Source organism: Rhipicephalus microplus, chromosome 1, assembly GCF_043290135.1.
Source record: "Rhipicephalus microplus isolate Deutch F79 chromosome 1, USDA_Rmic, whole genome shotgun sequence".
Lineage (NCBI taxonomy): Eukaryota > Metazoa > Arthropoda > Arachnida > Ixodida > Ixodidae > Rhipicephalus > Rhipicephalus microplus.
The window spans coordinates 115,779,460-115,847,483 of record NC_134700.1 but is presented as its reverse complement, the minus strand read 5'-3'; the positions used below and the strand labels follow the sequence as shown (position 1 = coordinate 115,847,483).

General features: G+C 45.1%; 1 protein-coding gene across 1 annotated transcript; it reads left to right on the top strand.

Annotated features, from left to right (window-relative positions):
• The first annotated feature begins 8,501 nt into the window (after nucleotides 1-8,501).
• Nucleotides 8,502-43,458, top strand: LOC119177895 (motile sperm domain-containing protein 1-like). Its single transcript, XM_037429080.2, has 7 exons — nucleotides 8,502-8,631; nucleotides 8,686-8,775; nucleotides 11,509-11,690; nucleotides 17,731-17,806; nucleotides 24,668-24,852; nucleotides 37,402-37,578; nucleotides 43,289-43,458. The coding sequence occupies exons 2-7, from the start codon at nucleotides 8,699-8,701 to the stop codon at nucleotides 43,348-43,350; spliced, it is 759 nt and encodes a 252-aa protein (XP_037284977.2). The 5' UTR covers nucleotides 8,502-8,631; nucleotides 8,686-8,698; the 3' UTR covers nucleotides 43,351-43,458.
• The last annotated feature ends 24,566 nt before the right edge of the window (nucleotides 43,459-68,024 follow it).

Sequence of the window (68,024 nt, the reverse complement as noted above, 5' to 3'; positions counted from 1 at the left end):
CCAGGAGCCAGGGAGTGCTGCCACACTCACAAACTATACTACGTTTCAGCAGGACCCTTTATCTTGCATCTGCGTGCACAAAAATTATACGGCCAACCTAGTTGATCTCGACCTTAAGCCAGCTTTCTCGTACGTGATGGTGACACTCCTTCCGCTGCGTAAACAGGACCCGCCACTGCACGTGCTAAACATTTATTGCTCACCGAAACTAAGCAACATTACATTCGCAGACCTTTTTAGCCGCCTTTAAAGGCTGCGGGCAGGGACCCTCTGGTGATTGTGGGTGATTTTAATGCCCCCAGCACACTCTGGGGGTATGCACGTGAAGAGAAACGTGGACGTAAATTGGCGGAACTTATGTCCACGCTGGGCCTAACTCTTCACACCGACCCTGCATATCCAACTCGCGTGGGTAACTCCGTGACCCGGGACACATGTCCGGACCTTACCCTCACAAAAAACATTCAGTATGCGGATTGGGTCAACACTGAAGAGACCCTCGGCAGCGACCACTGCATACTCAACACCACCATTCGCACATACCCTTTGGCAAGACCCTACGGAGAGGCAAAATTACCCGATTACACGAAGTTTCGGCAAATATACGCCAATTCGACACCCATTGAGAAGCAAGGATACCATGCTTGGTCCCAGAAACTGGTTTCCTCATTACGCTCCACAGAAACGCAAATTAAACTCTCTGAGGCGACTCCGGCGGTGGATAACCATCTCCTTCACCTCTGGGAGGCCCGGCGCAGCCTCGTCCGCCGATGGCGCTGGCAAAAACACAACCGAAAGCTCAAAATTCGCATCTCTGAGCTCACCAAGCGAGCAGCAGAGTACGCGGCCCAGCTCGCTGACTCTAACTGGGTGGACCGTTGCAACACAGCCGCTCGACAAATGTCCAGCCGGAGTACCTGGCGCCTCTTCCGCGCCTTGATTGATCCGACCCAAACTCGAACAGAGACACAAAAGCATCTGCAACGAGCATTTCACAGCTTCGACGGAGACACAGCCAAATTGGCATGTAAACTCCGAGACCAATATCTATGCACTCAGCAGGACTCCCAAGGGCCCGCGTACTCGTATGCAGGTACCGAGAACGCGGAGCTGGATCAACTGTTCCAGTTACACGACCTGAAGGCAGCCCTAGCAAAAATGAGGCGAGGAACGGCGCCGGGAAGGGATAAAATTACCGTGAAATTACTTGCCAATCTTCCTGACTCGGCCTACACCATGCTCCTTGCCTACATCAATTCCATTTGGATCGGGAAAACAAGCCTACCAATTGAGTGGAAGACCGCCCTGGTCACCTTCATACCCAAAGCGGGCAAAGCCATTAACACGGACAACCTCCGCCCCATCTCCCTTACTTCTTGTGTGGGAAAATTAATGGAGACGATGGTGCGCGACAGGTTGTCCGCGTTCCTGGAGAGCAAAAATGCATTTGCAGACACCATGTTCGGGTTCCGCCCACACCGGTCCGCGCAAGATGTCTTGCTTCAGCTCGACCATGAGATCCTCGATCCAGTCGAGTATCCCCTGAATGACAAAGTTGTGCTCGTTTTGGATCTGAAGGGGGCCTTTGATAACGTGACCCACGAAATTATTCTAACACATCTCTCACAGGTGGATTGCGGCCAAAACACTTTCAACTATATTAAACAATTCCTCACTGACCGACAATCATACATTCGGATTCAGGACATTCAACACGGCCCTTACCGATTAGGCACGAGAGGGACTCCGCAGGGAGCGGTCCTCTCGCCCCTCCTATTCAATGTGGCAATGATGAGACTCCCCGCTCAGCTGGCGAAAGTCGAAGGCATACAGCATGCGCTGTACGCCGACGACATCACCATATGGGCGTCACACGGCTCGGCAGGAGACATGGAGGCAAGCCTGCAGCAAGCGGCGGACATCGTGGATGACTATGCCCGTCGCTGCGGCCTTCAGTGCTCCCCGTCCAAATCGGAATTCGTGCACATACGCCCCTCACCAAAGTGCACCGCAAAGATCGACATCTCCCTTCACAGTGGACCAATACCCGAACGCGATGAGATTAGAGTACTGGGGCTTTTTATACACAAAAATCGCAGAGCAGACACAACATTGGCCAAATTGCGTAAGGTGGGGGACCAGGTGGGCCGGATGGTCCGCCGGGTTTCCAACAAGCGCGGGGGGTTACGATGCAAAGATGCCTTGCGGCTGGCGCATGCATTCGTAACCAGCCGAGTCCTGTACTCGGCTCCATACCTCCACCTACGCAAATCCGACGAGAATGCAGTCGAAGTCATTCTCCGCAAAATCTACAAGCGCGCCCTCGACCTTCCTGTCAGCACCTCTAACCAGCGCCTTTTGGGCTTGGGAATGGTGAACACCTTCAAGGAGCTGAGAGAGGCGCACTTGACAAACTAATATACTAGACTCTCTAAAACACCATCGGGTCGGCGCCTCCTTGCCCGGCTACACATCAATCACTCAATACACACGGAAGAGCGCGTACGGATTCCAGAAGTTTGGCGATACTCCTTGCACGTGCGCCCTCTTCCGGCTAACATGACCCGAGACGACTACACTGGCCGACGCCTCGCGCGGGCGGAAGCCTTGGCTCGACACTACGGCCACAAATTCGGGGTATTCTACGTGGACGCCTTCGGCCCGCACCACGGTGGTTGGTATACGGCTGCGGTCGTCCACCAAAACACCGTTGTAAACGGACTCACATTCCGTGCACATAACATTACGCACGCGGAGGAGATCGCCATCGCACTAGCCGCCGCAGATCAGGACTCGAGGGTCATCATCACCGACTCAAGGGGTGCCTGTCGCAATATTGAAAAGGGATACATTCCGTACCGTGCTTATAAAATATTGCAGAACAGCAGCTACCTAGGTGCCCCCGCGCACCGAACGATCATATGGGCTCCGGCTCACACGGGCCTCGATGGTAATGAGACGGCCGATGCCGCTGCCCGCGCGCTCACTCTCCGGGCACCATCCTCGTCCCCTACCGATCCGGAACTCGAACCCAATCCTGCCTACACCTTTAAGGAGATCACACAATTTTATCAATCCGGCCATAACGTCTATCCGAAACCCTGTAAGGGCCTCACGAAGGCGGAGGAGCGAATCCTCCTTCGCCTTTACACTAAAACTCTATTGTGCCCGGCAATCATAAAACACTTTGACCCCGCATGCACGGGGAAGTGCCCGCATTGTGAGGAAAATTCCTCTGACATTTTCCACATGGTGTGGGCATGCCAAAAAACCCCAAACGTTACCCCACTACCCAACCCTTCGCGGGAGGACTGGGAGGCAGCCCTGCTCGGCTGCTCTGACCTGACGGCCCAACGGGCCCTGGTCGAGCGTGCCCGGGCCGCGGCCAACGCCAATGGGCTCCCGTAAGAGGGACCCCACCTAGTGTTTGTACGGGGCGGCCCCTTAAGGAACGTTCCCACCCTCCCTGTAAATAACATCTGTAAATAAATGTTTTTCAGCAGCAGCAGCCCCTATCTCGTGGTGGCGAGAAGGGGAAGGCCATACGCCTTGGCTGGCCTCGGGCATAAGCTGGAATGATTCTGCTGTAGTTACCGGGTGCACAAAGGTTACTGCCATCACTGCTGTCTCCGTTCGAGAAAAGTGCGCGCTTTTCAGACACAGCAAAGTAACAAATAAGACGCTTATTCGCATGAATCCGTACCTGTGAGTACGTTTTGTGCGTCATTTGTGCGTGAGAAACGCGGGGCATGTTTCGATCTGCTTTCCATTCTATGCGTGAGCTTTCAATTTGTTGCTATCGCGTTCATTGCTTCGCGTTTCCGGCAAAGCTGTGGCTTTTTTTCAGGGGCGAAGCTCTTTATAGCGGCACCCGTTCGTCCCTCGTAGCCATTGTAGTAGTGTGTAACAAGTATAACGTTTTGACCTACAAGGTGGTGCCGGCGAGAGATTTCTTCTGTGCGTTGTTGAACAATAAAAGATAGTGCTCAATGTACATGCCTATGGCTGCTAAGGGGGAATGAAAGACAGGGTAATTCGTCTTTCGGTTACTGCGGACGCTGCGAATTTTGTATTTTTCAACAACGCACAGAAGACAAGAAAGGATTGCTACGTTATACTCGCTGGGCGTAACCTCCTAGGTTTTAGAAAGGTTTAGTGAGCGTCGGGCCGCAGTGTCATGAATACAGCGAACTAGTATATACCATGAACTCGAGCTGGTTAAAGGTGAGAAGTAGACCAACGCCGACTAAATTTCAAGGCCGAAAAGCTGCTGCAGTGACGTCAGAGGTTGGGGGCCCAGTTGGCCAACTGAGCACGCTCAGTAAGACTTTTTTTTTTCCACATCTTTTATTCGGCCCAATCTAGCCGCAGCAGCTGCAACAGCAGGAGCGTTGGTTCTCCTAAAACGTGAACGAAACACATGCTTTCCGCCGCGTTCGCGGCGTAACTGCCCTCCAACCTCTGACGTCACTGCGGCAGCCTTTCGGCCTTGAAATTTAGTCGGCGTTTAGTAGACACGAAGCACGAGCCGTAAGAAAGTGTGCGTGTGCCTCCTCTCGTTCACTACTTGGAATGTCCGCTGGATGGCGGTGCTTCTATATGAGGAATACATGATGAAAAGATGCGAGATGCTGGTACTTGCAGTGTTGAATAGGTAGGCGAACGGACACACAGACAGATGCATGGGCGGACGCACGGATGGCTGCACGGACGGATGGACGCACGGACGGACGCAGGATTGGATGCATGGGCGAAAGCAGAGACGGATGCACAGATGAACGTGCGGACGCACGAACAGACGCACTCACGGACGGGCGGATGGACGCACGGGCGGCCACACAGATGCATGCATCAATGGACGGAAGCAAGAACAAATGGACGGACGGATTCTTTTGCCCCACTGTCCATGATTCACTCCTTGGATATGGTGTCTTTTTTTTTTCAGAAAAAAAAAAGGCGCCGCCGAGCAGAAGCTGGGCGATTCGAAAAACAACGCAAAGCAAAGAAACCATTTCCTGAATTTCGGTGCATGCTTGGTCAGTATCGTTTCTTTTTCCTTATTTTAGAGACGTGAGTACTTTGAGAAGGCGCTCACGTTAATTTTCTAGGGGACGTGAAGGCAACGACGGGAAACAGAAATCTTGGCCACAACTGGTCATGAGTGGGCGTCTGCCGATTCTAAATCCAACTGGGTGAAACACAACCTTTACTCGGCCAAGAACGTCGTTTTTGCGCACGGTAAAAGCTGTTTCCCTTGCCTCGATTGCGGCGCAAAAAAAAAAAAAAAACTCGTTCCGTTCGCTCCATTCGCTCGGTTCGCAACCACCGCTAATGGCAGTTTCGTTTCACATGAACTGCAAACGTTCCGAGATCTTCGCTCTGCGACAGGAGCGGCGAGTTTCTGCAACCGCTATTTGTGGCAGACACGAAGTTAATGTAATAATCTTTGCATTATGATGTCATTAGGTTTTTATGAACGGTAACGAAGGGCCCGGTTGTTTCGCATTTAAGGTCACTTTCCAATATTTTTTTTTTTAGAATGAACAGCATCAGTCACTGCAAAAACAAACACGTTAACCCCATTTTGACGGCTTGGCAGGTCCTGCCCTATTTCGACGGGTCACAAACAAAAATCGACCTCCCCCCCCCCCCCCCCCCGCTGCAATCAGACCAAAACTTTTCCACGTACGTGTTGGTAGCTCGCCGCAGGCCACTGCGGCGGGAGCGAACTGCCTTTTTTTTTTTTTTTGTGGCGAGCCAACTCACAGCCGGAAAATCGCTACTTTTTGTGTTATGTGAAACGGCCGTTAACAGCACAACATACACAAACGTGTCTGTTGCTCAGGCGCAGCTTTCCACTGGTAATTTTATCCTCATAAATTGCTGTCATCGCAAAAAGAAAAGAAGCACTACCTCTGTAGATTCCGACGAGACTAGTACGCGGTTTTCAGCGTGATCGTATCGACAATATTACGCAGCCCAAATACCGAGCTGGTATGAAAAGCAATTCAGGAGAAGGGGCATTGCTTTTACGCACAGTTTCCAATAGCACTTTTCCTACCAAACAGCTGGTGTTGCTGAAGAGTGGAAGGTCGCCGGTGTCACTTCCGAGGCGGCTATATCGAATAGACTTTCACTATCACTGATGGTATCACTCGCACACAACTTCTCGGTAATCGCATGTTCGGGAAACAAGATATTTCACGACACACCACTGTCCTTGTTCTCCCCTGCGCGGTAAATACAGATCCCCTAATGAACACGCACTCATGCTCGCTCACAAGCTTTGATGTGGACTTGCTGCAACTGAGCGACTCCATCGTTGCTTACCGGGGCAGGAAAAAAAGATCACACATAACCACAAGCTGAATGATGACGAGTGGGGCGAAGCACGGACGGACGGGTGGATGCACGGACAGAAAGACAGAAGGATGGAAGGACGGATGACCGCACGTAAGGACGGATGGATGCATAGACGGACAGACGCATGGACGGAGGGATGGACAGACAGGTGGACAGACGCACGGTTGGATGAATGGACGCACAGGGGGACGAACAGACAGACAGACGCATGGATGGACGAATGGATGAATGGACGGACGCAAAGATGGACACATGGACGGACGGAAGGATGGACGCGTCTAGTTAACACTCCAAGTATCATCATCTCGCATCTTTTTATCAAATATTCATCATTACAAGCACCACCATCCAGCGGACATCCTAAGAACTAAACAATAGGTGGCTCCTACAATGACGACGACGACGCGGGACATACCATACCATTTCCTAAATATACACTAGAAAGAACTCTGGCGCTTATGTCAATAGAAGCTACAACGCACGGCGCTTCAGTGAGCATGGGAATAATGGGTAGTACATGAATTTGTCTAATCTTCGTACTTCTAGCTCCGTGTGTGTTCCTGTGGCTTGAAGCTGTTTTCTCATGAAACAAAAATCTGTGAATGTCTAGTAATTGCGCTTCACTACCTTATTCATTTAGGCTTACCATTTCCGTTCGGGCGACGAAGTTCAAAAGCGTTCGTTCTTTCCTTTGAAACAAAGCCGAAACACATCAATAAACTCGTCCACTAGTGTGATTTGCCGCCCGCAAATAGGAATCCTTACCAAATCTATGTACTACCCATCACTGCAGTGTACCATTACTCCCATGGTCGCTGAACGATTGCAGCGCCAGAGTCTCCTCTAGGTATTTCTAGCAAACTCTGTGGGACATAACGACCTATCGCGTAAGGAGCTTCGCCCCTAAAAGGTGAAATGACACCAGAAAACCAGAAAGCTTGAAACAGCAAAGAACAAAAAAAACATGGGTGGAGCCTCCTCATAATAATCCGAATAATATTGAACATATTATTTAGATCTTTTCTTTTCATATTTTTCACTATGCTACACAGTACACAAAAGTTAGCGTTCATGAACTACAAGAAGAAGCGTAGTAAAATAGGGCGTGCTTGGGCTTCGTGGCCTTGGCTGTGCTGCCTTAGAAGGTTAAGAAGAACAAAAACACTGCTTCCAGGCGTAGTTTCTTACAATAATACCTAGAGAGGAATCTGGCGCTGCGATCGTGTACCCTCATGGGAAATATGGGAAGGACAGGCTTCGGATTGGATCGCGTAAGCCAATAAACTGTCTACGGATCTGTTTCTGCAGTTTCAGTTTCGTTCTACGCGTAGAGTGGGTAGGGGAATGGGTGCAAAGGACTTAAACTGCGCCTTTGTTGTTCAAAAAAAGCTAAACACTGTTAAGCCTCTCAATTTACTGCAACGCTGGAGCTGTATATGTTGTGTTTGATAGCTTAGGCGAAGCGTCGTCGACTCACCGCTGCGCATAGATGTAGCGTTTCATGCCAGTGCAGGATATTACACTGAGATCACGTTTGTTGTTAGAGCATCTTGACAAAACTTGTTGCAATAAACTGCAAAACGACGGCGACGCGAAGTAGACGCACCGCCACGATCTTCTGATTCGACTTCACAACAAAAGAAGAGCTTCATTGGGGGCAGACCACTTGAACAGACGCACCTGGCATCGCAGCAGGCAAAACGTCAAGTGTTTCTCACCGAATACTGTGCTGTTATTTTCCTGAATAGATATTCCATACTTTCAAGGACAAAGCAAAAATGTTCATTGTCAAATGTTGTAAGGAATAATTCATTACAACTTGATGCCAAATCTGGAACGCAATAGCAGACCAATGCATACCCTGGTGGTTGAATTTGTCGAGGTTTCACTTTTACCGCCTAGTCACAAGAGCCGTTCGAAATAAAGTTTGCGTACAAAAAAGCAAAGTAAGCTTCAAATTGATATAACGTCATATTACTTTGTTTCACACTCAGAAAAGAAGCGTCGCGAATCTCAAGAACGTGATCTATCCGAAGCAGATCCGAAGCCTGTACTTACCATCATTCCCATGCGGGTGCAAGCACCGCTGAAGAAGCCCGCGTAGACACTAGCGCCATATTTCACTCTAGCTCTATGATTCGAGGCTGTCGTTTCCAGAGCTCCTACCATTGGCTACGCCAGCGTCGGTGGTGAGAGAACCCACTTAGGCTTTGAAGTGCGTCGAACGCGGCGACAGCAATCTGTGCCCAACGCAGGCTTTGACAGCAGGTGAGACGCGTATGCAGAGATTTGTGCATAAACTTGACTTACGATAAATTCTAGCGTTCCAGTGACAATGTCGCGAGATCCTTGCGGATCCAGCAGGCGCAGCGTGTCGGCCACCGATCTGCGTTACGACGGCGAGGCTGGACGGTAAGTGTTTTTTTTTTTTGATGACGTCGATCAATTGTTCACACCCCAATCAATTACTGATAAAGATGTCTGAGCCGGTCATTTTTGCAGTTATTTATTAGATATTTCTGGCCGGCACCAATGTTAGAGCTTGGTTGGGATTGTGCGATGTAGACCAAAAAGGGGATCACGAGCGTTCCAGTGCCTTTTCTATCAGTGTCTTGCTTTCATGAACGGTTCTCTTTACTGCCCCCGTTATCGATTGCACTTTTTTGATGTTTTTTTCTTGTTTTTGACATGTGATATCGAGCGCGCGTTTGGTGCCGTCTGAAATTTACTCAACGTTTGCGTGGTAATTTGCGTGTCCTCGACGCTTTGTGTGGTGTGGTGGACCTCGAGCTCCGCCGGCTACCTGGCTTTCGGGCAGGAACGAGAGACGGCGCGTCCGAAAAGAACGCTCTTTGATAGAAGAATGAATAAAAAAATGAATTGTCGGCTTCGTGCCCTCCAGCGAGTGGCAGCTCGTGAGGAGCACTCGAGATGATTAAGAAGGCCGTCTGCTCCGTTGGTGAAAACAAAGTTATAACATGTGGAATTAATGGAACCTTCTCTCTACTTGTGTGCGTACATGTAAGCGTAGCCGTAGTCAGATAAAAACGAGGCTCATGTAGTTCTCTATGCTTGTATCCCGCCCACTTTCGCTCGTCAATTTCAGACGTGCTTTTAATAACATTGCTTATTAACATAAAAGGATTTTATGCTAGGGTACAAACAAGACTTTCAAAACTACCCCAGCACTAGAGGCCACGCGTGCTCTCCACAGCTCCATGATTACATAATTTTGATGTCCTACAAATGCACACTTTAGAACGGATTGTGTAACATCCACCCTTGGCAAACTGAAGTAGTGCATTATGACTGTGGCATCCACCATAAACCCTTCGTTTCTACACATGCTTTCCATTCCGCGCGTTTACAATAGGAGATGACCGATTTTCTGTTCATTAGACAGTTTTAGAATACCGTTAGCAGGCGCTGCAGGCGTAGCGTTTACGTATGGTTGCCCTATGAAATATAGAATAGCATTTGTCTCCTCAAACGCTGCCACTCACTCGCTCGCCGTTTTGCTGGCTTTGGCGGCCACACGCTATTTTGGATTTTCTGTGGGTGCACTACAAGCGTGAACAGGGGCTCCTGTTACGACGCATGCGCAGTGGCAGCGACCCGCAAAGGCTTGTGGTGCGCTTTTCGAGAACTCCCCACTAATGACGTCAGACGGCTACATTACCCGTAGCGTCGGCCTCGCTCATAGTATCCATCTATACACAAATAAAACAAAATAAAACAAAAGCTCGGCGTTGGTGCTCTGTAGATCCGCGTTCTTCATGTACTGTCGTGCCGTAAAATATAACGGCCAGCCAATAGACCAGACGCGACGCGCGTTGCGTTGCTCTGTAGTCGCGCAGTAGCGTAGTAACATATCGCGAGTAGGCGACCTTAGCACAAGCTCCGCGTTCGTTTATTGACGGCTCTCCTGGTGGTCAAGCCGCTTTCTTTGATTCCGCTTTCACTACAGCAGCTACTACAAGCATTTATAATCCCCACATGGGTTTGTTTCTGAATTGATTTTGAACGTAAGATGTGAGAGTGAACAGAAAAAAGAATCTTTATTGAAAGGCCCCATTATGCAGGGTCGAAGGTGGCGGGGGGGGGGGGGGGGCGGGAGACGGGCACCTCCGTAAACCCCTTTTTCAGGCGGTCAGAGTGAAGATGTGTCACTAAGGGCCGACGAGTACGCGTTAACGTTAAACGGTGTCACATAGCTATCAAAACATCGAGTCACATTGTGAAAGTTTTCTAAAATTAATGTAGAGTAAACTTCCAACTATTTTGAAACGGACGAGTTGAGACAATTTTGAGAAAAATAGGATTTGTCGAAAATTTGGATAAGCGTACCATGCTCCAATATTTGAAAAAATAGAAATTTCAGGCAAATCAGAAGAATGTGTTTGTACTGGAGCAGCAAGATTTGGCGCACTTTGATATGTCCTTGCTCACGGCTAACCAAATTAAAAACAAAATAAAACTTTCTTAATATAAAGAAGAAATGGAAAGCGGGCAGTTTTTGCACATTTCGTGTATATAAAATGAAAACTCACTTTTATGACAGAGAAAAAAAAAGAAATCTCCTTTGTACTACAGCAACCGACAAAAAATCTGGCAGTGTTTCGTTTTAATGCCGTATCTAAAAAAAAATACTTTGTTCTGTACTAAAGCTTGCAACAGTGCTAGCTCACGTTTTATGCATACGTTTCACGTGCAAGAAAAATGTTTTTGCAGTCCTAAAACTTTGTACAAAGTTGTAAAATCACAGGCGCACCAGCTGTATTAAAACGGCATGTTCACACTAATGACTGCAATGTTCTTCTTCTCAGTTAGCTTAACGACTTGTTACAATAACAGGCTCAGTTCCAAGAAAACAAATCTAGGCACAGGTAGCCTCAAAAATACGAATGCACACCATACAGCACTTTCGTTGAGACAAAGCTTTGTATCCTGTTTTTTTTTTGTAAGGTGCAAGTCAATGCTAATGCAAGAAATCCCCACAGGTGCTGTATTCGTTACTTTTGCCAACCAAAAAACATTGCTTTTTTTAGGAATTTAGGCGGCATACGAGGGATAAGTGCAGATAAGATTTGAATACGGAGTTGAAGAACATCACGTTGGTTAGAAGTACATGGTTTTTTTGTGTAGGTTTTATGATGAGGCTAGCGGTGAAGATATTCCCGAGTACAAGGATGCCGAACGGGACTTCGATCCATACATGTCAGTGTCTGCGTCTCCATCTCAGCCGAACGTCCACATAGACGTGCAGGGTGGCGATACTCAAGTACTCACATTGTTCAACGTCAGTGAACACTCGGTGTACTTTGAGCGTAAGTATTGTTGCCTCACTTTTTTGCCCTTTTTATTTCAATAATTACTGTTTGTCTTTGAATTTTGTTTGGGATCAGTGCTTCCCGAGTATAAGCAGATAATTATGCATGTTCATTTCATGACTCATTGCAAGAGCAGCGTAGTCATCATATGCAAGTAAGAAACACCACAGGACAGTTCCTGTTTTGTTTTCGTCTCTTATCTCCATGCGTTTTTTGTGCCATTCTTGCGAAGATCCTTCCTTGACTGACAGTTTCAAGTTGTATAATTAAAGTTTCATTTAAAACACTTGATATGTCCCCTTTCTCTAAAAAAATGATGAATAAGCTGCGTTTCCCTGCGTGACCATTTGGATTTGGGAAAACTTATGTGAGATGGATCTACCGTCACTATACTTCTGTCAAGAGTGCAAATGTAAACTTGGTGTTTGACGTTTAGTCAAATACATTTATGCACAGAAATGCAGCATGCTCTGACTGTTACTTTTTTTTAACAGCCACATTTAGAAAATTTTCACTGGGTAGGAGATAGGGCATATGATCAATTTATTGACGTTCCACGTTGGCACGAACCTGCTGTAAGGTCGAGATACCGCACCCTCGAGAAACATTAGAGGCACCAAGATTTCAGAGATTTTGTACTGAAGCATGAGGCCTAAGTTTATAATAAAGTTTGTATTTTTCAAGGAAATAAAATGCAGAACATTTGCTACTTGTGCTAAAGTCTTCTTTGTGGTGCATACAATCCCCCAATATGTAAAGAATATCTACGGAGGCCTCTCCGCTCTCAATTTCGGTCAATTGCTTAGCTTGCTAGCCAGTGCAACGAGAAGAGTATCAAAATACTCATTGAACTCGGGTAATCCTGTACATATTTGGAAGATCTCTTCTTTGGCACGAGATATCCAAGTCTGCCCGAGTACTCCCTGCGAAGGCGGTGTGTCAGTGAACGTGTGCACTGTTTCTTTCTCAAAATGTGACAATGTCGCGTTATTGCTGGTCCAACATCTTTGTTCAATTTCTGCTTTTACTCACGTTTACACTTCAGTCATTGCTAACAACCACGTGAAGCTAATGTGTTGTGAAGTCACGCAAAAAAATTGTAGTAGCAAATGAGGCATGGTACTTCTATGTCTGATGAATTTTTTAATGAATTAAAACTAAAAAACTAATTGTGTGATCCCACATTATTTTGGAGGAAATGATGACACGGTGAAGTGGCAAACTATTCGAAATGCACAAAAATTTCAAAATATGTAGAGAACCCCCTTACTCCCCCCCTTACCCAATGCCCTGTTCTGGGGCCTGTAAGGTTTTTTTTTAATAAAGAATATAGAATAAAGAACTCTCCTAAATGCCCTCGAATGCAAAAATGTTGATGCCGTCACCAGCACCCGCAAGAAAAAAATGCTGATTTAGTAAGATGATTTTCCATGTAGCACCAGCACTATCGAGAAAATCAGACTTTCACAGCAGATGTATCCCAATCGCGTGTCTTTTACACACCTTTTATTGAAAGCTTCCATTGTGCCACCATAATCTTCGTTGGCGTGAATAAACATGAGCTCCAGAAAACCTACTCAAGTTTGCGTGCTTCATGGTAGAGGTTGCGTTCAAGCCCTACTGTCATGTGCCAAAAGCTATCAAGCTGGATGCATCGTGGCTTGACTAGTTGTTTTTTGTTCGCAGCATGTTTATCTGGTAGTTGTTATTTTAGGGGCTAAGCTTTTTATAGCGGCTCCTGTTCATCCCTAGTAGCCGTTGTAGTGTGTAATACGTATAACATTTTGACCTCCAAGGTAATGCCGGTGAGAGATTTCTTCTGTGCGTTGTTGAACAATAAAAAATAGTGCTCAATGTACATGCCAATGACTGCAAATGGGAATTGAGAGACACGAGCATTCGGCTTTTAGTTAACGCGTACGCTGTGATCCCCATTAGCAGCCATTGGCATGTACATTGAGCACTATCTGACAAGAAAGAGTTGCTACGTTATACTCACTGGGTGTAACATCCTTAGTCATAAAGGTTTAGCGAGCGTTGAGCCGCAGTGCCATGAATACAATGAACTAGTATATACCATGAACTCGAGGTGGTTAAAGGTGGGAAGTAGATATGAAGCGCAAGCCGTAAGAAAGTAAAAGCCGAATTCTCCTGTCTCTCATTTCCCATTAGCAGCCATTGGCATGTGCATTGAGCACTATCTGACAGGAAAAGGTTGCTACCTTATACTCGCTTGGCGTAACTTCCTCGGTTTTAGAAAGGTTTAGCGATCGTTGGGCCACAGTGCCATGAATACAGCATATACCATGAACTCGAGGTGGTTAAAGGTGGGAAGTAGTACCGAAGCGCAAGCCGTAAGAAAGTGTGCATGTGCCACCTCTCGTTTAGTCCTTGGAATGTCCGTTGGATTGCGGTGCTTCTGTATGGGGAATATATGACGAAAAAATGCGACATGGTGGTACTTGGAGTGTTGAATAGATTGACGAACGGACACACAGACAGATGCATGGATGGACTAATGAACGGATGCAGGGGCGGATGCATGGACGAGCGCAGGGACGTACGCACAAACAGGCGCACGCGCGGATGGGCGGATGGACTCATGAACGGTCACACAGACGGACGGAAGCAAGAACGAATGGACGGACGAATGCTTCTCCCCCCTCTCCATCATTCACTCCGTGGATATGTTGCTATTTTTTTTGTTTCAACGCTACGCTGCGAGGTCAGCCACGTGCACATTTGCGTTGGGAGTGTTCGCACCGCATCGCACCTCTCACTGTGCGTGGGTGAGGTGAGTGTCGATGACTAGCCTTCTGCATGCGGTGTGTCTTCGCAATGCTGTTGAAACCTGGCATGACAAGCCAGCCGCAGACTGTTGGGAATGGTGTTTTAGAGACGAAGCTCCTTAGGGCGTGGGTCTGCTCATCCCTTGTATGTATGTATGTATGTATGTATGTATGTATGTATGTATGTATGTATGTATGTATGTATGTATGTATGTATGTATGTATGTATGTATGTATGTATGTATGTATGTATGTATGTATGTATGTATGTATGTATGTATGTATGTATGTATGTATGTATGTATGTATGTATGTATGTATGTATGTATGTATGTATGTATGTATGTATGTATGTATGTATGTATGTATGTATGTATGTATGTATGTAGCCAACGGTTGCACATACTCGCTCTAGAGCGGGTATGTGCCACAGGGGATGCAAGATGGGAGATGGCGGTGCTTGGGACACTAGAAGAACGCGCGCACGGATGGACAGACAGACAGACTAGCAGACGGACGGATGGATGGGTGGACGTACGGACGGATGGAAGCACGAACAGATGGACAGACGGATGGACGGACTCACGGACGGATGCATGGAGAGACGGACGGACAAACTGCCCACTACTTCGTCCTTGCAAACATAACACTATGCCTCATCATCGATCCACCACTTCACTGACCATAACGACCTTATAATGAAGGGGAGACGGAGGCGACGTATAGCTACACCTAGCGAATAATAAAATTTCTTGTAGAAATATGTACAGTGTTTGTCACGTTTTTGAATGTAGTTGGCGATATTCCTGGATGGTTCACGGTTTTGCAATGAAGCACTCCAGCACTTCACCCCAGTCATCATCATTCAGTTCGTGCATATGCTGTCATTGTTTTTGTTTCTACGAGTATATGTCATCGTGGTGCGATTTTTGAGAGTTTAAGGCAGTCTCGCCTGAAGTGGCGCTGCGCTTACGTTTTCCCTGTTAAAAGCGTGCAACACATTCGAGGCCAAGCGGTCCGCTTGGCTGAGTAGACGACAGGTTGAGGCACTTCTTGTGATGTTTTACTGAAAAAACGGAACACTGAGTAAAATTATGCAATATTCCTACGGAAGCTTTGAAGCCTTTATGAAGAGGCATTCGAAAAGTGATCTGTTGAATATCACTGATCTTATGGAAGTGTCTAATGCTACGTAAAACTACAATTATTGTGCACTCACCCAATTTTTTACGATTTGCTGGGGATTCCCTTACGGAAGTTTACAAGATGAACCTTGGTTGCAGAAACCTTTTGAAGTATTTCACATTATGTTGATCGGTGTAGACAGGTCATGAGGTTTTCAAATGGTAGCGTGGTTTATACTTGGGGTTAATTTAATAAAAACTTTCTCTAAGTATGTTTCAATGTTATGTGTATGCTAAGATCATTAGCTCAGCCTTTAAGTTACCACGAACTTGTTGCCGCAAAGCTTTTGGGATTGCATATTTATTTATTTAATGCCGCTTGTTGCTGCAAATGAACGTTCTGCTCGAAAACAAACAAAAATTACTTCAGCAAAAACTGCCCATGAAAATTTCAGCCACCTTTTTCCTGTAATTTGGAAGGGTGAGCGAACTTTGACAGCCTCTTGGAATAAGGTACATACTTGTAGAAAGAGTTCATGAAATGAAAGGTGACATACCACCTACACTCGCTAAAAAGCAAAGCGGTCTCATTCGTGTGCTTCATTGGCTCTAATTTATAGCTGGATTCAAAACCACATAAAACAAGAGTTTTTTTTTATCAACGCCGGTGCTTATATTACACTGGTTTGATTACACACCTAGCTGATCTAGGAGTAAAAGCTCAGAAAAGTGAAAACATTGACTATTATTCGGCAGAAATAGACAATCTCAGAGCATATTATTGTGTGTGGCATACAACATGAAATACCAATGAAGTTATCATACTGAATTTTTTTGCATCTGGTGCATTCTGCATGATTCTAGCTAGGCCGTACTTGCTAAATATAAATTCTATTCTCTTTCAACGGATCAACGAAGCTTCAAAACTGAAATGTCATTTCATGTTGCATGACAGCCATGCCAGTTTGAGCTGCAATATTCGGGATTTTTTACCCCACGCAAGGTCTCAGGATGTAAGCCTTACCTCTACGCAACAACGTTTTATGCTAAGTTTTATAAAGTTTCAAATAAATAGACAACATTGTTTCCAAGGCACAGCTAAGTCATTCTGAGATGTCATCTTGTTTGTCTAGGGAGACCAATGCATGAACAGAGTGTTTCGTTCGTGCTCATGACATGATAATTTGTTGTCTGAATCAGCTGCTGCTTTCAATGTAGAACCCAAATATCAGTTTGAGCATGAAAACCTAAGTACAGGTCAGTCTGACAATTTGAGGCCTATCTGTGTCACTTCTAAGCATATCTTTCTATTTCTATATCTCTACATGCTACTCATGAGCCATGTTCATCTTGATGTCTTTGCATAAACGACTTGATTATTTGTTGAGTTCTCCCATCAGTATTTTTTTTTTCATGCTGCTATTATAACTTGTTCTAGTTAATGTTAGTCAAGCGAACGAACCCAAGAAAGCAAAACTGTTTCTTTTTTTGCTTCGAGATAGACGTTGAGGAGTCGCAGTGCAACAATAAAGGGTGCCGTTCCCGCAATTTTTTATTCTGTCTCGTTCTTTTCAATACCTCTGTTGAGGTATGGCGGGCTCTAATTACTCATTCTAAGTTACATTCATTTGCACCGTGTCATTCTTGGTGCTTCCACGAGCATATTCATCGAAATAGTGCACCCACGGCTGCGTTTTTTTTTCCAGCCATTAACATGCTACGCTAGCCTCGAAAAAAGCGCCTTTGCAGATTTGTTTACTGAGTGCGCCTTTGTGGCAAGACTCTAATCACACACGTTTTCTAATGTCGAATTTCCCACCAGCCGCTCGAGTGTTTGAGAAGCAAAGCTTAGGAATGCTTACACGATACAGCAGAGGCTGATTGTTTTCTAAAAAAAAAAGCAAGCGTGTGGCAAATTAAGAAGTAATTCTTAAATGAATCTTTCGGGGGGGGGGGCAATTTTATTCAACTTCTGGGTTTAGCTTTCACATGGGTACGTACGGTATGTTCAACGCACTGTGGCATAGCCTGGGATACCGCAGCAAGTGCTATGTACTGGAGGCTTCTCTTGGTTTTGGTGCTTTTCTTCATCGGGATGAGTTGAGGCCTTACATTTGCTTGCAGTGATTTCAAGTGCAGCGAACCGTTGCAGTGTCACATGGCGATCAGAGGTCATCACACCACACTGCTACACCGAGATGTGAGTGTGAACATGCATTTCATACAATGCTTTCTGCATGCATGTATGGTTTTACAATAGAGCCCAGCAGCATGCTTTGTTCATTGACTGAAGGAAAATAAAGGAATGCAGTATTTTGTTGCTTATAAGCGTATAAGACCAATTGAATGCAATCTGTCACAGTCACTTTGAAACATGACTGTGATAGATTGAGGATATATGTAGCTAACAAGAAAAAGAGATGAGAGCTGAAGAACAAGCTACATTCTGCACACCATAGTCATATTCAAGTCTTCTACAGTATGGGTGCCTGAGCTAGATCAAACTCTGGAGTGTTAGTCAGCACTGCAGATGGCTGGGCCACTTGCTTTGCTAAAACACTTGACGAAGGTGTTAACGACCGCACAGCCATCAATCAGAGTTACAGCCTCCGAAGATACATTCAGCGTCAAGCGTCAGTCAAGGCTTTCGTGCTTGTGGCCAATACAACCAAAACTATCACACATTTGCTATAAAAAGCTTTATGCGCGCTAGAAGAATACCGGACATTTTGTCCGTGAAAAGATGTTATCGAGAGTCGAGTAAAAACTAACAAAAATGACGACGAAAGTCACTGCTTGATGGAATGTGTTGCCCATCATGTCGAAGAAAAAGTGCCGTGTATTAGCTTTCCTAGTTCTTCGAAGAAGCTTTAAAGGTTTCAAGACATAAAATGAAGTGATTATCTAGTTTTGACATGTATTGTGTGAAGTATTGTTGCTTTTAGTTCGCATAACCATTTTCCAGCATGATTTGTATGCTGCAATCGCAAGATATTCAAATAAATTTTGAGCTCTCTACACTGCCATCTTTGTCCCACCTAACAGAAATTTGCATAGAAGATTCGTACAACAGATTTGTTTCGAGCTTCAGAGCACCAACAATGCGAGTGCAAGCGCTATTGGAAAAGTGGGTACGCTGGATCAGTCGCCGCGGCGAGCACGTGGGCTCCACACGTTAAGGTTGTTTCACATGCTGCGATTGCAGCGAACAGAAAAAGTGTTCTATTCGCTCCATTTGTTCTGATCGCAACCGCTGCTAGTGGCGGTCTCGTTCACATAGACGGAAAATGCTGCGAAATTTCCGGTCTGCGACTGAAGCGGCGAGCACCGTTTCTTGCCAACATTATTTGTGGCAGACACTGCAGATAGTTTCAAACTCGATGAAAAGATTTTTGCGTCGTATTATTAAGATTTGATGAACAATAGTGAAGAGTACGCATGTTTCTGTGTTAAAGAACACTTTCCATGCTAAGTTCACTTTAAAATGCGCAACAGCGGCCATTACCAAAACAAAAACCTCGACGCGACTTCGATGGCTTCGCCCGCTTGGCTCTATTTCGACGGGTCCCGACCGAAAAGATTGCTCAGCCGCTGCGCTAAGAGCGAACGATTTTCATGATGTTTATAGCTCACCGCAGACCCCTACGGTAGGAGTGAACTGCTTTTTTTTCACTCTAAGCAAATTCGCAGCCTGAAAATTGCTGATTTTTGTTTTGTAAAACCGCCTTTAGCATTGCACCTGTGCTGTGCGAGTCCTTCTCAAGTCAAGTGCAGTCAAGTAGACGAGTGTTGACATGTTGCTGCGTAATTCAGTCAGAACTTCTGTGTCACGTCAAGAAGGAATTTCTACGTTTCCATTTGCCTACTATAGTGATGCTGCGTGTACTTTTGGGCCGTCTGAGTGCTTCGAGAGCGTAATTTTTTTTCCTTAGGTAAGAGAATGATGCCTTTATTCTCCCTGGCATAAATTAATTAAACCCACCACCCTCAGAGTATCTCCCACTGCTATTTCTCTCACCAGAAGCCTGGGGGACGTCGTTAATTGAGCAGTGACACTGAATTTCAAATTAGAGATGTGGCTTTCATTCGACTGCTTTGTGTCTACAATTTTTCAGTGAAGAATGAGTAACTTATGTTACGTAGGAGTTATTCTCATTAAAGCGCAAAGAGCATTCAAGGCTCAAGGGGGCATACCCAGCCATAAGACATCGACATTATTTTCACGTGTTCAGTGAGCTCCCAGACCACGCCTCAAACACTTGAGTGACGATGAGCGAGCACCGATGACGTCGACCATTTCAGTGTTGTCATCGCGGTGTACATGTGGTAACGTCTGTGAGTGACTCTTGGCTTCCTAGCAACGGCTTCAGTTTTTTAGTTTTGCACGGTCCGTGCAGTGCGTTCGTGTGCATCCAGCGTTTTCATTGTGCCGCTGCGGGGGTTGGTCATGAAACCGTGAGCACGAGCGTGGTTCGGTGAAGCTATACGGTCATCGGGAACAAGTAACACGCACGCAGCGTTTATATGTGTTACCTGCCAGTGCAGCCCCCGCGTGCGTCTCTATCCTCATTGCTGCTCAGTCCAACGTCGATTTCAGTATCACTGCTCATAAGAGGATCGATCCGAAAATGATTCACCAGGCCGTGAAAGCCGCGATTCCATATTCCTCAGTGTATTCATTTTCGCTTGTGGACGCTGATGATGGCGGTGACGGCTATGCGGTGGCGTAGGCATGCCTATACACGTGCGCGCCAAGTAGATGAAATGTCAACTAAATCTTGCGTCACAATTTTGTGTGGCCACGTATTCAGGGGGGGAGGGGGGAGGGGGGACGCGGGAGGTGACCGCTTGGCAGCGTTAATAGCGCTGAAAATTGGCGGGCTTTGCACCTGTTTTGAAACGGGTTCAGTACGGATCACAGTTATCAATATTACATATATCAATTCGACCCTCTGCTGCATATTTGTACCGAATCATTACTAGGGGATCCATATATACGCGTTGATGTCAAATACGCGACATTTGTCAAGTTCATGTCACTGCTCTTTTAACCCTTTCAGCCCTGGATTTTTTGTTTTGGTCAGATACACTTTTTGTGCGCGTTTTTCTAGTAGTTAGGACCTCAGAAGACCACAAACAAAAAATTGAGCCACTGGTACAAGTATTTTCGGATTAATTAACATGGCATCAAATTAGGTAATTAGGGCTTTGTGATTGGAAATTGTAAAAAGTGACTTATTTTTTTCTGCCAATCAATGGTGCACACAAAATGGAAACCAACGTCTTACTTTTCAGCCTAATGCTCACTGAAACAGCTTCGGTACGTCGTCCCGAAAATGGCGCTTACCCGCCTCAACTTACGCGCCTCAGCTTCACGGAAGACCTCGGTCACGCTTCTTCTTCTTTGTGGCTGCTACCTCCACAACCCTGCCGCAATATTGGTGTCAATTGTAGTGGGGATCATTGAAGAACTATGCCCCCAAGAATGAGCAGTATTGGTTACGTTTCCGAGATACTAGGGGAAAATTTGTGTGGTGTTGTCAATTGACACCGCCAGGGCCGAAAGGGTTAAGGAGCATAACCTTGAGTATGTAGACCAGACTGGCAGAATAGTGTGCCAGGGTGGCAGCCCTCTGGGTTGAGTCCCCCCCTCCCCCCCCCCTCCGTCCAGCTTGGTTTTTCCATTCGCCTTCACGTTTCTAATAAGATTTGTTTCTCCCCCAAACAAAAAATATACAATTTGGTTTACTAGAGAAATTCCATGAGTGGTCACTGCGATTCGCAGTTACATATAGAGCCAACGTCCGCCGACTGTGTTGCCCCGCCGCGGTGGTCTAGTGGCTAAGGTACTCGGCTGCTGACCCACAGGTCGCGGGATCCAATCCCGGCTGCAGCGGCTGCATTTCTGATGAAGGCGGAAATGTTGTAGGCCCATGTGCTCAGATTTGGGTGCACGTTATAGAACCCCAGGTGGTCGACATTTCCGGAGCCCTCCTCTACGGCGTCTCTCATAATCATATGGTGGTTTTGGGATATTAAACTTCAAAAATCAATCAATCAATCACCGAAGGTGTTGATGAGCGCGCACAAGGTGAGGCTTACAGATTTAAAAATTACGCGACCGAGTAAAGTCAGAATTTATAAAATAAGACGTACCGATTCGACAACGCAAAAGTTACTCACTTTGCAGGTGACAAAAGATTTGCTTATATCGCCATACGGTAACACAAACAACACTTGTTGCATTTTACACACGCTGGTTGGCATTGTCACGTGTTGGCTTATATGTGACAATGCTGTAGACGTCAACTGTCGTACCGTGACCAATACGAGGTGACGTTGCGTAATAGTAAAAGATGATGATAATTAACTCCACAAAACCATAGTTTGAATATTAAAGAGGTCGCAGAAGAGGGCTCCAGAAATTTGGACCACCTAGTTTCCGTTAACGTGCACCTGAATCTTGTGCACATGGTCCTCGAGTCTTTTAGCTTGCGCAGGAAATGTGGTCTTCCTCGGCGGGATTCGATCCCTGGACCTACAGGCTGAGAGTTGAGCACCACTGTGCCAGGTCGTATCAAGGGCCATGGTAGCTAAACACGGATGGCAAGTGCAGAGTTATGAGACGAAATGCTGAAGCGAAACGATGTATCGAGTAATTTGATGCATTACATTTGTAATATTGTGTACATTACAAATGATCACCGGATAAACACGAGTCGATCATGCCAGCTCATATCTTTCATTATGTGTTGACGTTATCGGCACGCAATAATGTGCATGAAACGGTCACCTACAGTGCAGTGTGTTATTCCTTTCACACTGCACGTGCAGAGGTGCAAGCAGATTGGTTCAGATTATGCAGTATTTGCGAAGTAAGAATAGCCAAGAAGCACCATTTTGTTTCGTGCTGCCACCTCCCACATGGTGCCAACGAGCAGGACAGCCGGCTCGCCGGCCGGACGCTCTTTTCTCGTGATGCTTCGCACACCCGCTATAGTTGCTTTGGAATTGCTGTGAAATGGTCTATTTGTCTAGTTTTTGTTATTACCTTTTGATTATTCCTTAATTTTAACCTTTTCGTCACTTTTTAATGGACTCGGAAATTTGTTTTGGTAAAAAAAATACTCCAGCACACATTGCAGCACACCAAATTATTCATAATCTAGTGCTCTTAACGAAAAAAATATAAGCTGTAGAACAAGATAAACTTTATGGAATATATAAATTTAAAAGTGTGTCAATTTTGTGGCCCCCGGACAAAAACAGCAACAGAAACACAATATATAAAAACAAAAAAAATATATAAAAACAATATTTAAACAATATAAAAACACAAAATATATATAAACAAAGAATACTCAGAATGTACATATTGGACGTAAATTACCCAGCAATAGCGCAAAAATAGTAAATTCTCTGCACAACGCTGCCATTAACATACGCACACACGCAAATCTCAAACAAAGGGCTACTTAACTGCTTGTGCGACGCGAAAAAGCATTTCCTGGTTTGTTTTAATAGGACACAGGTGCATTACTATACTTAAAACCCGTCCTTTCCCGTTATACCAGAGAAGCGTGCTGGTATTCCAGTATAGATAAGCTCCGAATCTGTGAATAATGTTAATATATACCAGACGTCGAGTGAATGAACTTGACCAGACTTTCTAGCGTCACCGCTTTCTATGAGGTGCCTCTATCCGCATAAGCTTCCTTTCCAACATAATACAAGCACATCAATTAGAATTATTAAAATAGGTATTTATCACCGCCACCAGGGTAGAAAAGAACAAATTTGCGCGTGGTCGTAAAACGGCTCGCTCTACTATATTATAGCGCAGGCTGCTATGTGCTCCGGGCGGCCATCTTGGCGCGAATAGAAGTGTTGCAGTCACGTGGAACTCGCATGCAACCGAGCAGGTCTAAGACTGCGCACAAGTGTCAGCGGCTACGTATTTACGTGAAGATGAACACGTCTCTTAAGGCCGTAAACAGAACCACTTTTCGAACAGCCGAGGATGTGCCAGGCTGGCTCAAAACATTGTCGTCAACAGATATTGAAGCTGACGTGCCGTCAACGGCGGACTCAAGGCACGTTTCCTCGTCACTTTAGTCTGGAGTTGTCGGCAGGCAGCTTCGAGCTGTAGTCGTTTCTCGCATCGCAGGTGGGCACCCATGAACTAGCGATTCCGGATGCAGCCCTATGTCAGATTTAACAAGAGAATCGAAAGTGAAGGTGCTGGAAACAGGCTGGAAAACCACTTCTACACTTTATACATGCGGTTGACCTTCGGAAATTGCATTTGGTGCAATAAATCTTCTCTGGTTCCAAATAACAGTGCTCTAGTGAATAACCGACATAGGTTTGAGGCAGTTATTAGGCTTGAACAATGTCAGATTGTGAAGCTGGCGCTATCAGCTTATATTTGATTATCCAGGATTGCCTTTATTAGAACGCTTTTATGTTATTGAAGCATAGCCGCGAGTGCACACGTATCTCTGTGGTGCATCAGCCAAGAGCACACCCCCAGCAAAACATCCTACATTGTTTCACAGAAACTTCCGTGAAAAATCATTACTTTTTTGAACGGTAAAATTTCCCTGGTTACGACAATTCAGTTGCTAGACCAATCACTTGGGAGTACGAGGTGCGTGAGAAAAAAAGTCCAGCATGCCTAAATGAATGATTCACTTCAGTGATTACTGCTGAGCGATTTCAGTAGGCATAGTAATGAAAGAGTCAAGAACATTGAAGGTGTCAGGGCCACAATTCTGTTAGTGAAACTGTTTCTTTCATTGAGGTATAATGGACTTTACACTCTGGCAGAGTTATTGTATTGTATTTCAGAACGTTATCGAAAGCTTTTCAAGAAAGAAAACTTGCTTTTTGCTGTGTACTATTTCAAAACATGTCTCGCTCGTCAATCAGGTCACGTTAAATTTGGGCATTATTCAAGATATTGCAGTGTAATTTTTCAGCAGATTTTAAACCTGCAGCCTCACACATATCTGGCCATTGCTTGTAAAACCACACCGTTCAAAAATTTGTCTCTTAACAGAGTGTTGCAGTACTTTTATTGGTCTGAAGAAAATGTGGGCACCAGAGACAAGCTGCGCATTGTCATGCGTGAGCAAGGCGGCCACATCCTTGGCTTCAGAGACGTGGCTGTGAACCTGTGGCCTAACGGCAGCCGCTCTGATGACCAGAGTGAAGTGGAGTATGAAGAATACGTCTTGCAGATAGGTGAGTGCTGTTTCGCTGCTCCGTGTGGTTAGAGCTCTTGTGTGGCGCTGCGATGTCTCAGCTTCAGTTGATTTTTGACGTATTGAGATACATAAAGTTATCTCTTTTGTGGTCCATAGGAGCTAGTACGCAATAGGTACTCACGGCGGGCACCGTGAAATAGTACAAGTAGCTGGGTGAAAGGTTGGGAGATTCGAAGCTATATACACTGCCTAAAGGCTGGTGCACCAGCGAGCCCCCGCAGTGTATCGTTGTACGCTATGGAAAATAGACTGGACGTATCGACTGGCCAGCTCGAGCTAGGTTGTATGTTCAAGGTACGTGCCACAAAGCCCGTGATTAGTTGGGAAGCAACAGTACCATAGCCAATATTACCTTTAGAAGGAGACTTGACTCAAATTTTTAGTCGGCGTGAATTTTGAAACGCAGCCTTTCCAGAACCCTTGTAGTTATTGTTTTGTGCCAGGGAAATGCTTAGCTTGAGAGAAAAATGTGTTTTTGCGCGGCGCATACTAATAATGCAGTTCAAGCCGCCCACTTCGGAAGAATTTCGAAGAACCCAAAGCAGCCTTTATTGGGCGCTGCGCAAGCGCTTCATACTGAGGCAACATTGCGCTTTCACTAAAATCACAAGTGAGAAGGCTTCCTGTTTTGCTTGTAGTCATATACTTTTCTCGGTGCTGTTGCTTGTAATATATTGCAATATTTTCTACGGATGAAATAATTCAACAGTGGTTGATACTTCAGCATTGTTGTGTAATGTTGGAAAGCCGCCTGCAATTTTGACGCCAGTGCTGGAGTAAGGGTGCCTACCAGTGAGTTTGTGTATGCACGCGCGTGAATTTGTGCTGTCACCCTATGGGAAGCCCTTGTTTGTCCTGCTGGTAAGCCGCACTGCCGAAATAAGGCACATTCCATTCATCTAAACCGAAGCCATCGCTTGTGTTATCTACATCGAATCAACGGTTATCCGCTATAACGTACGAGGTGGCTCGGTTGGTTTTGAGGAATGTAGAAGGAGGAATTGTTCACGAACATAGACGTGAGGATGATATGCAGCCCCCGTTGTGTAAACAAACTTAGAACCTTTGAAGCATTTCTATATTCTTCCGTTTCGGTTATACAAGGATACAGAAGGCTGACAAGATTGAAGGAGTAGCATTGCGCGGAAGCAGTACTTTGATGGGTGCGTTGTTTGACTTGCCTATATGTGGATGTTTTTGTATTCCTCCGCACGAAGTGTGACGATCACACGAGTTGAAAATTCTGTGTTTGCACCACCTTTCTTCATCTGGCGAGGCCGGAGCACACGACTGAATAGACCTGTCTGATAGCAATATTTTCAAAAGCGGTTGAAGATCGGTATACAGCGAGAACTTTAATCCGTGGAACCTCTTTAGGCCAAACATTATCGCTAGGGCTTCCTTCTCGCCTCGTGCGTAGTTGCGCTTCGCCGCATTCGGTATTCTGGAGGCAAGGACAGTAGGTCCTTTTGAACCATCGGGCATAATTTGCAAAAAGAAAAAAAAAAACGGGCGTCCGCACCATAGGACGGCAACTTACAACTAAACCCGTTTGGCATCTTCAAGGAAACGGTCGGAACTTCACTACTGATTAAGCTCTGTTTACATTCGAGGAACGATCTTCCGCATGCGTGCGTCCGCACACAACACTTGTTCTTTTTGAGCAAACCGTACAATGGCGCAGCAACGGTATAGTGAAGTCTTCAATGAATTTAGCGTAGAAGTTCTAGAGACCCAAGAAGGCTCACAGTTGAGTCATGTTGCTTGCCATAGGTGCTTCTATGATGACTTTTACCTTTTCCATGGTTGGGAAAATGCCATATGCTGTCAAATTGGGCCCAAGATAAAAACAATGAATTGCTTGAAAAACGCACATGCCTGTTATAATACAGTGATGTCTTAGTGTGGTAATCACTGCAGCGCCTTTTGTAAGGTTTCCCAATAGTCGTCTATTTTGTCCCCCGCAATGATGATGTCATCATAATAGCAATGCCCTTTTGGGGTATCTTTTACAGCGTGGCCCACTAATGACTGGAAAATGGCGGGAACCCTTGTGATTTCGTATGGTAGCCGCTGAAAGTTGAATGAACTAAGAGGCGTGTTCTCCGTCAACAGCGACTTATTTATTCAGTGAGTGGCTGCGGCACATGTTGATAGGCTTGCGCGACATTCCAAAACACAGAAATTCTCTCAAGCACGCAAGGATTACCAATCTTCCATCAGTGGACACCGGTAGTTCTCTGTCTGCAGAACCTAATGAACCGTGACTGCATTGTCGCTGCATAATCTTGACCGAGCCCCACCTTTTTTTATATTTAGGTATCTCTCTATTTAGGTATCTCTCTATTTTCAAAGGACCATAACGAATAAACGTAAGAGCTGGGAAATGCAAGGGCTAAAAAGGAAGAAAAATGAAAAAGAAGTAAAGTGATGAAACACACAGAATTTTATTTCATGCCTATGTGGGAAGAAAAATCGCGCAGCATAGTTGCTTGGGGGTTTAGCCGTTTACTAATGCCGGAGCATCAGGAAAAAGTTTTCGAGCACCTGCAGGGTCATAACTGTTTAATAAATTAGGTCCTCCATAGCTGAAACTTGGAAAGCATTTAAAGTGGGCATCCAATTTCCCGGACTCTCAAGGGACCACGAAAATGTCTGAAAAATTGGGCAGTCTGTAAAAACAAATCCACGCAAAGGGGCACCTTTTTTTTATAGGTTTCGTGGATGGGGAAAGTCACGGTAAGAATACAGATTTTCGTTGCAATCCAGAGAATGCATCATTTTGGTGGCTCGTAATGAGGCCTTTATTGAAAGAAAAGAAAGAAAATCTAACGAGGCTGTCGTCATCTCAAAGGTCAGCACCTTGGCCCAAATTGTTTTTTTTTGGCAGAGCATTCCACTTGCCCGCGAATATGTCTGCCTCAATTTTAGCTAAGGTAATGGTGTCGGAGACCACGGGAGCGGCCCCGTCAGCAGCACGTGTAAGTGAGCTCGGCACATATCTGCCTATAACTTTAGCAATTTTGGTTCTAGGAGAGTCAGAGTGGTGTCTATTTGTTCGTGAAAAAACAAGAAGTTCAACCGCTACAAATACTGCAATTACAAACGAAAGTTTTGAATTTTAGAAGCGGAAAACAGTGTGAATCTGTGAAAACAACAACAGTCAGACCACGTGTTTTTACGTTCGCTTGTAGCTTTGTTAATATTCTACCGGAAAACTTCTTACTTATACAGTTGAAAGTCCTTAGGGCAGGCCTGACGCTACTGAAGTTTGATCATGCTAGCTTTAATAGTTCCAGAGTTATTCCGCAATCAAATTTAAGCCTAATCACTAAAAAAATTAAATTGGTAGTATCACCTTGCAAACGCATTTAAATTTTGTCCGCTAACTATAATAATACACCGCACTCCATAGGCTACCAGGAGGCCTAATTCCGTACACTCTAGGCCCTTAACTAAGGTGGTAATCAGCAAAAAGCTCATTTCATTAGAACAAATTTTCAAAAGAAGCTACAAACGCCACCGAAAAATAGCTAATATCTTCTTTTAGAACACAACAGTCTGGTTTTTTTCGTGTAAAAATAATTTTGATAGCTTAAGATAACCGGAAGATACAGAGTTAGAAAGAATATAACGAAAACCGCTAATAAACGTGTGGCGCCCGCGTCTTCCCTCGCTCAGAGGAGGAGGGTGGCTCACTGCTTGGGAAAAAGGTACGCCCGTCAGATCAGTCTTGAACCACGTGTTTTTTTTTCCCCTTACGATCGCTTTTAACTTTGCTAATAACCTACCGGGAAACTTCTAACTCATACAGTGCAAAGCCCTAATTGTAGACCTGTCGCCGCTCAGGTTTCATCAGGACAGGAGTAATAGCACCGGAACTATTTCGTGACCAAAATTAAGCCTATTCACTAAAAAGAATAATTCGGTAACATCACCTCACAAACGAATTTTGTCTGCTTATTATATTAATAAACAGCACCCCATAGGCTAATCGGAGGCCCAACTCCGTACTCTCTAGACCCTTAATTAAGGGAGTAATCAGCAGAAATCTCATTTCACTAAAACATATTTATAAAAATAACCACAAACTTGACTGATACACCGCTGAAACCTACACTTAGAACATAACAATTCGGGTGCGGCGATGGCGTAGTGGTTAGAGCATCCGCCTCGCATGCAAGAGGTCCGTGGTTCAAATCCCGGGCTGCGCAGCTCCCAACCAGAAAAAAAAAATCCGCGTGTTGATGGAACTGCATTAAGAGGCCTGGGGTGCGGCCTCACCGGCAACCACCGCCGGGAACGCACTGCCTCACAAGAGAAGGATTGGCCACCCTGGTGCAGTATCTGGCCACTACCTCCCGCATGCATACGTCAAATAACTCACGGCCCTCAGTTCCCAGCAGCTGCGAAGCAACTGACCATGGCGGCGGTCAGATCTGCAACGCAGCAGAGGGTGCTAAGAATCTCTGGACTACAGGCCGCCTTTGGAACCTGAACCTGGCAACGTTTAACGCTAGAACCTTATGTAGTGGGGGAAGTCTAGCTGTAACATTCGAGGAGCTAGAGGGTGTTAAATGGGATATAATAGGGCTCAGTGAGGTTAGGAGGACAGATGAGGCCTATACTGTGCTATAGAATGGGCACGTCCTTTGCTATCGGGGCCTGGCAGACAGAAGAGAACTGGGAGTGGGGCTCCTAATTCACAGAAACATAGCTGGCAACATAGAGGAATACTATAGCTATAATGAAAGGGTGGTAGGTATTGTAATTAAACTTAATAAAAGATACAAGATGAAGGTAGTACAGGCTTACGCGCCTACATCCAGCCATGATGACGCTTCAGTTGAAAGCTTCTATGAAGACGTGGAATCGGCAATGAGTAAGGTAAAAACACAGTATACTATAGTGATGGGCGCCTTTATTGCAAAGGTAGGGAAGAAGCAGGCTGGAGACCAGGCAGCAGGAGATTATGGCATCGGCACTAGAAACGCCAGAGGAGAGCTACTAGTAGAATTCGCAGAACGCAATAATTTGCGGAATTTGAATACTTTCTACCGAAAACGAGAAAACCGCAAGTGGACATGGAAGAGCCCTAATGGCGAAAATAAGAACGAAATAGACTTTATAATGACTGCACACCCAGGAATCGTGCAGGATGTGGAAGTGGTGTCCAAGGTACGATGCAGTGACCATAGAATGGTACGGTCTCGAATTCGCCTAGACTTGAAGAAGGAACGACAGAAACTGATACGCAAGAAGCCAATCAATGAGCTATCACTGAGAGGGAAAGTACAGGAATTCAGAGTGTCGCTGCAGAACAGGTACTCGGCTCTTAGTGAGGAAACCAACCTTAGCGTAGAGACAATGAATGATAATCTGACGAGTATAATTACGGAGTGTGCAGTGGAAGTTGGAGGCAGGGTAGTTAGACAGGACACTGGCAAGCTTTCCCAGGAAACGAAGAATCTAATTAAGAAGCGTCAAAACATGCAAGTGTCAAGTACAACAGACAAAATAGAACTGGTAGAGCTTTCGAAGTTGATTAATAGGCGTAAAGTATGCGATGTAAGAAGGTATAACATGGAGAGAATTGAACACGCTCTGAAAAACGGAGGAAGCGTCAAAGCAGTGAAGAGGAAACTTGGGATAGGCAAAATTCGGATGTATGCACTAAGGGACAAAGAAGGCAAAATAACTACCAATATGAATAGGATAGTTAAAATAGCGAAGGAGTTTTACAGAGATCTGTACAGTAGCCGAGACAACCACGACCTTAATACTATAAGAACTAGCAGTAACCCAGATGACACCCCACCAGTAATGATAGAAGAAGTCAGAAAAGCTTTGGAGAGCATGCAAAGAGGCAAAGCTGCTGGTGAGGATCAGGTAACATCAGATCTGCTGAAAGATGGAGAACAGGTTGTGTTAGAAAAACTAGCCACCCTGTTTACGAGGTGTCTCCTGACGGGAAGGGTACCAGAGTCTTGGAAGAACGCTAACATCATCTTAATACATAAGAAAGGAGATGATAAGGACTTGAAGAATTACAGGCCGATCAACTTGCTCTCTGTAGTATACAAGCTATTTTAAAAGGTAATTGCTAACAGAGTAAAGAAAACATTAAAATTCAATCAACCAAAGAAACAAGCAGGATTTCGAACAGGCTACTCAACAATTGACCACATTCATACTATCAATCAGGTAATAGAAAAATGCTCAGAGTATAACCAACCACTATACATAGCCTTCATAGATTACGAAAAGGCGTTCAATTCAGTAGAAATATCAGCCGTCATGCAGACACTGCGGAATCAGGGCGTAGATGAAGTATATATAAACATTCTGGAAGAAATCTACAGGGGATCAACTGCTACCATAGTGCTTCATGAAGAAAGCAACAGAATACCAACCAAGAAGGGTGTAAGGCAGGGGGACACAATCTCCCCAATGCTATTTACCGCGTGCTTACAGGAGGTTTTCAGAAGCCTAGAATGGGAACAGTTAGGGCTAAGAGTTAATGGAGAATACCTTAGTAACCTGCGCTTCGCCGATGAAATTGCATTGCTGAGTAACTCAGGGGACGAATTGCAACTCATGATTACGGAGTTAGACAAGGAGAGCAGAAAGGTAGGTCTTTAAATTAATCTGCAGAAACGAAAGTAATGTACAACAACCTCGGAAAGGAGCAGCGCTTCGAGATAGGTAATAGTGCACTTGAAGTTGTAAAAGACTATGTGTACTTAGGGCAGGTAATAACCGCAGAGCCTAACCACGAGATTGAAGTAACTAGAAGAATAAGAACGGGGTGGAGTACATTCGGCAAGCACTCTCAAATTATGACAGGTAGATTGCCACTATCCCTCAAGAGGAAGGTATACAACAGCTGTATCTTGGCGGTACTTAGCTACGGAGCAGAAACCTGGAGACTTACAAAGAGGGTTCAGCTTAAATTGAGGACGACGCAGCGAGCAATGGAAAGAAAAATGGTAGGTGTAACCTTAAGAGACAAGCCCCGCCGCGGTGGTCTAGTGGCTATGGTACTCGGCTGCTAACCCGCAGGGCGTGGGTTCGTATCCCGGCTGCGGCGGCTGCATTTCCGATGGAGGCGGAATTGTTGTAGGCCCGTGTACTCAGATTTGGGTGCACGTTAAAGAACCCCAGGTGATCTAAATTTCCGGAGCCCTCTACTACGGCGTCTCTCATAATCATATAGTGGTTTTGGGACGTTAAACACCACATATCAATCAATCAACCTTAAGAGACAAGAAGAGAGCAGAGTGGATTAGGGGACAAACGGGGGTTAAGGATATCATAGTTGAAATAAAGAAGAGGAAATGGACATTGGCCGGGCATGTAGCGCGTAGACAGGATAACCGCTGGTCATTAAGGGCAACTAACTGGATTCCCAGAAAAGGGAAGCGGGTTAGGGGGAGACAAAAGGTTAGGTGGGCAGACGAGATTAAGAAGTTTGCGGGTATAAATTGGCAGCAGCAAGCACAGGACCGGGTTAACTGGCGGAACATGAGAGAGGCCTTTGTCCTGCAGTGGACGTAGTCAGGCTGATGATGATGATGATGAGGTATCTCTCCTATCATATGGTAATGGCCGTGCTTTTGAGAACACTGGTTGGGCTCCTTCCTTCAAAAGATTGCGAACTTCCAGGTTTTTCAAAATTGCCGGGGCGCTGTTGAAGACATCGCTGTACTTTTTTCTTAGAGCTGTCGTCCTTCACTCTTCCGGGTAGACTGTATATTGATTTTCAATTTACCTGCAGTGTTTCCTACCAGTCTTTTCCCGTGAGCGCGGGCATCAGCATCCCGTTCTTTTGAACTACCACGACGGGCAAGGAAACCATTTTGGTCCATCAAAATGTTTGCTTTTTCCAGTACATTCAGCTTTTCCTCTGGTGTACCTATGCCTCGACTCATAAGCTTACACGTACTGGACATGTGGAAAATGTTGCTTGTGCCATAATTCTGGTACCGTTGTGACCGCTGCACCCTTATCAATTAACATAAAAACAGTCTTCCCTTCAATGTCTGGATCTGTGCCTTTAACCATTGCAAATTTTGTTCAAAGAAAACACCATGTGACAAAACAAGTCTTCAGATTCGTCATGCGTAGCGGTGAGGTGACATATTTGACATACATTGTTTTAGGACCTTCCTCGCAGGCAGATTTCACATAATCCTTTTTTTTACTGTTTCGGCAAGGATGGTTTCAATACCGACACCTTGAAAGCAGTCTTTTAGACCATTAGACTTTCTGGCTGACCGCTTTGACAGCAAAGCTAATTATGAAATCTCAACTCGCGTTTCGCGCAGCACCGTAGTTGTCCGCCGCCGCCGCCACCGCCTGTGCCCGTAAACACATCGCGCAAAATTAGAAAGAAAAAAACCTAGCACCAATGAAACTGTGGGGCTCGAAGTCGAGTACGCTGGGTGCCAGCCCAGTATTCAACCACTAAGCCACGCCGATGCTTGGGACTTGTTGGCGAACTTGCCTTAGGCAGGCTCGATGCCGGGAAAGCAATCACGTTATTACGACTAATAAAGTGTATTAAAACAGTGAAAGAACAACCAGTCGTCGCGCAATGAGAATAGCGTAACAAGTTGGTCGTGCCACAGTAGAACCCCTTAACAAAAGCTTGTTATTGTTCAGCTATTAACTGTGGTGAATACCCACTTCAGCCATGATTCCTCATCGTCTTCAGTCACTGCATGAACAATGGACACAAAATTTCTCGCAATACTTTTGAGGACCGTGCTCCTCAGAAGGATGGCGAAAAATAGCATACCAAATGTCGGCCTCCTACCCTAAAATCTTTATTGTATAATGCCGTAGTGGGCGTCAAGCAAGTGTGCTTGCAGCAGTTACCCAGTGAGTGTTTAGAAACATTTCTGAAAGGTTGCTCTTCTAGCTTTCACTGTGACTATGCTGCACCTTCCTCGCAGGCCTGACGTTTTTTCTTTTTTTCCGCAATGCTGACAGGTAATTTGCAACTTTTTTTCTTGACCATCTTTCGATCTCGCAACTGGGCTTCATTTATTTTCCCTATCATTACACCGCCTACTGGTATAGATGTTCACGCCTAATGGCTTTCCGTCATTCGTGCATTTGCTTCACGTGTTACGCTGCTAGCTCTTTGTCTAGTAACATTCGTCATACCAGTTCGAACGAATGTGTAAACTATTGATAAGTATTTTCCTTAGGACATGATTTTGAAATATTTCGAAATTAGTCTCTTGCTAGGTGCATCAGTGTGGTAATAAAGTCTGACACTTTCATTTTCTTGTGGCATTCGACGGCTAGATTTACAACATTCAGCGACATTTGAAAGAGCTTAGCCTAATTGAGTTGTTAGAAGCTGGTTAATGTTTTCATAGGTTTTCTGAGTACACATATCAAGAAGTCAGATATGTCGGCAAAACTTGTGGAGCTCACGTGGACTTACTCATGAAATACATTTTGAGTTTTGAACTCACCCGGACTCACACTCACGAAAATTTTCCTGAGCCGGACTCTGTCGCACTGACACTCACGAAAATTCTGTTCAGCTGGACTCACCCAGACACAAACCTACCAAAATATTACTTACCCTGACGTACTCAGACCTGGATTCACAGTTTGATCTCAGTCTGAGTGAATCCGAGTGAGTTGACTCATGGACTCATGAGTTCGGTAGCCTGGAGTGAGCATCTTCAATGGTGGTGTGAATGCTCTTTAACACCAATATTTGTAGTAACTGGTGCTCTTGTTGGTGTCTTTTGATATTGTATCCCTGAAAACAAATTCTGAGTGCCTGAAAGCCAGAAAGGTCATTTTTCTTAAAAGGGATCACAGCTAATAAGCTATAATCATCAAGAAGCTTCCTGAAAAGGTTGGTGGGGGCAGTCAACGTAATTCACGCCGATAATTAATCAATATCGAAAGGGTGTTTTTTTTCCGAAACGTGATTCGGAATACCGAAACGTTATTTTGGAATAAGTGTGAGTATAAACGTGAATCAAGGTAAGGCTGATAGTAATGCTAAAGAGGACTTGGTATTACCAGGATACGCATCTTTTTTTAGTTCTTCATAACTTTTTGTGCCGTCAACGTTAGGAGATAACTTCAGTTTATTCTTTGGTGGGACGTCATTTATGTCGATGACGTTCTCTAATCGCTAAAATTTAAGCTTATATAGTCACTTATTTGGTTGAACTCAGAAATACAACCGAATTCGAGACCGGGAAATGCTTGAGCCATTAGGAATTAACTTCACTTATCTGTAGATCCAGCTCTTTAATGCGTGTTGCACGTATTTGCCGTTTTTGTACGACCGCTCTGGCCAGCGCTGAAATCTATGCAAGGACTCTGCTATGCCCCACTTTCTCGGTATCTACTACTTTCTGTGTTGCTTCAAGCTGTCCGTAAAGACCTGGCGGCAAGGACTCTGTGTCACCTTGCACCATGTGTAGCCCAGTGTCAAGCCTAGTCAAGCGCGGTGGTGTCAATGACATGTGGATGCCATCTTCGTCGCCAATTGTTCTATTCAAAACAGCACGCAGATGCTTCACTAGCAGCAATGCAAAAAGAACTGTTATTGCAGGCACCAACACGCTTTTGTAGATAACGATGCTCGTCGGGCAAGCATGCATCATCAATGGTCGCATTTTATCTGGACACGGGCTTGACACAAAAAAGAAACATTTATGAAAACGAACGTTAATAAATTGAAGATAGGTCATGAAATTGTAGTTCACTTTTTGTGCAATTGGTATGACAACACACCATCACCGCAACCCATGCTAACCTGTAGCACGCCATCCAAGGGAAATGGACATTCACGTTAGAAATTTCTATATTCAATAATGGGCCAAGTTAAGGCCGCCCAACATTCTGTTGTTTAATTCACCTGCACTCGCTAAAAAATGAGCAGGTGTGACTCTTTCAGGGGGTTCTGACTTGCCACGCAGACGACTCTCTTTAAAAAGGCACGGTGACGCTCTGGTGGCTCAAAGTGTGCGCGCTGTCAGAAAGTGTCCGAACCCTCCTGGGAAGAATAAAACGACGCTTTCATGAAAGCTCACACTCCACTTATGAGGGAGCCTGGCGACTCTTGCCGGTGACACTCCTGCAAGGGTCAAATGACAGCCACGGTAGCGTTCAGCGACTCTACAGCTAATTTGAGCTACAAAATGGACCCATGCTCTACTTTTTTGTGACCACTGTAGGAGATAGTGAACTATTCATAAAAGAAAAAACTGCGATGATGCTTGACATTATGTCGAGTGACTGCTGAAAATCAGTTCAGTTTTAGTAATATTTTAGTAAAACCCACACAAAAACATGCCATTTCTAGCAGAATGCTATAGAAAGCGCGAAAAGGTGGCATGTAGTTCCGATTAAGCCGTTGAGATGTTCGTCATCTAAATGCTTGTATATTACAGCGAACCAAAGTTTTTGACTGTATTGCGCATAGTTTCTTGTTCAAGATAAAGGGGAGATATCGGCATCATCTTTCCATATTTATTCCTTATGGTCATGAATAAATCAAAATGTCGTGATTGCTCAAAAAAACAGAGCCTTGTGACTTGCTACGTTCTCTTCTCCTGATCAGCGCTGGCAGCCTTGAGAAATGGTACCTGAAAATAAGAACTTCATGCCACGAGATAGTAGAATTGAAGCGAAAGTTGTCAAAGTCTACACAATAAATAATTGAGTATTCATTATGAAGACTTTAAGCAAAACTTGTGCAAAGAAGCATGGTAGGGAACTGCACGTTTTTTGCCGTTGTCTTTCAAAACACTCCTTCCAACTAGTACAGTTCAACGCACTGTTACTGTAGAAAATTCTGACACGAGTGATTTGTTTTAAACGGTTTTGCGACAACAAACTATCCCGTACAAAAAAAGCTACCTCGTTTTGCATTAAGCAGTGGTTATACACAAATTATAGCTCTTTTATGTGAGGAATTGTTTCAAGACACAACGATGATGGTATGAACTCTTTAGGAATGAGCATTTAGGCACCTATTGGAAGAGAATTAAAATATACTTGCGCTAAGGGTCGTTTATTACAGCGGAAGCATACAGAAGGCTACCTATCGCTTTAAAATTTGCTGGTACCATTCTGTAGCTGTGGAGGGGACGGGCAGATGTCTTTCTTGGGACAAACTTTCAAGCTAGCAGTGAAATTGGAGAAAACACTTGCATGGGCAGAGGCATGTGCTCGAAATTTTGCAGTATATGCGAGTAGTCCCGTAATCACTAAATTACTTCAAGCACAAGCTATTCTGACTTGAAAATTCAAAACTGAGACAGACGTTGAGATTTGTACTACTCACAAGGGTTTTGATGCATGTGTTTGCTTTGTGGGCATTAGTATTCATTTTTTTGTTGGGGGACAGTGTTGTCGGCATGAAATATCTGGCCACCCTTCTCATCAGAGCGGGATAATAATGCTTCTGTTGTAGCGGCTTTGTTGCCGCCAGGGCGACTGCATGAAAGAGAAGCAATTATTATCGGTGCTGTGCTTGCAGGTTCCAGCCCTGCACAGTCACTGCCACAGCAAGGTAGGAACGAAGACTGGACCTTATCTGGTCTCAGGCCGCTTCTGCTGTTCTTGGTGGTTGCCTCGGTTGTAGTTCTCCTGTTGCCACTTGAGGGTGCATATAGTGCCAGCCACGAGGCCAAGCTGTTCGCTGCATACGTCCTTGGTAGGTCCATCCCATGTGAAATACGGACTTGATTGCCTGATCGGCCAACTGGTGCACCGTTTGGTTTGACCATACTGCTGCCCTGCTGATATTATTCTCATTGTTGCACATTTTTAGAAGCTGCAGTTACAACAAGGTCAAAAAGTGATTTCTGTTTAACTACTCTGATCAACGTCGGCCTTTATATGAAACTTCACCATGTTGGCGTCTCTGCCCATGATGCAATGGTGGTGTGGCCGATAATAAAATGAGATGGCTGAGATACACAGGACATGTGCTTTGTGATCCCACTAAGCAATATATGAGAATACAAAGAATGTTTTTGCACAGTTTGAGAGAACACTGGAACATGAAAAAATGTGTAGATAAACACACAAGCAGTCGACGGCTTTTTACCAAAAAAATGTCTTATGGTACTTTATGTTAATCAGTAAACCAAAAATCTTTATCACCAATTTTCATCTCGCCACTTTCATTGTCATCATCCTCACAGCATTGGCAATGCACAATAGTGGCGGACTCTTTTTGTCTTACCAGTCCAGAAATGTCGCAGGCTTGCTAACTGACAAACTTTTAAAATGCCTCACCACTCTAATACTTTTTTGTCTTACCCATGATTCGCGAGTACACTTTTATGCATTTTATTTTCAAAAGTAATACCATAACCCTAATCTTTTGCTTTGGTGGTTTTGTTTTGTGACACCTGAACTTTTCACCCCATTCTCCGCACAATGGAGCTTCCTTTGGTGTGCTGTGGTTCTATCATTCTCATATAGGAGTCACAAAATGTTGGTTCTGATCGGATGCTCGAAACAGCTATCCATGTTTTGTAGCTTTTGTTGGTTTATTAGGTCTCTATCTCCAGTTTTTTAAAACTAATTCTCTGCAAGTCTGCAGTGTCATTTCCTTGATTAGGAACACTTTAGCAGAAAAACCTTTGAGGGAGTGCCCATACTTATAGTGCACAGTAAAGTAGCGCGTTGGCAGAATACTACCTCACTATACCTGAGCACGATTGAAAGCCTCAGTGTATTACGTTGTATTTGAAATTCAGAAAATTATGGAGGGTGAAGTGACCGGGTGTAGGAAATATAGTCCCCGGAATATACATCCCCGGAAGAAACAGCCTCTTTTGCATGGCTGTCTAAGAAAAAATTTCCCCGGGTGCAAATTTACTGAAAAACAAATAAACTCCTATCTTTATTTTATTCGACACTTCGCGAATTATTAAAGTGTACTGAGAAACGAAGTTAAAACCGAATTGTGTGTCCTACATTCTTCAGCGAGGTAGAAGTTTCTGTCCAGAAAACAGGTGCTGCTCTCTCAAAGTAACTTCGAGCATGTTAAACCTGCAAATACGAGTTCTCATTTTTGTTTTAGTTTTTGGGCCAGTACCGTAGCACAGGTTACTCTCTGGACGGTCGCCCGCAGTGATAGTTTGTGGTGCCGGAATAACATGGTCTCCGAGGCTGACAGGATTTGGCTTGGATATTACGCTCCGCTGCTGGCAAGTGCAGCGTTTCAGGCTCTGCTCACTGCCTATACGGCATTTTGTTTCGTTAAAATCTGATGGCATCTGCGAAAAGAACGGCGGGTTTTTCTTTCGAGACAAGTTCAGTCTCTTTCATTTGCTGCCTTGTTCTTGCGATATTCATTAATCGCAGCGTTATCTGAAGGGTGGTTGTGGTGAACGCTTCAGTGGTATAGTCCGTCGCTTTATGGTTTCCGCGTAATTCAAACGCCTTTGCATCAATTTGTGCTTCGCGCAAAGCCAACAAATATCCAAGGCAGTACCTTTTTGTCTTTACATATTAGCCCATGCACCGCTTTCTGTCTCCTGTGTTTGATTTTATTTTCTCCATTCTGCAAATAAGAACCGTAAGGTCAACCACAGGGCAAGTATCAATTAAGCAGCCGAAAGCGTTTGTGTAACTAGTGCTGGTTCAACCAAGAGGTTGCCTCCTGTTAAAATACGGGGGCGCTGAACTGCCATCCCCGTTTTGTCTTCTTCAGGTGCGTGCATAGCTATAGACCGCATCTGAAATGCGCATTGTACGGTATATTGCGTCTGACATTACACTTATACATAAAAGTTAGGATAGCTGGTATGTCATTATGGTGCTTCGTCAAAAATATTTCAGCAAACTGCAATCTACACGCACATCTTTTTTTTTCTTTGAGAAATAGAGAATCGACGACTGGATGGCGCAACGTTCGACGATGTCCGTGTTGTGGGCACGTTTTTTTCCGACAACGCAAATGAGGACATTTTGTCCAGGGATTTTTTTTTCTGGAGACATTTCTTCCGGAGACGTTTTTCCGGAAACCGAAGTGCCATGTAACAAAGTATATAATTTGGAAGACACAATGAGCGGTCAATGGGCACAGAAATACTTGTTCTAAAATAACGCATGATGGCATTCTCTGCATAACAATGAGTAGCAGTAAAAGCTCCAACATCTAAAAAGTTAACTGATACTCCTGGGAAGCTGCCTGTGACCTTGCTTAGCCGCAGAGAAACAAAAAATATATTACAAGTTGGTATATTGCCCATTGTTGTATTGATGAAAATGTTCAATATCTCAAAAGGAATTATAGGGTCCCTTTCAGTTTGAACTAGACAGCTTACTATATGTCGTAATAGCGTATTCTAGTTGGAAATTTAAAACAATGTAAAATACGAGATAGAAGGAAACAGACCCAAGTGCTGACTCGCAAGGTTTATCTGTCACAATCATGCAATATATGCAGTGCTCACAAATTGAACTGAGTGTTTTAGGCCTAAGAATTTCATACGTTGGTATCTTCTATTGGATCAAGAGGAAGTCATGTTGATGTAAGTTTGACTCTGACATTTACCGCAGAGCTAATCCAACCTTTATCTACTTGTTGCCTTTTAATCCATGAGCACCCTACACGCAGAATATGGCAAAAAATTAATACTGTTTTTTTTTAGTTACTAGTCCCACTTCAATGGGCTCTGGAACGCTTTTTCAAGCAACAATAAAAGGAATACACTGGAAGAGCTTATTGCTTTACAAATTCAACGCTGAAAGAAGCTTAAGAATCCGTCCAGTGCGAGTCGAGTTACGAAGAATTATCGCGTGCTGCAATCGCATTCTCTCTTCTCTCGTCCCGACAAAACTTCTGGAAGCTAAGCAGAAAGAGATGGCAAGGGCAAAAAAAACGACGTCTATCACGCCTCGTGAATGACGTCAGACGTTTTTATTTTTTTTCTTCGACTGCGTGGCTTTTTCTTAGTGTGATGGCGCACCCACGCGTAGACAAGTCGCGGCCTCCCTTGGGGATCTCTGTAATGACCGAGGGCGCAATGTACAAATCAGCCAATGGCTGGAAGATGGGCTTGCTACGAGTGATTTTTGAGCGTCTTCTGTCATTTGTCGGAAGAAGGGAAAGGAATTTTAGCTGACTTTGAGAATTTATTGTGAATTCCAGGCTGCGTGCTGCACTATAATATTTGGCTCGCTTGTTGTCGTGAGCCTCTACTACTGATCGGCAGTGTTTTCTGACCATGCTCAAAAAGTGTTGCAGGGCTCTTTAAGTTGTCAAGCGTGTTTCGAGAACTCGCTTAGGAATTTACTGCAGGAGGGTAATAATAAAATGAAATAAAAATGTATTTTTTATTTATTTTGTTTATCATATACTGCGAACCATTTAAGGTCCAAGCAGGAAAGGTACAGCAAGTTCGAAGGTAAAATAAAGGTACAACAAAGTTACAACAAAATTGATACTGGTATACACGAAATGTAAGAAAAACATAGATGTAAGAAAAACATAGAAAAACAAACATGTAATTAAATTGTTGTCCTGAACTGAAATAAAATAGCTGCGATTGCTAATAAAATTCAAATTTTTTTATCTGTGAGCAAAAAGAAGCATATTGTAAACCAATGAAAAATGGTAGTTATTGAGTCAAAACAACCTAAAGTATGCAAAACACATATTTAGGTCGATGTTTAAAGCTGCCTAATGTGAGGTCATTCAAAAACTAAATACTTGTACCATTTGGCTGCAGTAATAATAACAGTAATGATGATTATATTCCAAATAACTACTTCAGTAGTGTAAAAGCAGGCTAGGAGTTTCAATACTTGTTGCTGTACTTTTTTTTCAATGTGATATTCAATATGGACAATTGTTTAATTTCGTTTTATTTTACCCTCAATAACGCACAGTTCTACAGAGGGTTGTGGGGTATATAAAAAACGATAAAAAAGAGCAAAGTGGCGTCACAGTAGTAAATTTTGAAGAGTTATGACTTCTGTGTTAAGGAGCACAAATGACCAGAAACTCAAAAGTATAGCAAGCAAAGTATATATATATATATATATATATATATATATATATATATATATATATATATATAAGGGAAAGAAGTGTATACCTAAGGGCTCGTTTTTCGGTGCTTTAACACAATATTAATGAGATATAACAGACAGTAATGCCAAGGAATGTACAGGGGAAGTTATTAGAACCAAGGGAATGTAAATAAGAAGAAAGAAAAGTGGATGAAAAAATAACCAGCCGTTAGCAGGAAACGAACCTACGACCTTCGAATAATGCGTTCGATGCTCTAACCACTGAGCTACCACAGCGGCCTTCCCTCCATCCACTTTTTTTTTGAGGTTTGTATGTGAATTTAGAAGTAGGAGTGACACTCAGCGCCATCTATAAGCCAAACGGCGAGTGTTAAAACACTCTTATGCGCACGGCTGGTTATTTTTTCATCCACTTTTCTTTCTTCTTATTTACATTCCATTGGTTCTAATAACTTCCCCTGTACATTCCTTGGTATTACTGTCGGTTATATCATATATATATATATATATATATATATATATATATATATATATATATATATATATATATATATATATATATATATATATATATGAGAAAATTGTATACCTAAGGACTCGTTCTTCCGTGTTTTAACACAACAATAATGAGATCTAACAGACAATATGGCCAAGGATTGTATGGGGGAACTTATTGGAAGCAATGTATATTAAATAAAAGAAAGAAAAGTGGGTAAAAAATAACTTGCCCTCATCAGGAATCGAATCTACGACCTTCGAATAACACGTTCGATGCCCCCCATCCACTTTACTGGGTTCATATGTGACTATAAACGTGGGACTTCCTTCCTTGGCATTATTCTCTGTTATATCTCAGTATATACATATATGTATGCACACCTTTTCAACCAGGTTGCATGCTGGCACTCTAGCATGCATAGTTATACATCTAATTGAATTACAACACTTCGATAGTAAGCTGAGATGCATTTCGGTAAACAACAAAAAAGAAAAGCTATGCATACCAGAACACTTCAGTGTTGGCGCAGCGAGAATAAAGCCGGTAATAATGGTTGTGGGAAATTTTCTAAAGTAAACATTCTTGCTTTTTTCATGAGATTTTCATCATAGGGCTAGGAAAACACAAGTGAATCAATGGCTTGAGCTGCTGTCCATCCAAGAAAATCACAGTAGCCGATTAGACGAAATTATTAGTATTTGTTTCTTTGAAGCTTAGAAACATGCAAAAAGCTACAATATTTCTTCATAATAGTTTTATTCCTGTGTAATAACATGCAAGGGAAAATTATTTTGTTGGAGAGCATATTACAGATGGAAAACGTTGCGATCAGTAAGCTAAATGTACCTATTGATGAAATTTGTATGCGCAGGGTTCTTGACCCAACTCATCATTTGTTGTATGGACAACTTATGCCCAACTGAACAGCCGTAAAGTGGATCAAGTCTACTTCAAGAAAGGGCCGACATAAAGTTGTGCGACCTGGTTGTCCTGATGACGTTTTTTTTTTGTTGAATAAAGCGTGCCTGATTTTTTTTTTTTTGTACAAGCTGTCACCTAATCACGAAATCTGGCTTCCAAGGCATCTTGCATATTTATGCAGGCTCCCAATAAGCCATGGTTACACAAAAGAAACACTGTTAGTGTTACCGATCTTTTAAAAGAGAATTTTGTAAAAAAGACAACCGTGTAAAAAAGTGTTTACATACGAAATGTTGGACATTAATAAAAAAAGTGTGCGAAGAACGACGGAGAGTGAGTAAAAAGACAGCTTCAATAGATCTATTGTGTTTGTATTCTTCAGGGTGTAATATCCACCTTTTTTCAGACAGTTTAGTGCCCACCGGGCATGCAAAATGTTTTTAATACCATTGTCCCACGGCCAAGGAAGAAATGACATTAACTTATGGTAATTCCATCGGCCTATTGTAGTAAGAAGAAAAAATATCATTAGGCAATAATGGTCATGACCTTAGACTTTCTAAGCCATAACTTTTGGATAAATAAAAATCTATGAAAATTCACAAAACACTTATGCAGTTTATGAGAAAAATCTATCATTGAAAAACTGCGACAAGAATATTAAAACAATCGTTTCACATAACTTGTCTCAGCTGCACGACAAAAACGAAGTAACCACCCATGGCCGACGATGGGTGGTACAGTCAACTGAAATGTGGGAGCTTGACTGGCACCCCGGCTGCAGAAAAGAGCTGGCGCAAGCTAACTCGTGTAGTCACCACCTTGCTGATCAAAACACGTACAATTGGGCGATCAATGACCGCGATAAAAGCAACAACGAGCATGAATGAACACGACTGGCGTCCAGCCATAATGGAAACTTTGGCCAGTGCAATTACGTCATTAAACAAGTAATACGTATCCTAGTAAAAAATAGTATGTTTTTGAATTGCAAACGTTGACAAGAAAAAGAATTTTGCTCTGGAGCCGACGTTTCAAGACGTCGACTTGTCTTCTTCAGGACTAGAAGTGAGATTAGAGGAATACAAGTCCGCTTGTCGGAAAGCGGGCTTGACCACAAAACACCTGTTTACAGATTTTCTGATCACAAGCTTTCAGTTTTACAATCTTGCCATTTTAATAAATGTTGCTAGCCAAGGCCTGTGCTAACGAATCGTCTGGGTTTTGAGTAAAAAAAAGACGACGATATGGTCTTTAGAGACTCCGTAGTTTAGGGCTCCGTATATTGCGACCATCTGGTGTTCTTTAGCGTTTTAGCGTGCAATGATATCGCACAGTACACTGACCTCTACCATTCCGCTTCAACGGAAGTACGTCTGCCGCGGAAGTGAAGAAACCCGCGGCCTTGGAGCGATAACCCGAGCACTGAAACCACTATTACACCGGATCATGCGCGTAGCCAGAAATTGTTACTACGGGGGGGGGGGGGGAGGCACCTTCTTGATGTTGGGGAAAGCATAGTTTTGAAATTTTCATATTTTGCTATCGATGGTGTTACAAAAACTAATTTTTGGGAAGGGGTTGGCATGGACCTAGAGTGCCACCTCCTGGTTACGCCCCTGCACCGAGTGAGCGAATCCCAGTAGCCATTTCTCCGTCAGGTGCCTGGCGTCGAGTCTTAGGTCCGAAATTGAATGCAAATGTGTTCCCAGAACTCATTCAACAATCCACCTCGGTGGAGCAGCCCCTAGTGCGCTCGAATGCTGACTTGAAGGTCGCGGGTTTTATCTCGATCACGGCGAACGCATTTCAATGAAAGGTAGATTTCCGTGTACTGTGTGGGATGTCACTGCACGTTGAAGAGCACCAGATGGTCAGAATTTCCGGAGCCTTCCCCTACCCCTTTCCTGGCTTAGAGAAATATAAAATCGAGATATGCTAATTTGATTGGAATTATTTACTGTGTACTCTTTTCTAATATATTTTCCAAAAGCAAAACAAAAAAACTTTGAGTATTTGGTGGATGAAAAGAGACCCGCATATATGTGTGGGCTAGGCTTTTGCTCATGTGATTGGCTGCAATGATGAGTACACTCATAACGGCTAATAAAGAACAAAAAAACATCTCCAGTGCAGCGTAAGGAATATTTTACAGGATTGTTTGCCACTTCAGAGGCACACTGTCTCACTTGCATTTTCAACGTGCCCTCATATACGAAATGAAACATGTGAGGCGGGAGTGATATGAAGATGTTTAGCTGTACACTGTGAACCAGTGGCCACGTGAGCAAGGTCACTTGCCTACGCCAGGTACTTTCTTCACTCCAAAAGACTTCTCTTGGGATTGATCTGGTCGAACATTTTTTGCAATTTTCGGTTGTTTTGTGCCTTCTTATGTCCATGCTTTTTCAGCGATCTGATGCAGTGATCCGACGTAGGTTCATACCTAAAGCTGGTACTTCTTTTGGGGGTTCTTTGCAACGCTTTTTTTAATATTGAGACATGAGGCACATATTCGTACACTGTACATTAAAGCTATGTAAAATGAAACAAAAATCAGGTGCTTTCAAATACATTCTAGGTTGGCGCACACATTCCTGAGAATAATTGTTTTTGGCGTAAACACTCATTACAATTTCTGCAATACCACCTCACATGGCACATTTTATGCATCATAAAGCGCCAGTGAACATGAACCAAAGAAATCTAATATCTAAAAGCATGGATTCCAAAATTCTTGCAATAACGATAGTTATAGTGCGAGAACAGAACGACGACGAAGAGACAAAAAGGATACGAAGGACTCTCTTTGTCGTCATTTTGTTCTCGTGCTATAGCTATCGTCATGTTATACCAACTAGCCCAAGCTGCCACACTTCTTGTGATAAATTAGTCTGAGAGATATAATAAATGATTCTCTTCATCATAAAAACAATGTCTTCATCAGCGGCTCTAGGAAAGTAAAGCTGTGTAGGAAAACTTTTCTTCTTCCAAACCGCAGTACCATTACTCAAGCTGGCTAAGATGACAACTGGCCTGCAGACAAAGTCTGCTTAGAGGCAGAAAACACAGACACTGCCCCTTCTTATTTCAGTTTTCTTCAGTCAGTCGGTTAAATCAAGTATTAGTCTGTGTATATTTTACTTCGTTGTGGCTACTGAAGCATGAAAGAGCATAACCATATTCCGCGTATCATTTTCATTATATGACATGAAAATTCTTGTCTTTTAAAAAAAAGATATATATATTCTGTACCCAAGAATGTGGTTCGCAAAGTTAGCTGCATTTAGCAACTTGAAAATTCATTGTGATTATTCAGCCTCACAAAATCCTCAGCCCAACTGTACATTACCGCTATGTAAAATAAAAAAAAAAATCAGGAGCCTTTATATATTCCAGGTTGGCGCACAAATTTCTGAGAATATTTGTTTTCGTGTAAACATTCATTAAAATTTCTGCAATACCACCTCACGTGGCACGTTTTATGCATCCTAAAACGCCAGTGAACAAGAACCAAAGAAATCTAATATTGTGCGAGAAGGCTCTTCGCAGTAAAATGAGAATCTACACAGCCACAGCAGCGCGGAAATGCACCAACGTGCACCGCTCCGCGTGAATTTCAAGAGGACGCGCGTAAAAGTCCATCCCGCACAAACGGCCGTCTCTCATATTTATATCGTGGTTTTGGGACGTAGAACTTCCGATAACTTTGTTATTTTGCGCACTTATTCGACAGAAGATGTCGTCCCCGGCAAATTTTTTGAGTTCTGATGAGTTTCCCCTTAATGAAACAAATGACATTAAAACATTCACAAAGCAACAGTAGATTAGCCTTGTGATAGGGGTATAGATGTCATATTCTGGAGTTTCACAGACATGTAGCGGTACCTTTTGGTGAAGTTATGAGTAGAAAGAAATCAGTCTTCTTTGCAAAATTCGCTGTGCATTTAACGAGTGCGAAGCAGTAATTGAGCTAAATACCGAGTGTGTTTGCGCAGTGACAATAATTAAAAAGAGCTACAAATGTTTCTCTAGTAGTACGATGCGCAAGCGAACCGCGATGAAATGCTTGCTGGATTGCTCATAACAACGACGGGAAAAACAAGAGCAGCCGCTACAGCTACACGAGCTACAAGAAAAAAAAAAGAAGGCTTCAGTCGACGCTGCTGTTATGTTGTGAACTGCCACCGACGTAAAAGACTTCAGTTTTACCAAATTAAACAGCTGTCCCATAAAGCAGAATGGCGAGGGCGCTGGATAGAGCTATTGTGAACATGTTGAACAAGCGAATCACTCACGTTCTCAACGTCAGTTGGCATCAGAAAGTGTGATAATGTACGTTTCCTGCCATAGCCCCACCGATGTGGTCTAGTGGCTATGGTACTCGGCTGCTGACCCGAAGGTCGCGGGATCGAATCCCTGCTTCGGCAGCTACATTTTCAATAGAGGCGAAAACGCTGTAGGCCTGCATGCTCAGATTTGGGTGCACTCCATAAAACCCAAGGTGGTTGAAATTTCCGCATCCCTCCACTACGGCGTCTCTCATAATCATATGGTAGTTTTGGGACGTTAAACTTCACACATAAATCAATCATCAGGTTTCATGTTATACGTTTGAGTAGCCTTGACGGAGAACCATGGAGTACATGAAGAGGGTAGGGCCGTAAGCTTGAAGAACTGTCGCTCAGTGCCATGATCATGTGCAGAATTACCACTTAGCATGAAAGGAGCGAGGTTAGTGATGTTTTATCAAAACGCACGCCTGCCTTACCTGTCTCTCCTCCTTCGTCCTTACAAAACTATCCGAGAAAATACGGCGTTAATTACACCAGATGGCCTCTTAAAGTTCAAGGTCATGCCCTTCGGTCTTCACTCGGCATCTGCGACTTTTCAACGTGTTATAAATGCAGTGCTAGCAAGATTTAGGTGGCAGACCTCTCTTATTTACTTGGACGACACCGTCGTGTTTTCCTCGAGCTTCCACGAGCATCTTCGGTGCCTTTAAGCTCCACTTCCACCAATCATGACCTCCGGAATCACCCCGAAGCCAGAAAAGCGCTACTTCGTGTATGCGAAACTTTTGTTCTTGGGCCACGTGTTAAGCAAGTTCTGAGTAACATCTGATCTGAAGAAGACATCCGCCTTCACTACAAGCAGACCGTGCGTCTATGTCTCGGCCTGTGCGCCTACTACAGGCGGTTCGTCGAAAACTTTGCCCACATCGCCGAGAAAAGTTTTCGATGCCCTTACGAGGACTGACGTCGAGTTCAGGTGAGAAAGGCCGCAGGAGGAAGCATTTCAATAACTAAAACAATGTTGGGAACACTTTTGTTGTTCGCTCATTTCGACGAATACGCTGAAACAGAAGTGTATACTGACATAAGCAGCTTAGGACTCAGTGCTGCCTTTGTGCAGAAGACTAATGGAGTGAAAAGGATTATTAGTTACGCTAGCCGGGCGCCATGCAAGGCAGAGATCAGTTATATCACAGCAGAAAAGAAGTGCCTTGCCACCATTTGGGCGACATCAAAATATTGTTCTTACTTTTATGACAGGCCCTTCAAAGTTCTGAGTGACCATCACGACTTGTGTTGGCCAGCTAACTTGAAGGACCCTTCAGGTCGCCTTGCGCGGTGGAGCCTGACGCTTTAAGAATACAATACTGCCATTTACAAGTCCGGCAGAAAACACTCAATGCCAACTGCCTGTCTCGAGCTCCCTCTAACCACACAACGGCTCAACGGCCTGAATGACCACTGCTTCTTGGGAACAATATTTGCCGAAGACTTCGCTGAATGACAGCGGGCTGTCCAAAAACGTAGGGGCCTAATCGACTACCTTGATGGCAGGACATCCGCTGTTCCAAAGGGGTTCAAACGGGCACTTAACGTTGTTTTCGCTGGGAAACGACCTTGTCCAAAAGACCTTCTCCGGTTCGAGCCAAGTTCCTTCTTGTGGTGCCTTCCGCTCTGTGACCAGTACGCTTCCAGGCCCTGTGCGGTCATTCGATGGCACGACACTTTGGTGTTTGCCGCGCGCCGCGAGAATACAAGAAAGGTACTACTGGCCATGTTTTACGGCCGACCCCACATGTTACGTGAGGATATGCCGAGACTGTCGATGATGGAAGACACCACCCACAAGACCTACAGGCCTCATACAGCCAATAACTCTTTCCCGGCGACCGTTCCAGCAGAGCGGAATGGACCTCCTGGGGCAGTCTCCAACGTGGATTTGCGGAAATAAGTGGATCGTTAGCTGTGCACTTCCTAACCTACTACGCCGAAACAGGAGCGCTGACCAAAGGAAGTGCCGCCGAGGTAGCCAAGTTCTTCGTTCAGTACATCATCCTTCTACATGCCGCCCCATAGGTTTTTTTACCGACAGAGGTACAACGTTTGCTGCTGAGCTGACTAAGGAAATCCTGAGACACAGCCAGAGAAGCCACCGCCGTGCAATCACGTACTACCCACAAACACCGTTGTGACCGCGCACCGTCGCCGACATGCTGGCCATGTATGTTGACGTACAACTCGTGAGACGCCATCCTTCCATACGTGTTCTTAGCGTACAACACTGCCGTACAAGAAACGACTCAAATGTCACCATACAAATTGGTCTACAGAAGAACCCCGGCGACGACACTCGATGATATGTTACCCAAAATCACCGACTAATGAAACCTTAATGCGACTGAATACCTTCAGCGGGACGAAGATTGACCACTCGCCCGCCTCTGCATCAAAAACCAGCAGACGACTGACGTCCACCTCACTAGTAGTTCCTGGCGCAGTAGTAGTACAAAGACAGAAGAAGCGGAGGGGCAATCAAATGTGGAGGAGGAGGCAAAGCTAGGTAGAGTGCACTAATTAGGGAGAAGCTAACCCACACTTACCAATAACCCGAAAAGAAGTTTAGCGTGATACCTGATTTGTATGCTAGTTGATTGATTGATATGTGAGGTAAACGTCTCAAAACCATCATATGTTTATGAGAGACGCCATAGTGGAGTGCTCCGGAAATTATGACCACCTGGGATTATTTAACGTGCACCCAAATATGAGCACACGGCCTACAACAATTCCGCCTCCATCGGAAATGAGGCCACCGAAGCCGGGATTCGATCCCGCGACCTGCGGGTCAGCAGCCGAGTACCTTAGCCACTAAACCACCGCGGTGGCGCCTGAGCTGTATGCGGAGAAATTAGGGACGCACAGAAGAGAGCCATTTTAGGAAGCAGAGTTGCGCCTTACGTAAATAACAACGCGTTTATTGCCTCAAGAGAGAAGTGGTTGGGAAACTCTTGTATTAGTATCTCTTGAAGTGAAGGTATATATGGGTAGGCGACACAAGAATGTGCTAGAAGTGGCCGAGGACAAAAATTTGGCAGATCCCACGTGCCTGGGAATCGACGTTATGCGAAGCATGTGTAGGAGCGGTGATTGTGCTGCAATTTTTTATTGAGCGACAGGTCATGAAAGTCACGCTAAATATATGTACGTTTTGCACGCACAGATATATGTTGAATAGTTGAAGATTTCATATAAACAGTTTGCACTTGTGCAATATTGCCGACAGAAACATACGTATTACCAACACCAGAAGCTGACATGAAACGCTGATGTTCGCGAGAATGCTGGCCCTGGATGCTGCTACGTAAGCCAACTTCAGCGCATGACAACTCACCACAACTCACGTTAACACTACGTCATGGCTGTATCAAAGGAGTACATATGTATTGTTTATAAAATTGGGTACGCAGCACTGCAACCATTATTGACGCTAATCTTCATGATGTTTCACGAAGATTGGCGTCTATAGGAAAAGTATTTCTGAGACCTGGCGTAGACGCAGAATTCTTTGGTTCGATTCCAGCTAGAACTCGGAAATTTATTCTATGCCTTCTTTTGAGTTGACGCAACCGTTGTTTTGTTTTGCTTAACGCTGACTCGTTAAAATTTTCCATGTGTGTTCTCGACGTTACTGGGTAGTTACTAAGTGTCAATCACCTGTGGCACGTAAACACATACCAGCTGCACATACCCGCCCGTAGGTATGTGCCACTGTCTGGCGGGAAGTGTTTGCGACGTAAGCGACGCGATTCTGGCATTATTCATGTTTCAGCCAGCACGTCATATTCGTTAAATCGTCTTAGTCTCCCATACCAATTTTGGTTCACGCCAAGCTAAGGATGTGACCACCAGAGCACCCAAACGTAAGCGGCTAGATAGATAGATAGATAGATAGATAGATAGATAGATAGATAGATAGATATATAGATAGATAGATAGATAGATAGATAGATAGATAGATAGATAGATAGATAGATAGATAGATAGATAGATAGACACGCTCAAAGTCACCGAAGATTACTAAGAAATGCTTCGCATTGAAAAGCTGCAGACAGCATCGTCCCTCTGTTGCCACACCCTGGGGTGGAGGGTAGTAGAGGGAGCAAATTTGGCTAAACGTAAATTCGAGGCAACGAGGAGGTGGTGAAGATGTGTTGGCAAATTGAGACCGAGTGAGCAGCTGTTGGAAACGGTGAGGGCAAAGGTACAAATAGAGGCACATTATCGGCACTCGATTTCCTCGGCTGTAATCTGCATGGGCGAAGAGGAAGATGTAGGTAGAGCGTGCCATTGGGCCCTAGGTGGGCGAGGAGTACTCCGGAAAGCTAGGCTGAGCACAAAGCAGTGGCAAAGGGAAGACGAAGAGTGGGCCTAGATGGCAATATATTGCTAGGTGACGCGTTGTAACGTCATCGCTAAGTTGTTTCTTGGTGCAATACAAAAATCCCAACGTCCAGTCTAAACAGCTTTGCTGCAAAACAAAAATGAAGGGAACACTCTTATGGAAAACAGCAATTAGGATTTATGGACAGACATTCCGAATTTTGTTCCGGGGTGTGGAGTCTTCTGACCTGAAAATCCTATAAATTACTTTTTCATTTTCGTTTCATTTCATTTATTGATACGGTCGGCCCTTTGCGCGCTATTACAGGAGTGGAGTTGACTCATATGAAACAGAAATGTGCATAAGAGAAACATAACAAAAAGAACCTTCACTACTGGAACACATCATTTCAGAGCACATACAACAAATTCATTGTTACGTAAAAATGACACGAGGCGTGTCTATTTAAAATCTATATTCAAAATGATGCGTATGGCGTCGACTAAGATGGAGGACAGCACGCACAACCGACAGACCACTTCCTCGTTGTCGTCTTCTGACCCCTGATATGTCAGCTACGTAGCATTACACCCCCGGCGGTAAAAGTGCCGTCTCGGTGCACATTAACTACAGTCTTCAGTAGGCAGGTGGTAAGGTTTTAGCCTGCTGACGTGCACAACATCACTGGGTGTGGTTGCAGGGAGGCTTGTGGTCTCAGATGCAGGAATGATCTCATAGGTGACGTCGGTTACCTGGCGGATGATACGGTTAGGACCCATGTAGCGAGTAAACTTCTCTGATAAGCCAATTCGACGAACTGGGCACCACAGGAGAACAAGAGAACTGGGTGAGAAGTAAACGTCAGCATGCCGGCTGTCGTAGATGGCTTTCTGGGTGGCTTGCTAAGCTGAAAGTCTAGAGCGGGCAATCTGACGTGCGTGGTCGGCACGAGCAATAGCATCGCGTGCATATTCAGTTGACGGCGTTGTAGTGGTTGGAAGTAGGGTGTCGAGTGGTAACGTCGGATCACGGCCATAAAGCAAATAAAAGGGTGAATAACCAGTGGTGTCGTCGCGCGAAGAATTGTACGCGAAGGTTACGTGAGGCAGCGCCAGGTCCCAGTCATGGTGGTCGGAGGACATATACATCGCGAGCATGTCCGTAAGGGTCCGATTTAGCCGTTCCGTAAGGCCATTTGTTTGGGGATGGTAGGAAGTGGTCAGCTTGTGGTGCGTCGAGGAAGAGCGCAGAAGATCGTCGATTACACGGGACAAAATGCGTGGCCGCGATCAGTGAGTAATTGGCGAGGAGCGCCATGGTATAGGATGACGTCGTGGAGCAAAAATTCCGCAACGTCAGTAGCGGTCCTGGCGGGGAGCGCTCGAGTGATAGCATACCTAGTCGAGTAGTCTATAGCAACGGCGACCCACTTGTTGCCCGATTTCGCCTCGGGAAAACGACCGAGAAGATCTATATCAACACGGAAGAAAGGTTCGGTTGGGATGGAGATCGGTTGAAGAAGTCCAGCCGGGGGTGCAGTAGGTCGCTTCCTACGTTCCCATTTATCGCAGGAGGACATGTAACGGTGAACGTACCGGGCGAGACCACGCCAAAAGAAGCGGCGTCGCACGCGGTCGTACGTCCGAGATACACCCAGATGACCAGCAGTTGGTTCATTGTGAAGCTCGAGCAGGACGGTTGAACACAAATTTTTTGGCACGACAAGAAGGAGCTCAGGGCCACCTGGCTGGAAGCTACGACGGTACAGCGTGCCGTTCAGGAGGACGTACATGCGAAGTGACCTGTCGTTCGGAGCAGATTCGAGACGGTCAATAAGTTGTCGCAGAGAAGCATCACGACGTTGTTCATCACCAATCTGAAGAAACTGGGACATTGACATGACGCTGAGGCTAGGCTCGATGTCTGGTTCATCGGGCTAATCAACAGGGTAGCGGGATAAGCAATCGGCGTCCAGATGGAGATGTCCAGACTTATAAGCAACCGATTAGGAATACTCCTGTAGGCGTAATGCCCAACGACCAAGTCGTCCAGTGGGGTCCTTCAGAAAAGAAAGCCAACACAGCGCGTGATGATCTGTGATGACACGCAAAGGGTGGCCTTAAAGGTAAGGATGGAATTTCGAAACCGCCCAAACAAGGGCGAGACGTTCCCGTTCTGTTATAGAATTATTGCGTCCAGACTTAGAAAGCAGACGGCTTGCATACACGAATACACGTACGTTGCCCCGCTGAATTTGCGCCAAAACTGCACTAATTCCGTGACCACTCGCGTCTGTTCGCACTTCTGTAGGAGCATCAGGGTCAAAATGTGCAAGAATAGGAGGTGTCGTTAGAGTGGTGATTAGCTGAGAGAAGGCGTCAGCTTGAGGAGGACCCCAACAAAATGGGACGTCTTGTTTGAGAAGGTTGGTGAGTAGCCGTGCGAGTGCCGCAAAGTTTTTCACGAACTGGCGAAATTCGGTGCAGAGGCCTACAAAACTGCGAACATCATGGACAGAGCGTGGGACTGGGAAGTTTGTTACCGCGCGTACTTTCGCCGGGTCTGGCCGTACGCCGGCAGCGTCAACAAGGTGACCCAATACGGTAATCTGACGAAGACCGAAGTGGCACTTGGAGGAATTGAGCTTCAGGCCGGCCCGTCGAGATATGGATAGAATGGTCGAAAGGCGTTCAAGGTGGGTTGCGAAGGTAGGTGAGAAAATGATTACGTCGTCCAGGTAACACAAACATGTCGACCATTTAAATCCTTGTAGGAGCGTGTCCATCATTCTCTCGAAGGTCGCTGGAGCATTGCAGAGACCGAATGGCATGACCTTGAATTGGTAAAGACCTTCAGGGGTAACGAAGGCGGTCTTTTCTCGGTCCATGTCATCTACAGCAATTTGCCAGTAGCCAGATCGGAGGTCGAGAGATGAAAAGAAGGTGGCGCCATAGAGGCAATCAAGGGCATCGTCCATGCGTGGTAGAGGGTGCACGTCTTTTTTGGTAATTTTGTTGAGGTGGCGATAATCAACGCAGAAACGCCATGAGCCGTCTTTCTTTTTTACTAGTACCACGGGAGATGCCCAAGGGCTCGTTGATGGTTCGATTACGTTTTTCATAAGCATTTTGGCCACTTCTTTCTGAATCACTTCTCGCTCGGACGCTGAGACGCGGTACTGCTGACGGTGAATGGGCGCAGAGTCACCAGTGTTGATTCGGTGAGTGACAATTTCAGTCTGGCCCAAAAGACGATCGTCGGTGTCAAAAATGTCACTGTATGAGGCCAAATCTTGGCAGAGAGCGTCAGCCTGGTGAGGCGAAAGCTCCGATCCAATCATGTTTCGAAAAATACCATCGTCTGAGATGGGTGACTGTGAGACTGCGCTTCGATCAAGAGCAGATACAGCGACAACACTGACATCGTCCTCTGTTATGACAGTTAGCTAGGCTAGAGACATCTGGCAGGGCAACACTTGAGGGGTGAAACCAAAGTTAAGGAGCGGAAGTAACACACAGTTATCCGCTATGGTCGCGATGGTATAGGGCACAGTAACACTGTGCGTCAGCCGAACGACAGTAATTGGCGTAACGATATAATCACCGTCAGGAACGGGAGGGGTCGATGACAAAGACACGTACGTGACGGCTCGAGGTGGCAGGCGAACGAAAGTGGCTGGGCTCAAGTGGCTGGTGGGCTTTGCAGAGTAGTCGGCGAAGATTGGAAAATCAAGCCTGAGGGTACCAGACGAACAATCAATTAAGGCCGAGTGTGCAGAAAGGAAATCAAGGCCAAGTATGAGGTCATGAGGGCAGCAGGCTAGCACGGCAAAAAGGACCACGGCGGGACCACCGGCAATGCTGACACGAGCAGTGCACATACTGATTACTGGTACAGTAACGCCATCGGCAACACGTATTGCCGGCGTCATAGATGGCGTCGTAATCTTTTGTAAGTGGCAGCGTAAAGAAGCGCTCATAGTAGACAGGTGCGCACCTGTGTCAATTAGGGCGGTCACAGGAACATGGTCGACTTGTACTTCAAGCAGGCTGTGGTGCGTGGGAAGCGTCAGTAGAGTATTTTCGGCCGTCATTAGTATTGCAGCTTCACCTCTATAAGCTGCAATATCTAGTTTTCCTGCTGCGGTAGTCCAGAGAGGCTCGGCGATGAAAAGCGCCGAGATGGCGGAGAGGGGAATTGGCGACGTAGCGGCGACGGGGAGCGAGAGCTGCGGCGACCGCACGAAGGGGCGTGAGGGTAGCGGCGACCGGGCAAAGGGGCGTCAGTGGAAGGCTCGTAAGATGACGACGAATAGAAATTGAAGGGTGCGGCGACTGAACGTCGAGGGGTCATCGGATACATGAGCACCGATGTAGAGAAAGTCTGACGTGGTTGGTTTGACCAACGGCGGCGGCAATAGCGAGAAACGTGCCCAGGCTGGTGGCAGGAAAAACAAATAGACCGGTCGTCGGGTGTTCGCCATTCCGAAGGGTTACGGGAGGGCATTGTTGAAGGTGAACGGCGAGCGTGTCCTCGGGAGTAAGACGGGATGCCTGGGCGAGTCAAGGGACATGCTGATGGAAGGCCGAGGTTCGCAAACTCCTGCCTCACCACAGCTTGTATTAACGCCACTGACTGCTGTTGTTGGTCAGAGGCGAGCATTGCGAAAACGGGTGGCTGAAGAGGAGCCGGACAGGTGCCTTCAATTTCCCGACGAACAATGCGTGTGACGTTGTCATACGTGGGGGACTGGCGGGCGGCTTCACACGATGAGGTTGCGGCCGTGTTGGGCAGCCGGGTGAATCGCTGAGTAATACGGCGGCCCTTGGCTTCTTCGAACCGCCGGCACTCTTTAATGATGGCGTCTACGGTGGTAACGTTGCTGTAAACTAGTAGATTAAATGCGCCGTCTGCTATGCCTTTCAGCACATGGGCCACTTTTTCTGACTCACTCATGTGCTCGTCAATCTGGCGGCATAGGGCGATGACGTCATGAATGTACGCGACGCACGACTCCGTCGACGTCTGTGCACGAGCCGCCGGTTGACTCCGCGCTGCGATCTGCCGCCCAACGGTGTCGCCAAAAAGGTCGCGGATCTTCTCTTTAAAGGAGTCCCAGTTTGTAATCTCCACTTCGTGCGTCTCGAACCACACTCGCGGTGGGCCATCGAGGTAAAAAAGCACATTGGCAAGCATAAGAGTCGGGTCCCACCTATAGCTTGCGCTGACCCGTTCGTACCCATTGATCCATTTGTCGACGTCAACGCCATCCTGACCGGAAAATACACCGGGATCACGAGCAGAAGGTAGAACGACGTATGTGGAAGTCACGGAAGGGGCAGGTGGTGAAGACGATGGTTGTTCAACCTGTAACCTGGTTGGACCTATGATGATGCGGCCGTTGCGGAGCTTTGTGATGAAGACGGGGAAGTACCCAGCACGTCCACCACAAAATGGTACGTAAAAATGACACGAGGCGTATATATTTAAAATCTATATTCAAACTGATGCGTATGGTATCGACTAAGATGGAGGACAGCACGCACAACCGACAGACCACTTCCTCGTTGTCGTCTTCTGACTCCTGATATGTCAGCTACGTAGCAATATCATAATGGCTAAGCATATAGTTTAAACAGAGAAGTTAGTGAAAAATAAAAAAAGACAGCATCACTGCCGAAATACACATCATATTTTGCGCATAATAAAACACATAATAATTATCATAGCCTAGTTACAAAGCACGTAATTCGCACATATTTACAATCTTAAAGCATGGTATCAGAGTGCACTATATGTTTTATTGCTTTTAAAAAGTCAGTAAGCGATTTGAGTTTCACAACCGAATCTGGTAACGAATTCCACTGCTGAATCACCCTGGGGAAGAAGCTGTACCTGAAACAGTCATTGTGAACTTTGGGGGCGGTATGTACATACTGTGTCTGTGTCTTGACATTTCTTGTGTTTTGATTTCAAAGTACGTGTCGTAGCTTATTTTAATGGGATTATGAACTATTAAGAAAAGGATTGCAGCCTTTCATATTCGGTGCGTTTTTGTAAAGGTAAGAGCTCTGCAAGTTTGCATAATTCAGTAGGTGAATGGAAATGACGGTATTAATTAAATATATACCTAGAACTGAGTCGCTGTATTTTGTCGAGTTTCAAACAGTTAGTTTGGGCATAGGGATCCCACACTACTTTAGCATATTTGATTATGGGTCTTAGCAAAGTTTTATAAGCTAAAGTTTCAACTTTGGTTGAGGCACAGTGGAGGTTACGTCTCGGGCCCCATAACACCTTTTTAGCTTTGGAACAAAGCTCCTCAACATGAAGATTCTAATGCAAGTCGCGTGTAAATATGAGACCTAGGTATTCATATTGCTTAGCCTGAGCAAGTTCGTGACCGATAGTACTGTACGGATAACTAAGAATGTTCCTTTTTCTAGAAAAAGACATAAAAACAGTTTTTGTTGGGTTAAGCTGCATTTGCCACTGATTGAACCAGTTTTTAATTCTCTCTAAGTTAATATTTAAATCGGCCTGGTCGCTCGGTGACTGTACAATTTGGTATAGTATGCAATCGTCTGCAAACATTCTTATTTGGGTAGTACTATTTTTGGCAAATCGCTTATAAACACCAGGAACAATAGGGGCCCCAAGACACTACCCTTGGGCACCCCAGATACCGCAGGTGATAAACCAGATTGGTGGAGCCCTAGTTTGACATAGTGTGCTCGGCGTGCAAAATAGGAACTGAACCACTGGGTGAGGGCAGAATTTTTAAAGGTACTATCAATTTTAAGTAAAAGCTTATTGTGCGACACCTTATCGAAAGCCTTTGCGAAGTATAAAAATACTATGTCAGTTTGACCATGGGTGTTAACTCTGCTAGATAGGTCGTGTACAAGCTTAATAAGCTGAGTAACGGTGGATAACCCTTTCGTAAAACTATTCTGACAGGAAACAATTAAATTATGTTCATCGAGATAGGTTAGCAAGTGCTTTGATATAGTGTGCTCTAATATTTTTGAACAGGTGCTTGTAAGCGATATAGGTCGGTAGTTGCTAGCGTGAGATGCGAAACCGCCTTTGTGTATGGGCACAATTTTCGCACGTTTCCAAGCACTGGAAAAAGAGCAACTATTAACGGATGATTGAAAAATAATGTTAAAAATTTCGATGACCATTCGTCATATCTATGAAGAAATTCATTGGGAATATTGTCAAGACCAAGTCTTTTCTTGGTATTTATATGAAGCAAGAGGTTTAGAACGCCCTCTTCAGTGATGCTTATATCTTGGATAAGAATCATATCTAAAGAATCGCTGAAGTTGGGCATAGTACCATCATCGATTGTAAAAACTGACGTGAAGAAGGAATTAAACGCCTCTGCCCGATCCTTGCTACTTCTATGATTAGACATACTACTCGGCCTGGTCGAAGGATTCACGTACCTCCAAAATTTGTCTGGGGATTCTTTCAGATATTGTTTCAACGTTGAGTTATAAAACCTATTTTCAGAAGTCTTCACAATTTGCCAGAGGCTTTTGCTTAAAACCTGGACGTTCTTCTTTTTTTTAATGCTTGGATTGACAGAGCACGCCTTTCGCTTGCGTTTAAGCGTTCTTTTAACGTGTACTATATCGCGCGTAATCCAATGATTTCGTTTTCTCACATTTTTACGACGTTTGGGAATGAATTGTTGAATGAAAAACATTATCGTAGAATAAAAAAACCGCCACAGTTCTTCTGTTGAACGAGATGTTCGATACATTTCCAGAAATGAATATTATGACTGCTCCAGATGTACTACTATGGCGAAGTCGTTTTCGGCGCTAAAATTTGGGATCATAAGTTTTTCATCATTCTGCATGACATTGACATACAGATATAAAGGCAATAAAACCATTTTATGATCAGAAAGACCGTCCTCAATTTCACACATACCAAGAAACGGGAGCAGTGATCCAGATAAAATCATCAAATCAAGCACTGAAGAAGCAATTGGACCCACACGCGCACAAGATGAGACGACCTGAGTCAGATCGTAGCAGAAAGCGAGCTCTAGCAGCTGATCACCTTCGTTTCCCTCGGAAGTGAGCGTCGGCCAATTTATTCCAGGGAGATTAAAGTCTCCTATAAGGATAATATTATGATCATGCTTCAGATGGGAATCCATAACGCTTCTTAAGTTATCAAGTGCATTCACTGGAAAGTTCAGAGGTCTATACATAACACCAATATATACCGAACGATTACTGAGCGTGATTTTAATCCAAAGAGCTTTGACATCAATAGCATGCGGAAGAACCCTAACTAATATATTATCTTTAATTAAAGTGGCCACACCTCCTTTTGTTTCACGGTCTCTTCTCACAATTTTTTATCCGGGAGGAGTAACCTCGGCATCCAGTACATCTTTCTTCAACCATGTTTCGGTCATTACTAAAAGTCGGGATCGTGCTCTAGTACCACAGCCTCAAGGTCCGCCATTTTATTCATAATACTTCTGACATTATATTTATTAACTTTAACCGGTTAAAACTACTCTGACACCGTCAGTCACCATCACGACGCCTGTCAGTTGTTTCGGGAGGTGTCTTACATATCTACCTCATATTAGTATCCCCGTTACAACCGTACACCACATCATTTATTTTCATTTTGTCAAAAAGAAGCTTTACCTTGGCCCCCGTTTTTCTCTCCTCAGCACTAGACTCCCACAGCCTTCTGCGTATCTCAACAACTTGTTTAGAAAATCTTCGTTTATGCTGACCTCCTTATCACGCAGTTTACAGCAGTTTCGTAGGATACTAGTCTTATCTCGGAAATCTGAAACTCTCACGATAACGGGCCTATCTTTGCCCCCCTGGAATTTGTTCAACGGAGTTAATTTTAAGGTTTAGCAGCTTATCAAAAACGTCGACGTTAACCTTCTCACATAAAACATCTTCAGCTTCATTCATGTCTTCTTTTATCCCTCTGATAATAAGATTATTCTGCCGAGAGCGGTTTTCGAGATCGTCAAGACGCTTGAGGAGGGCATTCTTGTCGGTGCACGACTTAGTAACGAACTCATCAACTTTTTGACTAACAGTCGCTATTGAGGTTTCGGCTTCACTGGCGAACTTCTCAAGGCTAGCAAGCCTGAGTGGGGCTTCGCCTAGAATTTCTATCCTTTCCTCTATTTTTAAAAGCCTGCCCTCTACCCGACCCTCAAAAGACGCTTGGTTTTTTTATATTTTGGTTACTTTCTCCAGGACCACCTTTTGTGTCTTGATTATTTCGTTAAGCTTTTCTTCAGTGATAGCCCTGCCGCGGTGGTCTAGTGGCTAAGGTACTCGGCTGCTGACCCGCAGGTCGCGGGTTCAAATCCCGGCATCGGCGGCTGCATTTCCGATGGAGGCGGAAATGTTGTAGGCCTGTGTGCTCAGATTTGGGTGCACGTTAAAGAATCCCAGGTGGTCGAAATTTCCGGAGCCCTCCACTACGGCGTCTCTCATAATCATATGGTGGTTTCGGGACGTTAAACCCCACATATCAATCAATCAATTAATCAGTGATAGGCCCGGGATTTTATTCAACATCACCCGAACTTGACACTAGCAAACTGGCAACGGCAAAACATTCAGATAAACAGCAAAGAAGAGTATGTGGACACGGCAACACCACTAAGCACAGGTAATCACTACGAAAACAGTATTTTCGATCACCAACCTGCACAAGCAATGGGAAAGTCGGTGACATTATCACGGTGGTGCCACCGTGTCCACTGATGCTTGCAGAAGTGAGCGTCCCTTTTAAAGCATGAAAGCCAGCGAGTCCGGGATGTGGTGGTGACGTCACGGTGCGTTAAGAAGATGCGCTGTAGCCATACTACACGTGTTGCAGCCGCCGCAGAAGAGTGTCATCCAAGATTGTGCCTAGGACGTCGTTTGGCAGAAGCGAAGGCGATGCAGGCTGGCAGTGTCCATTTGCCGTGAAAGTTTCAGCAGCGCTGATCCAAAAGCACCCAGCTAAAGCCTGCACAAGGAACGGAAAAGTCGGTGACATTGTCACGGCGGTGCAGCCGTGTCGGTGCCGCCGTGTCGTATGTCGTATTGTGACGTATGCTAAAAAGCTTCGCTGGTTGTCCACTTTCACAGAGTGGAATAGTTAGTTTGCTGTTCCTGAAATACTTGGCGTTATATTGGAATGGCTCCTCCATTCTTTTATTCAATAACTATTTATACACGGTGGACCTCGCTATTTAGAATCTAAAATATTTGGAATGCATATTTGTCAAATCTGAGAGCTACTTCGAATGACGAAGTCATTGGTTGCAAACAATCTGCACGGATCAATCTTTTGTTATTTCGCATTTATTCATGTCTTTCGTCCTAAATTTATGGCCCAGTAAAAAAGCTTGGCCGTTCAGTACTTACAAATACGCGCAAATCTTTCAATAAAATTTCGAGTTATTTTTTCTCCATGAATGCAGCACTAGTTATATAGGAACCACCATTTTATTCAAGCATGCAACAGACAAGCCACTAAGAAGCAGCATAGAGAGCTGATGTGTGTGTAGAAAATTAGGGGTAGAATGCAGAGCAATTTTTTGAGAGAGGCATTTCCAGGAGATGGGAAGGAGCTCTTAGCAAAGTGAGGTATTAGGCTAGTTGGTTAGAACTGTTAGTTGCCTCACGTGAGAAGGAAATAGTTAACTCTGGTATGAGCGAAAGAGTGAAGCTGTATATGAACGGCTCAAACCTAAATTTGTCCGGTCTGGGTAGAGAACAGCTTCAAGCGTGTATACGCGACAAAATTTGTGCAGGCTCCTGTATTTGTCACTGGTTTACTAAGAACGAAGAAAACAAACACATGGGTGGGAAACACTAATTAAGATTGAGAGAGAGACGAAGCCAATGATTGAGAAACACCTAAACAAACCACAGGGCCTAATTTCGGCACTCGTTTAAAAAGGGGAAAGCTCGTTTCAGCGTCGCTCATTACCCATTTGTGAGTGATGGTTGGGCTGCGAGTTATTTGAATTTTAAATAAATGATTCTTGCCATCAAGGCTGGTATATATGAATGACGAAGCCTGCACAGCCTATCTATCTCTCTATCTATCTATCTATCTATCTATCTATCTATCTATCTATCTATCTATCTATCTATCTATCTATCTATCTATCTATCTATCTATCTATCTATCTATCTATCTATCTATCTATCTATCTATCTATCTATCTATCTATCTATCTATCTATCTATCTATCTGTCTATCTATCTATCTATCTATCTATCTATCTATCTATCTATCTATCTATCTATCTATCTATCTATCTATCTATCTATCTATCTATCTATCTATCTATCTATCTATCTATCTATCTATCTAGCCGCCTGCGCCTGGGTGCTCTCGTGATCACTACCTTAACTTGGGGTAAACAAAAAAAAAGTATTAGAACGTAAGATACTTTGACGAATACGCATCGCTGATATTGACATTAACAATGTCACCATCTCGTCGCGTAGGTCGTGAAATACTTTTCGCCAGACAGTGGCATATGTTAGGGGGTTTGACACTTCATATCTACCCGCGAACGGCGGGAGCACACATGGGTAATTTTGACGCGGGAGCATGAAAACAAGCTGACATCAGGTGCGTTGACCACACAAATGTAAAGAAAAAATGTGAGCGTCCCATCCGTAATTGAACATTAGCATTCTGAGCGGCAACCGATAGAACGCTTCTGCTTTCGGCTCCGAGCATTGTTATCAAGTTTTTCGCTTTTTACGGGAGACGCTGCTCCCTGCCCCAAGGCGACGGACGCGGAGTCATCCACTGGTCCGCCCAGCCAGAGGTCTGCTATGGCGAGCTCCTCGGTAAATCAGCGCGCCTGGCCCAGAACCAGTGAGGCCAACGGTGATAGTCACTGCATCATGGCTGTGGACGTGGAGCCTTCTGCGGCTCTGTCCGACCATAGACCACCTTTGGCAAGCTCGTCGCGGAAACGAAGCACCTGTTCGAGCACCAGCGAGGACACGGAACTGTACTCGGCCACTGGCGACGACTCGTCGGATGACGACTTCGAGACCGTGAGAAGCAGGAAGGCCAAAAGAAGAAGTATCAAGTCGTCTTCACCAGCAGGGACATTAACGTCTCAGTCAAAAGGAGAATGCTGGCCGCACACCATCCTCTTCATGCCCGAGGACTCCACCATCAGCCTTCGAGCAGTAAACAGGCAAGCTCTCTCTATGTACTTTGAGGGGGTAGCACCAAACGACATTAAGGATATCCGGGTGAACACGCGGAAGAATATTCTAGCTGTGGACACAATGACTGCCAGCGCCATAGACAAGCTTCGCAGAGTATCAGATTTGGGAGGCATCAAAGTTCGACCGGTTATTCCAATGGACGGTGCCTGCACGGCGGGAGTAATCTACGACATTGATTTGGCCATAGCAAATTCGGACCTCCCAACTCTCATAAAACCAGCGAACGAAGGAGTTCTCATCGCGAATGTACTTCGCCTCGGAAACACCCGATGTGTAAAGATAATGTTCAAAGGAGATTCCATTCCGTCGCATGTCAAAGTGGGACACTTCCGACATCCTGTTCGACCATTTGTCCCTAAACCACTCCAGTGCCATAACTGCATGAAAATTGGTCACATCAAGAGTGTATGTACAAACACCACAGCATGCCCCCGATGTGCTGAGCCGCACACTGCAGACGCATGTCGGGCAACAAGTCTGAAGTGCAGAAACTGTGATGGTCCGCATGATGCTGCATCCAAGGAATGCCCTCGGATTAAGAAGGAAATCGCCATTATCAAACAAATGGTTAGGGACAATTCAACCCACAGAGAGGCTGCTGAAAGGGTACGGCGGCGACGTAGTCGCCGACGGAGGCGTGTAGGACAGAGTGTTGCGCATAACCCATTTCCTCCGAGCACGAGTGAAGTAGTAAGCACGAAGCGAAATGAAGTGGAGAAGCTCACAGCTGCGGATGAGTGGCCTACGCTTCCGCGTACGCAGCCGGCAAAGGAGCCCCCTGCGAGGCCTCGCCGCCCTACACCTTCCACCGAGTCTACTTCCGTTGAGGATGTGTCAAGGGTCGATCGACAGATCATCCCGATGTTACGATCCCTCGTCGCTGTCATGGCAGACATACTAAGAAGCCTGGGAACTCCAACCGCTCGAAGCGGGTTACAGGTGTTGGACGCGCTGAGCCCAGTCCTCGCCTCCCTCGCGTAGAGTCATGGCAGGAGATCAACAATCGTTCCGCAAAGACGTCAGAGAAGCATCAGTCATCCAGTGGAACGCAAGAGGACTTAGATCACGGATTTCCGATTTTCGTCAGTACGTGTTTTCTAACCGTTTCCCAATCATCGTAATATGCGAACCGAAATTATCAAACCCGATCAGGCTATCCGGCTACGAATCAATCCCGTCCAAAACCCGAAACAAAAGCAGCAAGGTCATTGTGTATATTCGCCGGGAGCTTACCTACATCATTCAACCTGTGTCGCCTCACGATGAGAACCAATATATTTGCCTGACTGTGAAGCAGAAAACCCTCACCTTCACATTAATAGGTGTCTACTTATCTCCCTCAGCCCGTTTTGATTGCCAAAGACTGGATGACATTCTTTCGAGCGTCCCGGATCCGTGGATAATTATAGGGGACTTCAACGCCCACCACCCAATCTGGGGAAGTTCAAAAGTCAATACCACGGGCCGGAGGCTGGCTTCATTTGTATCGACTCATGAACTGTCTCTACTTAATGATGGGAGCCCTACATTTCTGCGAGGATTAACGTACAGCAGCTGTTTGGACTTGACGTTCGTGTCACGTCGCTTCGCCACAAGCGTTAAGTGGTTTTTAGACATCGAGACACATGGTAGCGAACACATCCCCAGTTATCTCACCATCGAAGGCTTTGCTAGCAACCACCCGCCGAAAACCGTACGGAGGATCGATCTTTCAGCCTTCACAACCAATATTGAACACGCTTGTGAAAAAGGCTTAACCTCTGGCATTGAGCAAGCGATCAAACAAGCAGCGCAGAGTGCGATGCGCACGCTGGCATATTCTTCAAGGCCCTCAGAAACGGACATGGAGTTAGAGCGACTCCGTGCGATTCGTCGGCGTGCGGAGCGTAGATATCGACGCACAAAATCCATTCAAGATCTACGGATGGCCAGGCGCATACAAAAGAAGATCCAGCGTCGTATAGACAAACTGGAGTTTCAACGGTGGGCGAAATTTTGCGCGAGTCTAGACCCTCGCAAACCGCTTTCTCAAATATGGCGAACCGTTCGAGGCCTACGCATATTTCCCCAACAACGTTTTCCGTTTAAAGCCTTGGCCCTTTTCCAAAATAGAAGGGATATCGAGGTAGCGGAAGACTTTTGTAGGAAGATTGCGGGCCCGCCAAATTGCACAGAAGCCCTTACTGCTGATTACACGCCACATTCACTGGACCCGCACCTGGACCTGCCTTTTTCAATGGAAGAACTGAATGTGGCTCTTGCTTCATGCAATCGATCGTCATCGCCTGGGCCGGATGGCATATCATACCGCCTATTATGCAATCTCGGTGATCGAGCACGAAGTGCTTTGCTGGAAGTATTCAATGAGTCATGGAGAGATGGAACGGTCCCCAGAGAGTGGAAAACAAGCCGGTTGGTTGCACTTCTCAAACCTGGAAAATCGCCTCTAGAGCTGACATCATACCGCCCAATAGCGCTGGCTAGTTGCGTAGGGAAGCTGATGGAGCGAATGATCCTTGCCAGACTCGAGTGGTTCCTAGAACGCCATAGAATATATCCAGACGCCATGGCCGGTTTTCGTCGTCTTCGGAGCTCCATTGACAATGTCATTGACCTGGTGACCTACGTACAACACCAGAAAATGAGCAGACGGTTATCTGTCGCACTATTTTTAGATGTCAAAGGAGCATATGACAATGTTTCTCACGAAGCCATACTTGACGCCCTCGAGTCAGTTGGTTTGGGTGGGCGAGTGTACCGCTGGATCCAATGCTACCTACATATGAGATCATTGTTTATGCAAACTGATGATGGGCCGACTTCTGAACATTATACACACCGTGGTGTTCCTCAAGGTGGTGTATTGAGCCCCACACTGTTCAACCTGGTTCTGATCGGTCTCGTTGAACGCATACCAGATTCCGTGCAGATATCTCTCTATGCAGATGATATTTGTGCCTGGACATCAGGTGTAACACGTCCTCAGGTACGTGCGAGACTCCAGAAAGCAGCGAATTCAATATCGGCGTACCTTAGAGAACAAGGCCTCGAGATTTCTCCTGAGAAATCGGCGCTGGTCGCATTCACGCGGAAGACAATGACGTCATATCCCATCGCCATCGATGGACACAGTGTCTGCTACGCCAGGACCCACAGGTTTTTGGGGGTCACGATCGATCGAATTCTCTGCTGGAGTCCCCATGTGGCCACCCTAAAGAAGCGCCTAACGGCCATCGCACAACTTTTCAAGTTCCTCGGAGGCAAAACGTGGGGCACATCAGTGCACGCGATGTTGCATTTGTACAAAACGCTGTTTCTGGGGTACCTGCGGTATAGCTTGCCGGTTCTGACGAACGCTTGCAAAAGCAATATACGCACAATAGAAAACGCCCAGGGCCAGGCACTCAGAGTTTGTCTTGGATTACCACGCTGTACATCAACAGCGGAAACCATCGCAATCGCCAAAGATCATCCGGCCACTGTGCACATTACTTTGGAGGTGCTTAGAGCTCATATTAGACACTTTGCTCGCGCCCCTGCCCACCACCTAGCTTCGCTTCCAGAAGATCGACCGAGTGCCTCCTTCTGTAAGAGAGTATTGACTTTCCGTGAGTGCCTTCCAACAGTCTACACGCCTCCGGAACGGATACTAACACCTCCTTGGTGCTTGGACCGACCAAAACTGCGCTTGACAGTGCCGGGGATTCGCAAGAAGGCGGAGCTCTCGGCGCCAGCTTTAAAGCAGAT

What these genes read in the sequence shown, in the direction of transcription:
- LOC119177895 (XM_037429080.2), top strand. Translation starts at nt 8,699, where the DNA reads ATGTCGCGAGATCCTTGCGGATCCAGCAGGCGCAGCGTGTCGGCCACC. An exon ending in AGAATACGTCTTGCAGATAG is followed by an intron (nt 24,853 to 37,401) that starts GTGAGTGCTGTT and finishes CTGTGCTTGCAG; the next exon opens with GTTCCAGCCCTGCACAGTCA. An exon ending in GTTCGCTGCATACGTCCTTG is followed by an intron (nt 37,579 to 43,288) that starts GTAGGTCCATCC and finishes TTGTATGCGCAG; the next exon opens with GGTTCTTGACCCAACTCATC.